At 53.4% G+C, this 60,948-nt stretch overlaps 2 protein-coding genes across 3 annotated transcripts; one reads left to right on the top strand and one right to left on the bottom strand.

Annotated features, from left to right (window-relative positions):
• Positions 1-8,799: 8,799 nt before the first annotated feature.
• Positions 8,800-18,736, top strand: GSS (glutathione synthetase). Its single transcript, XM_075721086.1, is given in 13 exon segments — positions 8,800-8,928; positions 10,232-10,377; positions 11,837-11,912; positions 12,462-12,601; positions 12,757-12,873; positions 13,100-13,180; positions 14,408-14,485; positions 15,830-15,896; positions 16,856-17,050; positions 17,246-17,327; positions 17,629-17,818; positions 18,570-18,645; positions 18,647-18,736. Coding segments are annotated over 13 exon segments (1,425 nt in total). The 3' UTR covers positions 18,695-18,736.
• Positions 18,737-22,332: 3,596 nt separating this feature from the next.
• ACSS2 (acyl-CoA synthetase short chain family member 2) lies at positions 22,333-53,783 on the bottom strand. Of its 2 annotated transcripts, XM_009490374.2 has the most exons (18): positions 53,595-53,783; positions 36,223-36,314; positions 35,587-35,690; positions 35,208-35,280; positions 34,327-34,402; positions 32,779-32,893; positions 31,208-31,246; positions 29,196-29,333; positions 28,789-28,959; positions 27,778-27,911; positions 27,086-27,218; positions 26,569-26,625; positions 26,186-26,266; positions 25,627-25,735; positions 25,415-25,483; positions 23,962-24,138; positions 22,893-22,967; positions 22,333-22,687 (listed from the first exon to the last, which is right to left on the bottom strand). In XM_009490374.2, exons 1-18 carry the CDS (start codon positions 53,681-53,683, stop codon positions 22,560-22,562), a joined length of 1,860 nt encoding a protein of 619 aa, XP_009488649.1. In that variant the 5' UTR covers positions 53,684-53,783; the 3' UTR covers positions 22,333-22,559. The 2 variants fall into 2 exon arrangements, with proteins under 2 accessions (XP_009488649.1, XP_009488650.1); XM_009490375.2 differs by lacking the exon at positions 31,208-31,246.
• Positions 53,784-60,948: the final 7,165 nt, after the last annotated feature.

The following is a 60,948-nucleotide window of genomic DNA, read 5'->3' as shown; positions in this document are numbered from 1 at the left end:
CTTCCCAGGTGTCCCTGTCCTGAGCTGGCTGTCCTTTGGCTGGGGATGAAGTGCTGCTTCTGTAACACTTCATGAACATGCATGAAGCTGCTGCTGCCAGGAGCACCTCGGTGCAGTGGTACGCACCTCACCATGGCGTGAGGCTTGGGCAGCATGGGCATGCTGGTGGCTGAGCCTCTGGGCATCATGCTTACACTGCGTGCAGGAAGTTTCCAAAATGCGTATAAGGATTGAGAAAGTACCTGGAAGAGACATGACATGAGAAATTAGTGTCCAGAGTTGGTAAGCAAGGTGCTGGGAAGGTCACATGCAGGCATGGAGACAGTGAGATTACCTGGAGACTGGGAAAATTGAAGAGGTTTTGTTTGTTCGCTTTGAATTTACCAGCTTTGAGGTTCAAGGGGTTTGCTTCTGGGGATTGCTACTGTTAAGCATCTGTTTAGGAACGAAGGTTGTACTGAATACTGCAAAAATTACAGGAATGTGTGAGCCTTCATTGAAGCTGCTTGAGGTTTTGGCAATGCACTTCAAAACAATGAGAGAAAAGAGAATCTTGCCCTGTTCATTCGAATACTTAATAGCACCTTAATTGCAGCTGGCCTGCCAGGACAGACCCTGGCACACAGCAGCCATTGGAAATCATGACCAAGATCTGCCTTGGAGGCTGCAAGAGAGATGCAGAGCTGGAGCAGGACCAGAGCTGGGACAAGGTTCTGCCAGTCCATGTGCAGGATCTGCCCCTGCAGTGCCCTAGCTGTTTGTGGTCTTGCACCAGTTTTCAGCTGCTTTGAGATCATAGAATCATAGAATCATAGAATCGTTTAGGTTGGAAAAGACCTTTAAGATCATCCAGTACCACCATTAACCTGCACTACAAAGTCCACACTAAACCAATCAAGGGTAGACTAGACTAAACCATGTCCCAGAGTGCCACCTCTGCCCGTTTTTTGAACACCTCCAGGGATGGGGACTCCACCACCTCTCTGGGCAGCCTGTTCCAATGCTTGACTACCCTTTCCATGAAGAAATTTTTCCTAATTTCCAACCTAAACCTCCCCTGGTGCAGCTTAAGCCCATTTCCTCTCGTCCTATCACTAACTACTTGGGAGAAGAGCCCAACACCCACATCATTACAACCTCCTGTCAGGCAGCTGTAGAGAGCGATGAGGTCTCCCCTCAGCCTCCTCTTCTCCAGACTAAACACCCCCAGCTCCCTCAGCCGCTCCCCACCAGCCCTGTGCTCCAGACCCTTCACCAGCTCCGTTGCCCTTCTCTGGACACGCTCCAGCACCTCAATGTCTTTCTTGTATTAAGGGCCCAAAACTGGACGCAGCATTCCAGGTGCGGCCTCACCAGTGCCCAGTACAGGGGCACAATCACCTCCCTGCTCCTGCTGGCCACACTATTCCTGACACAAGCCAGGATACTGTTGGCCTTCTTGGCCACCTGGGCACACTGCTGGCTCATGTTCAGCCGGCTGTCGACCAACACCCCCAGGTCCTTTTCGGCCAAGGTAGGTTAATGTTGTAGGTTAATGGTTGGACTGGATGATCTTAAAGGTCTTTTCCAACCTAAACGATTCTATGATTCTATGATCTTAAAGGTCTTTTCCAACCTAAACAATTCTATGATTCTACGATTCTATGATCCCAGCGCAGCAGCTGAGCTGGACACACACATGCAGCCCTTGCTACCGCCTGTTTGTTGGCTGGCAGGAGGAATAAACCTCCTTAAAAGCTACCCCAGGAAGCAAATCCTGGTGGTGGTGGGACTCTGGGGGACCAGCTGCTGGGTCCGTGGCAGCCAGCGCGGCGGCCGCTGGGGCTGCGCCTGCAGGGACCTGCTCCCCCCCGCAGACGGGGATGAGCATCCATGGCTGGTCCCCACCCTGGTGCTGCAGAAGCTTGGGCACAGCTCGGGAAAGCGAAGGTGCAGCCAAGCGCAGGTTCAGCACGGCAGCTTCGTTTTCCACCAGCCGGTCCCGCTGCCTCTCTCACGGCCTGGCTCAGCGCTATTTATACCTCGCTCCACGGCCACTTCACGGCGCAGAAAGGCCTGGTGGAAAAGCTAAGGAAGTGAAATTACTTTGGGGAAGAAATGACACTACCCGTTTATAAATAACCCGGGTTTCATTGATCTTTTAGATGCTCTCTTGGCAGAGAGTCCAATGTCATCGCTCCAGCAATGCAGACAATACTTGGGCATTGTTTTATTCTCAGTTACAGGGAAAAGGACAGCACCAGCTGCCTTTCTATCTTTAGCCCATGAGAGCACCCTTCAATTGTTCTGCACTTCAAACAATAGGCACACATGTGGGGGGTTTAAGATTGCTGGCCTTACCAGAGCATTTTGCATCGAAATGCGGCCTTAGAGGACAATAGATTTCTTTCATGTCCTGGCTGAAGCTGGTATTTAGACGACAGCGAAGCCAGGGTGCAAGAGCTCTGTCTTGTTTTTCTTGCGCATGATGGGCCCGCAAGAGGTTCGGCTCCCCGGAGAGCCCTCTGAACTCTCTTCCATGAAAATAGCCCTATTGTTCTTGTTTTATTTGGCTGGTGCCGAACATCACATCATCCCCTCCGCTTGGGGGGTCAAGTTAACAGCTTTGGTACTACTCTATTGCAAAAATGAGTCTCTGCATTAACGCGCAAATATCCTGAGATACAACAGCATTGGCCAAAACCTCAGACTTGGCTCTGTCAGTTTTGGAGCAAGGGAGAATTGGGGGATTTTTTTTGCCCCCGTCACAGGGTACCAGGGAAGCGAGCGCGCCCGCATGCGGTTGATGAGCGGTTCTTTGAAGGTGCAGACGGGTAGCCAGGCACCCAGCTCTGCAACCAGCCCGTCAGCTGCAGTGTATCAAATGCCCGTGCATAACTCGGCAGCGTTGTGGGCAAAGAATCTGCTCGCTTTCTGGTGGCTCTGCCAGTGCGCTCGCTGCCGGGCTGCCTCTGCCCTGCACGGCTAGGGGACCTGGGCTGCGCCGCGGGCATCCCGGGTGCAGGATGTGGCTGAGTGCGGGACATACCTGCTGCAAAGCTCCTGTTCATGCACCAGGCTCTTATGAGTTAGAAAAGCAGGGTCTTGTCGGAACTATTTAATCCCGCCCCCCCCCACCATCGTGGCTGATGTTGTATTGAGTTTCAATTGTCTGAGCCCTGGGCAGCCTTTGAAAGGGGATGCGACATCCCAAAGCCACAAAGCCCATCTTTGAACACTCTTTAACAGCCAGAGGAGAGGTTTACAAGTATAAAGTGCTTTTCTTTAAACTTTGCGGGACTCTATTTTTAGCAAATAAAGATAATGTCCCAGTTGCTGTTGTTCATCTTTTGTTGCATGTAACATGCCAAATACTTACCATGTCTGCCATATTTTTTTATCATTTAACCTTCTCTGAGCTGCATTGCAGCTCTCTTACGCTGTAGCAGAGATTATGGGCTATCTGCATGTACAAATCCTTCCCGGGCTACTGGATTACTTTGAAAAGATCTCATACTCCAGACTGAATTTGGAAAAGAGAAAGAAAAGGCAAGCCAGAGCTCTCTATAAAAAGAGTTTTCCCAGTCAGAGCAGGGTGCATTCGTTCTGGGAGCTCCCGAGGACAGGGCAGCACTTTTATCCAACTTACTTGCAATCATACTGGATCATTTTTTGCAACGTTTTGCCTAGAAATTCAAGCTTTTAATGCCCTTTCTCAGACTCTCAGAGCAAATGGAGAGGAGAGGAGAGGGGACTCAGGACACTGCCAGGAGCAAGGATTAAGAGGGCAAATGCTTCTGTTTGAGTAAACTCTGTCCTTCTGCATCGCCATTAAAACTCTTGGACTTTGTTCCTCACCTCCATCCCTCGACCGACACGCAGGCCAACAGCCCTTACCCCATGGCGGAGGTCTAAGCATGATCCTGGTGCAGGGCAGTTTTCCAGCAAGACAAGACTGGACCTACCAGTCCACTTCCAAATTCACAGCCTGGATCTATATTAATTAAGGTGTGAATCCACAGTTACGGATCAAAGGGACAGCAGAGAGGAAAGAGTAGGATTCCCGAGTCCAGAAAAGAGACAAGGTGGGTGCATTAGAGAGCTATAATCAGACAGCTTTATTTCAGAGACATCTCTAAAAGCAGAGCTAAGAGGCTTGCAATGATCTGGACGACTTCTGGCGCTGGTAGCAGCATAAAGAGCCGGTCGTCTCCCCGCTTGGCCTGGCGACTGGTGACGATCCGTCTGTGGAGGGTGACCGAGTGTAACAACAGGCATTGCCCAGTGCTTGCTGGAGAAATCCCTCCACCGCGGGCAGACACGTCCCGGGGTGGGAGGCTGCCTTTGCACCCTCCTCTTAATGCGTCCCACGGCCGGGTCCCCCTGCCTGGGGCTTTCCCTTGCTGCCCCAGGGTGTAGGCGTGGATGAGGGCATGAGCAGCACGCGCGTGAGCACAGCATGCGGGTGTGAGCCCGGCGCCCTTCTCAGCTGTCGTGCTCTAGGTTAATATATATGTACGTATGTATATATATACCATCTTAATCCACCCACAGCCTCTCTGCAGGTTAGATGGGTCGGGGACTCTCCTGCCCAGGCAGGCTCCGGGGTGAAGGACTTGCTGCAGGGCTTCGTACTTGGTGCAGTTCCAGACTTGGTGCTGCTTTTGCTGCTGGGTAACAGTAGCTCTTAGGACAGATGGGAAACCGAGGCAAAGGATAAAGTCACTTGCAAAAAGTAATCAAGTCAGTGGCCAAGCGAGGAAAGGATCTGCTTTTTCTCCCAGGCAGTCCAGCGATGCATCTTACAGCCCTGGGACAGGTCACCGAGGGGATGAGGAGGTCTCCATCCTGGGAGGTTTTCGAGGCTTGGCTAAGTAAAGCCACAGCCACTCTGATCTCATGCTAGGGACGGTCCCACTGTGAGCAGGAGGTTGGTTGGGTTAGAGGCCAGCCCCTTCCCTCTCTCACTCATTCCCTGATGTGAGGAAATGTCTGAGCTAATCCCCGGTGGCAGAGCAGACAGAAAAAATGAGTATCCGTGGGCAGCACACTGGAGTCAATGCAATAATTCACAATTTCCCGGTTTTGTGATTGCAGGATCCGAGCATCATACATGGATTTACTTGTTCCGCTCCCAAAGCTGCATTAGTGAAAAACTAAGTCCAAATAAAGATGCAGATCTGAGGCTGGTGTTCAGCCGTTGTTCTGCTAGCTTCGCACAAGCGCCACATAACCCTCTCTTCACCAGCAATCGACAATTTCAAACATTCATAATGCAGGTTGCAAAACAAGTCCAGCCCCACTGCTTTTGTTGGAACCTCACAGTTATATCATAAATGTGCTGTGAAAATGCTTAAGTCATTATATTACTCCAGTAGGTACACAAATGATTGTGTTGTGATGACAATAAATCTTTTTTCTAGTTACGCTGTGGTGTTGATGGTACCTTACTGGCAAATGTGTTAGGGTTGCTTCATTTTATTACACTTATTTTAAGGGCAGAGCGAATTAGGACTGACAGTTCCTTTGTATATTTACACAAAAGAGTAGGAAGGACCTGGTTTGGTTTGGAATTATTTACACATAAACAAATTTTATCTGTTGCTAATACAGACACTTTCCTGCAGAAATAACCCTCTTGATTTGTCACACTGCCATTTTGAGCCCTATTGCTGGGAAATTAATGTCCTGCAAGTCTATGAAACTGTTCTGAAATCTGAGATTTACCAGATGTACTCGACTGGAGGCACAGAACAGCCCCCAGCCTCAGATCTGTCCGAAATGAGAGCAGAGAGCAACCCTATCTCCTGACGAACCGAGACAAAGTGAGCATAAATCCACATCTAAAGTGGGAGAAAAATATCAGCTTGCATTACGCCGCAGGGCATCCCAGAGACTGCCGAGGACTCGGGAGTGCCTCCTGCCGCAGCACGGCACACGGCCGGGGCCGGCTCCCTGGGGACACTGGGCTGCACTCAACAGAGGGGGGACATCTGCGATGGGGCTGCCAAGGGGCTGGGCTGCACCGAGGTACCCCCGGCCACCCCCTTTTCCAGGTCCTGTCAGTGCAGTGCAGCGAAGGGATGTGGGCAATGAAGATGTTGAAGAAATGGAAAACATGAAGATATTTCCAATAACGGTTCAGTTTGGGTTCTTTAATTTCCAAAGCCAGGCTTGCAGTTCCTCTGTCCTCCCCTGCCTGCAAAGGGCAAATTTCACCTCCCGTGAAGGCAAAGGATGATGCAGTTCCAGTAGAAAAAGTGCCAACGAGTTAACGTGAAGATGTTTTCCATTGCTTTTGGCTCACAGCAGCCTCAGAAGGGATGCTGGGGGCTTGCAGTAGGTACCCTGGGCATGGTTTGCAGTGTACAGTAAACCAAGGTCCAGGTTGCAAGTTCTCCATGGCGAAAACACCAAGACGCTCTAGGAAAGGAAAGGCAGAGCAGGGGTGAGCTGGCCTGCCCAGCTCCTTGGGACTGCCGTTCAGGCTTGATGGGCTCCCCGGAGGGCCCACCGACTGCGGTGGCCCCTCCAAAGGCTGGGGCTCTCCGGGGGGACCGTGGTGGCAGCCCCGCGTGCCCAGCCACACCCACGCTCTCGGCGTTGGGAGCTATGGAAAGATGGAGTTGTTCAAATATCGGTTCGATTCAGGTGCTTTAATTTCCCAAGCCAGGCTTGCGGTTCCTCTGTCTGCCACAGCCTGCCAAGGGCCAATTTCAGCTTCCGCGAAGGCGATGGGTGACGCAGCTCCGGTGCAAGAGAAAGTGCCGATGAGCTGACGTGCAAACCGCCACGCTCTGCTGCCTGCACTCTGCCGGCCCTGCCGCATGCTGCCTCCAAGGGACAGCACAAACTCGAACCCACCAGTTCAGTGGCTGAGGTCTTGTGACTGCAAATGTCTTCAGATTTACAAAACACAGCAGCTTTCTTCTAGTCCAATTTTCTTAGAGTGACTCCGCAACGTGTGGCTTGTCATGGGCATTCATAGAGAAGATGCTCGTGGGGGTCCCCCCTCTGCATGTACAAGCAGCAGAGCTTGGCGCTGCACCGAAGAAAAATCAGGGGACCACTGATTTTTCCATCTGGGCGGGGTTTGACTGATGGAGGACTCTCCCTCAGACCGGAGAGCTGGGGGCTTTCGCTGCCAGAGGACGAAACCTTTCCTGGGGTGAACGCCTTGGCCAAGCAACCCCCTGATGATCAAAAGTCTTCAGATGTTGGCTGAATCCTGGAGACACAACAGCTTTCGGAGACATCTCTTCTGGACACCGCCGGGTATTCTGTGATTGATTCATCAGCAGTGGGAGATGGTCGTCACCGCTTGTACCTTTCTCAGGCTGTTCCCGGAGAGCAGCAGCACACCAGTTGAGTCACTGGGTCCTGGGCCTTTCTCCCGCTGCCAGGATGCTGATCCTTGGGTGCACACCGGTGGGAAGACCACTGGCACCGCGGCCGGCTGGGAGCTGCGCCGGGAAACGTGTTCAGCATTTGCACTGAATTTGCACTGTATTTCTGTTCAGCACAACAAGATCTACTCCACTAAATTGATAAAATTACTGTCCCCTGATATTGACAGACACAACCTTGTCAAGCGTTGGCAACGGATCCATTCTGGAGAACGTCCCTCGCAAGCCCCTGCCTGTTCCTCAGGCCGCGGGCCCAGGCGCGGTTGAAGCCCGCTGCCCACCTCACCTTTGCGACCGCAGGGATGGCGCCGCGGCCCCTTTGCTTTCCAGCAGCGCCAAGCGAACCCCGCGCCGATTCCCGAGCCGCGCCGCACCGCGTCCCCGCCGGACGTGGCCTCTACAGCGCCAACCGGGGGGAAGCCCTGCTGCGCCCCGCAGGGGTGGCCCTTCCCCGGGGCCCCGCAGCCCCCCACGCAGCGGGGGCACCCTGGGCTCCCCCACCACTGTCCTGGAGCCTGCTCATGACGTCATTACGGCTGATAATGACTCGGAGGGGCTCTGAACTTTCCTCGCCGCAGGCGAGCGCCGCGCAGCGTCGCCCCGGAAGCGGAGGATGGCGGCCATTAGCTTGAGCCCCCCGCTGCGGGCGAGCACCCCCAGCGCCCACCTCCCCGAGCCCCACCGGACGCCCCAGCGTCGCTGCCGCCCGCCTGACATCACAGCATGACGTCACACCGCCCCGTGACGCAGCGCTCGCTCCTCCCTCAGCTCCTTCCCCCCGCCCCCGGGCAGCCGCATTGGCAGGCCGCCGCGCGGTCCTCCCGCGCTGATAGGTCGGCTGCGCCGCCAATCCGCGCCCGGGGCGGGGCGAGGGTGGGAGGCCTGTCCAATGGGGGTGGGGGGCGGGGCGCGGCGGGCTCGGCGGCCGGGAGCAGGTGGGGGCGGCGGGGCCGGGGCCGCGCTCCGCTCCCGGGGCCGGGGCCGGGGGCCGCCGCAGCTCCCCCGCGGGCGGGCCCGGTGCGGGGCCGGGCCCAGCTGCCCCAGGGCGGGCCGGGCCGGGCCGGGCCGGGCCGGGCGGCGCTGGCCAGGGGCTGTCGCGGCGCAGGCCCGCGCCCCACAGGGGTCCCGCGCCGGCCTTCCTGAGGCGAGCGGTGGGCTCGGGCTCCAGAGGCGGGGCAGGGCGCCGGCGCTCGGCGCTGCCCGGCCGGGCCGCGGGCTCGGCGGGGGGTGGAGGTGCCCGCAGCCGGTGCGGGGCCCCCGTGCAGCCGCCGGAGCCGGGCAGCGAGGGTGGTGCGGAGCCCCGGGCCGGCCGCCGGCGTCCCCAGGGAGGGGGCGAGGCCTGGGTGCCTGCTGGGGAAGGGGCGGCTCTGGGGGCCAGGTGGGCGACTTCTGCTCTGCCTTCTCAGCACTGGCCATGGCTGCGGCGTGGGACGACGTCCTGCGTGACGAGGCGGCCGTCCGGGAGGCAGCGGCGGTGGCCGTGGACGCGGCGCTCCTGGAAGGCGTCCTGATGCGGACCGAGAGGGAGCCCAACGCCTCGGATGTAAGTGCCAGAGCGGAGTCATGGGACCTGTTCCACCCTGGCCAGGGTGTGAGTCAGCAAGGCCCGAGGAGCGCGGGCAGGAGCCGGCGGCCATCCCTGGGTTCGCCGAGCCCTCGGCGACGTGCGTGGCTTTGCAGCGAGCACCTGGCTGCCTGGCTGAAGCACGACCGACCTGGGGGCTATAACTCGCCCCCCACCCTGCTGACGAGCGCATCTCCCTGCGATACAGTTCCCCTTTTCCAAGGAGACGGATAGGCCTGGAAAGGTTTGGGAAATTTGGGAGCCCTGCGTGTGTGTGGTGGGGGGAGTTCATCCCTCTCTGAGCCTCTCACCACCAGTATGACTCTCTGAACCAGGGGAGCGTCTCTTGGAGGGGCCTCTGGTTTTGGCATGCTCGCAGTTAAAAGTCAGCCTTCGCCCTGTACCTGGGACGAGGGGACAGGGGTGGCTGATGCCATCAGGATGGCTGATTACCCCTGGTCAACCTCTGGCAGCTGGCTGGGGCGGGAGCGCTGCTGGGGGGTTGCCCTGTTGGAGGGGGATGCCGTGAGGGGTCTCGGAGGAAGAAGTACCCCTGTGCAAGAGGGGTGGGACACCATCAGGGACGTGTCCCTGAGGAGCCGGGGGGCGAGCAGGCAGCTGTGCCCCGTGGGAGCTGGCAGAGGTACCAGGAGGGAGGTCTCCACCACGGGGGCTGCTCTTCGATGTGAGCCTCATGGTCAGGTCAGGGCCCTGAGGAACCTTGAAGGGTGAGAGGAAGAGGGAGCCTGGGAGGAGAGGCCAAACACACTGCCAGTGTCCCTTGTCTCATGTAAAAATGAAGGTGAATTGGGAACTTCTCTCTGGTGTAATATTTTGGCTTTGAGGGTGGCCCTGTGCCTGAGCTGTGGGGTGAGCCAGGGGTCTGGAGTCACCCCCGGGACTCAATGAGCAGGCATCAAAGGAAGCGACTCTGATGGCCAAAACCCAGGACTGGCAGATTCACCTTTTCTCTGAAACTGGGGTGTTTTGGAGACAGGGCTGTCCAGTTGAGGTGGAAACAGAGCATCTCTCAGAGGGAAGCACTCAGCCCAACCTGAGCTCAGGAGCCGCTGCTCCTGCCTCCGCAGCGCCCCGCGGACGGCTCCTAAAGCAAAGCCCTCAGAAGTCAGGGGTCAGCGGGGTTGAGGCCGTGTGTCTGTCCAGGGTGCACCAAGGAGGGCTGGGGGTGGCTTCAGCCCTCGGGTAAGCAGAGGAAGCTCCTCTTTGGCTCCACTTAAACTGCGTAGACCTGACTGCTCTGCTGCTGCGTCCTCGTTTGCAGGTGGTGAATTACGCTCCCTTCACGCTGCTCCCGTCTGCAGTACCAAGTGCCCTGTTTGAACAAGCGTATGCTGTTCAGCAAGATTTTAATCTGCTGGTGGATGCTATTAGTCAAAACAAAGAATTCCTAGAGCATACTCTGGCCAGGTAACTTTCTTGCACGCTGCATTTTAATGAAATATTTTAAATGCAAAGCATTTATCATCTTTCAGGCATGCCTACCTTCCATCTGTTCATGTCCTTCAAGCTGAGGCAGGCACTCCTGCCCTCTGCAGAAATTGTCTCCTTTGCTGCATTGTTTCTCCTAAGATTAGTTTCCATCAAGTCTCTGTTTTGAGGTCTCCTTGGGCCTCAGAAGATGGGACAGCAGTCCAAGAGTTGACTCCCTGCAATGATCTTCAATTTTGCCAGTGTCTCAAGCTCGTGAATGCTTACTTGTGAGCTTGTTGGCCCCTGGGCCTTAAATTCAAATTGCTGGGGTCTTCTTTGGGTCCTGGATTTAGTAGTCTCTTTTAGTCTCATTTTGCATCTGCCTGTGGCTGTGTGATAACCACCAGCTCTGCTGCCTGCCCACAGTTATGAAGAGAAGGTGTTTGTTCCTTCCCTCACAGCTACCCCTGATCAGTCACCCCCTGTCCCCTGCTTTCCCAGCCGTGCCGGGGAGGTGACCCACAAGCTCTGGGTGCTGGAGGACTGGTCAGCTCTGGCTCGCAAACTCTGCTGGATTTATCTGTGGCTGTTGCCCTGTGCTGGAGCGACCGTACCTGACTGTGACCCCCATAATCTGCAGGGCTGATGCTTCCACAAAACCCATTTCCCTTCCTGCTGCCTGTTCTGTGCTGCTGGCTCTTTGGCACCGGGACAGAGCAAAGGAGACTGTTTTCCAGCATCCTTCTTGTTTTGCTAAAGCCTGACCCCTCAGAGCTGTTTTAATGCTTGTGCCTGTTCCAGAGCTGGCTGCAACCAGAGCTTGTGGGGCATGTTTAGGCCTGTGGTTAAGGAATGCAGCGCCTGGGGCTTGTGTGCACTCAGGTGCCTGCCCTGTGCCGCCTCCTGCGCAGTCTCAGGGCGGCTCCTTGGAGGTGCCGCTCGCACTTGGCTCAGGGGTTTGGGACCCTGAAGAAAAGCCAGAGCTGCTCTAGCAGGGCCACTGAAGCACTTGGCCCCACAGTGTGCGGGATTTGGAGCCCAGCAGGACAGGGGGAATCTGAAGAAGCTCATCAAGCTGCTTCTATGAACTGTGTGTGCAGGCACAGAGAGACTTCAGATTTCTTTCCTGTATCTGCACAATTCTGCTGCGTTTCTTTGCTGTTGCTTGTCCCGTCTCTCCGCCCTGCAAATCATAGTCACGTCTGCACAGCGGTGCTTTTTGTAGAGTGGTTGTGCTGAGCAAACTGGATTTGCATTACGGTTGTGCCCTGTGGCCCTTGATGAAGAGTGCAGTCGTGGCGAGGTGCTTAACAGTGCCTGTAGGACTTGGTCTAGCCACAGCCCTATTTGTGCTGTTGAATGTCCCTGGTAAGGTTTTTTTTTCTGGAGAGAAATTAATTTTCTTGTTCTTCTGTGATAGTGTAAGGGCGCTGATCTGGTCTGTCTTTCCCTCTAGCACCATCAAGGTAGACGACTTCACAGCTCGACTCTTCAGAATCCACATGCAAGTTTTGGAGGAAGGCTTGGCTCAGGTACCTTGGCAGGAGACCCCAGGGGTCAGCAGCTGTGCCCCTTTGCATTGCGGGGGCATCGCCTGGTCTCCGTCTGCAAGCTTGCTGCTGCAGGCTTGGAACCGTCCCGTGGTCAGGGTGCTCGCTGCCTGCGCTGCCATGTCTCGGTTACAGCCTGGGAGCTCAGGACTTTACCCTGTTTGACAGTCATGGCCTTTGGTTAGTGCTGCTGGAAACAGGCCTTGACTGGGAGGATTTAATATGGTTTGTCTTTGTCCTCTGGGAGCCTTGGGAGAGTGCAAGGATGTGTGCCGTGCTGGGACCTGTGCCGGCCAGGCTGTCCCTGCAGAAGCTCCTTTACTCTCACGGGTGTTGTTAACTCCTCTGGAGTACTGAGGAGGGCTGTGGGCCCTGAGCAAGGGGCAAAGCACCCACGGGCACGTCTTGCAGAGGATTTTATCAAAATGAAGGTGACTGGGTCTGCCCCGGGAGGATTTTGAAGTGAGGTCATTGAAGGGATTTGCAGTTAAAGGCAACAGGAGAACCCACTTCACCTCCCCTCTGTTTCAGTCTGTGTTTTTAGGCATAAACCGCTCTGATTACATGTTTGACTGTGGGGTGGATGGGACACCGGCTCTGAAGCAGATAGAAATAAACACCATTGCTGCCAGCTTCGGAGGCCTCACCTCCCGCACTGTGGCAGTCCACGGGTAAGGGAGCATTTCTGGCCCGTGCCGCCAGGCACTGCAGCAGCTGTACCGTGTGGCCTGCTGCGCTCCGTGTCTTTGCGTCCTCTCCAGACTCCTGCTCCCTAGGTCTGGTTGGGAGCTGTCACGGCATTTACAGCTGTTTTTTTGTTCCACAGGTGGGTGTTGAAAGTGCTGGGAAAGTCTAAGGAGGCATCGCGCCTACTGCCCAATAACCCGTCGAAAGGGCTTGCCTTGGGTATCGCGAAAGCCTGGGAGCTCTACGGTTCTCAAAGGTAAGGAGAGAGGAGGTGTTGGAAGCTGGGTTATCTCCCGTGGGGATGCACGTGTTTGGTTTTGAAATGGCGCTTTCTGAAAGATGCCTGTTTGTTGGACAAGCTGCTGATACTTAGAAACACTGGAGAAAATGAGCAGGAGCAGTGCAGGAAGCCTGAATCAGAGAGATCCTGAGTGCACGTGGAGTGTTTCTGGGCTTAATGATGTCCTTGGTGTCTCTTCCAGTGCTGTGGTGATGTTTCTGGTGGAGGAAGTCCAGAGGAACATTTTTGATCAGCGATGTGTAGAAAATGAGCTTTGGAACAGGTAAAGGTTGAATTTTCCTGGCATGGGAAAGGAAGGAGATGGTACAGTTTGGGAGAAGGGAGGCGGAGCGAACTGCTGCCAGATCGTGGTGTTTCCCTCGAGACAGCTTGTGGGGTGTCTCCAGGCTCTCCAGCAGGCATGGTGTGGCGGCGGGAGCATAGGAGCAGACCAGGGAAAGATGGAGGTGTGCAGAATCTGTTTGCTTTTTACTTTGTCACCTACTCAAGGATAAAGTCAAAACACTTTATAGTTTCTGCGACTGTGAGAGGGCATGTCTTGGTATGTAACAGGGCAGCCTTTATCTTGGACTTACCTCTGTGGTCTGTTATGCAGCTCTCTTCAGCGTTCCTTTGGTGGCCTCCTGCCTAGCCTCACACCCACCTTCGTCTTCTCGCCAACCTCCCAAAGCCTCTCACCAGCTCTTTGCTGGAAATACCAGCAGCCATCAAAGCCTCTGGTCTCCAGGGCTGATTCTGTGCTGATTTTGTGCCTGTGTAGTCCTCGGAGCTGCACCAGCGGTAGCTTTGCTGTGGGCCAAGTCTCGTAGGCGAGACAATAAGGAGCCGAGCGGGGTTAATGAAGGTCCTGTTTGTGCTCTGACTTGGAACTGGGCACAGGGTATTTCATAAAAGTTTAATTAACGAAGCTTCAAACATGTTGTGAAAGATCTGGGCAAAGTAAGCAACGCGGCAGTGGGGTAAAGGACTCGGGAGAAGGCGGTGTTTTGCTAAGGTCTAGCCCTGAGCCTGCCCTGGAGCAGTGAGAGTCTCCGGATCAGCAAATCCACACTGCCGCTGTGTGGAGGAAAGACTGTAAAGCATGAAGGATAAAGCACGCAGAGGGTAAAACATGCAGGAGGTCACTCGTCTGTCTGCAGCTCTCGGCTTTGAAGCCAACAGTGAGTGAATCTGTTGTGTAGGGATAAAAAAAACCAAAATACTGACTTCTCTTAGAAACACTTTAGGAGGTGGAAGGCAAGTATGGAGAAATCCAGGGTGTTTAGGCACGTGTTCTGATTCCTACAGTATTTGGGCTGGAAACATAGGACAGGTGCTAAAAACAGGGACTGTTTTGGTGTGTAGGATTCCTCTGGCTCCGTAGTACAAAGCCTGAGGTTATTTGTGAAGGAGCATACAGATCCTCCTTGCTGGAGCCACTGGCTCCACCTAATTTCTAGCTCAAGTAACTGTGCCCAGCCTGGTGACTCTCCCACTCCTCTCTTAACAGGAATATTCGGGTCATCAGGAAGCAGTTCAGAGATGTGTTTGAAAAGGGGTCTCTGGATGATGCCAAGAGGCTGTATATGTGAGTATGAGCCAAGGTGCGCGTTCCTGGCTGTGTGTTGGACGCACAGGGCTGTAAATGGGAATTTTCAACCAAAGCTGGTGGTATGTTTTGAGTGTAAATAGTGACTTTCCAAGAAAGCAGTTCTCTTCCGGGCTCCAGGCTGCTGCTTCCACTTAGAGCTGAAATGATTTTGTTTCCACAGTGGTGAGATTTTTGCATACACGCATCAGTCCCTTTCAGCTGGAAACATAATTTCCCTCCTTCAAGCCGTAGCCTTCAGAGCTCTGCGGGATCTTTACTTCCTCCACGTACATCTGCTACGAAAAGCCCTGGCTATTTCAGAGGCTTCCACAAAGATGTTTCCTGTTTACTGTTCACGTGATGCCCTGCCAGTGAGAGTTGGGCTGGGTTGTTGGTGCTAGAGGAGGAAGCACTGCATGTCCTTATGGTATCTGTTGTTTCGAATGCACTCAGCATCTTGCCCGCTCCCCGTGGAGGCCAGGACGTGCGGGTCGCAGACTCCAAGTGCTGGCAGTTGGTCCCAAGTGTGACGTTTGTCCTATTTCCAGGGTAATGTGCTTGGAGCTGTACAAGCCTAAAGGAAGATCTGGTTTCATGCCAATGTTTTTTTCTGTAGTTAGGCTAATTTTTCCGTGGTTTGACCTTTGGTGCCTCTGCTGTGTTAAATTAACGAATACATTTGTCATCGCCAGACAGCTAAGGGGAAAGTGTATCCACTGTACTTTCTCCAGAGCATCCTCTCCTCTCACGGACAAATGCCTTTGCAATTACACTGCCTGGCTGCCAGCAGTTTCTGCGCTGCTTTCCCTGACCACATGCACGGTTTGTGTAGCCAAAGCTTGGGTGTGTAGTGCTACAGGTACACCCACAGCCCTGCCCTGGCAAGGTGGTTTTGGTGCCTCGGCAGGTTGTTGGGTTGATGTCCCGCCTTGAATTGTCACTGGAGAAGGACCCCGTTCCCTCCCAGCTTCAAGAATCTCCCAGGCCTGGCTCCTAGTGGCAAAAGCAATTAAAAAATTAGGTTCTTACCTCCCTGCTGGGCTGGGTGCCTGAATTACTGAGACTCTGGTTAGGGCAGAGGCCAGGTGTCAGCTCCCCGTGTCTCAGGACAGGGCAAGCCAGCTGGGGCTCAGTGGAGAGGAGCCAGGGCTTGCAGTCCTCTGGCAGAGGCAGCCAGGAGCAGAACAGCCCAGGAGGCCAAGGAGAAGGGGCAAATGCTGTAACGCGTTGCCTGCCTGACCCTGTTGCAGCCCCCTTAGCCCCCTTGGAGCTGGGGGGCTTCGGGCAGAGGTGCAGAGTCCCTTGGCCTGGTTCTGTGAACGCTTCTGGTTTCTGTTCCAGGGACGGCCAGGAGGTAGCAGTGGTGTACTACAGAGAGGGCTACATGCCAAAGAACTACAACCAGCAGGTCAGTACTGACGGCTCTGCTCCAAGAAGCTGCCCACGCTGTGGCCTTGCCCAGCGAGTTTGAAATGCCCTGTGATCCCAGGGGCATCTGTCCTGTCCTGGGGGTGGGTCAGTCCTGTCTGGCGTGGGTGATAGCATTGGGAAGCTGTGACTCCGCAGTGCATGTGGGTGTCCCTGGCACTCGCACAATAAGGAAAATGAGCGGGTTTCTTCTTGGCTTAGGCCAAGTGCCGGGTCCTGCACTTGGGTTACACCAACCCCATGCGACGCTCCAGGCTTGGGGAAGAGTGGCTGGAAAGCTGCCGAACAGAAAAGGACCTGGGGGTGCTGGTCGACAGCCACTGAATATGAGCCAGCAGTGTGCCCAGGTGACCAAGAAGGCCAACAGCATCCTGGCTTGTGTCAGGAATAGTGTGGCCAGCAGGAGCAGGGAGGTGATTGTTCCCCTGTACTCAGCACTGGTGAGGCCACACCTCAAATACTGTGTCCAGTTTTGGGCCCCTCAGTACAAGAAGGACATTGAGGTGCTGGAGCGTGTCCAGAGAAGGGTAGCGAAGCTGGTGAAGGGTCTGGAGCACAGGGCTGATGGGGAGGGGCTGAGGGAACTGTGGGTGTTCAGCCTGGAGAAGAGGAGGCTGAGGGGAGACCTGATCACTCTCTGCAGCTGCCTGACAGGAGGGGGCAGTGAGGGCGATCGGTCTCTTCTCCCAAGGAACAAGTGATAGGATGAGAGGAAATGGGCTCAAGCTGCATCAGGGGAGGTTTAGATTGGATATTAGGAAAATTTTCTTTACTGAAAGAGTGGTCGAGCATTGGAACAGGCTGCCCAGAGAGGTGGTGGAGTCCCCATCCCTGGAAGTGCTAAAAAAACAGGTAGACGTGGCACTGTGGGACACAGAAAAGAGTGGAGAAAACCTTTTGGTTTTTTCTGACGGGATGGTTGCTCTCTTTCTGTTTCAGAACTGGGAGGCACGGTTGCTGCTGGAGAGATCGAGGGCGGTGAAGTGCCCTGACGTTGCTACCCAGCTCGCAGGCACCAAGAAGGTCCAGCAGGAGCTGAGCCGGCCGGGGACGCTGGAGAGATTACTGCCCGGCCGTGCCGAGGCTGTTGCTCGAATAAGAGCAACATTTGCTGGGCTCTATTCCCTGGACATGGTGAGCGTGAGCGGGGCTGGAGCAGGAATGAACACGCAGATGTGTGCTTGGCCTGCGTGCTGTTTCTCTTTGGTTAAGAAGATGAAAGGGCTTTATTGTGGTCCCTGGGGGACCCTGTTGATCCTGCTTCGAGGGGTCTGTCGAGGAGCCCCTGCTCCTCCCTGATGCTTTGCTGTTGCCATCCTTTCCTGCCAGGACGAAGAAGGTGACAAGATAGCTGCTACAGCTATCGCCGACCCCGACCGGTTTGTGCTGAAGCCACAGCGAGAAGGTGGAGGTACGAGCTGGAGCAGATCCGTGTGGTTTGTGTTGTATCCAGGAGAGGCTTTAGCTCTGGGATGGCTCCTGGTGCTGTGCTGAGGGATAAAAGGTGGGGTGGGGTGGCTTGGAGCTTCTTGTAGCCATGGGGATGTCATGGCAGTGAGGTAGTGCTGCTCCTGGAGGAGCTCCCTAGGCCCTCGCATTGGCGTGTGGGGAGGCAAAGGCTGGGTCTGTTCGGGCTGCAGGCGCTGCGTAGCTGGGGGAAACGGCTTCTGCTGTTCTGGGAAGTGCTTGACTTTTACTGGTTTTGTTGTCAGGAAACAACCTCTATGGTGAAGAGCTCAGGCAGGTTCTGGAGAAGATCAGAGACAGCCCTGAGAGAACCTCCTACATCTTGATGGATAAGATCAAACCACAGCCAGCAATGAATTACTTGCTGAGGGCTCACAGTCCCCTACGAGTGTCCGAGTGCATCTCAGAGCTCGGTATTTTTGGCGTCTATGTCAGGTGAGAAATGTGCTTGCGTTACGGGGTGGTTACCTGCCCCAGCCGGCACTTGGGTTGGGAGCGTTTTCCCCCCTGCGCTGCCAGGGCAGGTGTCCCTGGGGAGGTGGGGGTACAGGGGACAGAGGTGACCGTTCAGCCTCTGCCTGTCAGCAGCTCTCTCGGCACCGTGTTCATGTGCTGAGCTGCTGCTCTCTACCTGCTGCCAAACGAGCTGTTGGGAAAAAAACCCAGAGCTGGTGGTTACTGGTGTAACAACCACGTGGAACTGGCGCGTCTCATCCCCGATTTCTGGGAGCACTTCTCGGGTTCTGGATGCAGCCACGTGCTTTTCTGAAGCCCTGGCAATCTCGGAAATATCTGAAGGCTTAATGCGGTCATGTTCAACCCTAAATAGCTGCTGCTTTTGTTTAAAACCCTCGTAGGCCCATAGAAATGTTTCCATAGCTTATAAATTAAAGTCCTTCTCGTACAATTTTAGAAACAAATGTACCCTGGCAGCGTTCGGAACCTGACACTGCCTGTGTGCAGAGCAATCCGACCAGAATGGCCCAGCTGAGAAAGGGCACTGTCGCTGGCAGGCACAAAACGGGCGCAGCTCTGTTGTCTGCGGAGACCTCGGCGTTAGCCCTGGGGCTTTTGTGTGCCCGTTACCTGCCCTGCGCTGTGGCAGGGAACGTGAATCAGGTTGTCCAAGGTGAAATGCCATAAAGCTTCCTGCTCTGCAGGTGCTCAGTTGCCCTTTTCTTTGCAGACAGGGCACGGAGATGGTGATGAACACGGCTGCCGGCCACCTCCTGCGGACGAAGGCGATCGAGCACGCCGACGGCGGGGGTAGCGGCCGGGGTGGCAGTGCTGGACACTCCTTACTTGGTGTGAGAAGGCGATGCCCCATCCCGCCCACCTCACTCTGCTGCCCGAAGAGCTGAGCTGCCACAGCCACGTTCGCCTTAGGGTGTGCTTACCGAGGTCTGATGCGTTGGGGACGGTGCGGAGGGACACAGCTGCTCCGACGGCCGGCGTGCCAGCCCCAGCCTCTCCTCTGCAATTCCTCCTGCAGGACGAAGGGCTGCCCTTGCTCTGCCTGCTCAGGCGGCCCTGCCCCACGCGCATCCCAGCTGCCACCTCCCAGGCCAGCGTTGCTCTGCGTGTCCCTGCGGGGCCAAGCCTGCAAGCAGGGGCACGCACAGCAAAGCTGAAGGGTGAATGTGCCGCAACAGGCACCGATGCTGTCCACAGTTTTGTGCTCCTTGATGCTGCATTATTTCTGGAGACATTTAACCCAAAGCCCAGGAAAGTGGGAGGAGAAAGGTGGATGTGCAAGTAACAGCCTTCAGCTGTGGGAGTTATGGCCCAGTGCCTCAGTCCTTTCCAGGTTAAAGAGGGGAGTGCAGCTCCATGTGCCGATGGCCCCCTCCTGCAGGTGCTGCTGCTGCCCTCATTTCTACTTTTCCCTGTGCCTGAGGATCCTCAGGGTTGCTGCACAAGCAACAGCTGCCCTGGCCCAACTCCTGCTTTGTTGGATGGGCCCTCATCCCAAAGAGCCCTGGCCCACAGCTCCCCACACGCAAGAACCCCCAATGATGGTGGCAGAGCCCAGCGCGGTGCTCAGTTGGAGCCTCGTGCCACAGGCAGCGTGCTGATGAACCCTGCGGCCCCAAGGGCTTGTGCCACTGCATCTCCCGCTGCGTGTGCAGCCCAAGAGCCCCGACCTCGGGTACGGTCCTGCTGGGATGTGGCGCGGGCCAAGACTGGGATGGAATTGCAGGAGAGGCTGAGCGAGTGCAGCCCCAGCTGCTGCTTCACCCTGGGACCAGCACCAGCGGATGATGAGCCATGTCTTCCTTCAGGAATCAGTGGGAACCAGCGCAGCAGTGGAGGGACGTAGCGGCTCACCATTCCATGGACTTCTGCCTCTTCCTCCAGCCCCTCTTCCTCCTCAGCTGAGCAGTTCAAGGGGAACGACAAAAGCTGCACCTTTCTGGCAGTGCCCTGCTAAAACTCCCAGGCAGCCTCAGCTCTACCCTTGGTGACACCAGCAAGAGGCAGCGCCAAGCCAGCATTTCTGGACAATGACCGTGCGCATTGACAGCCCTGCACCCGGCCGGCCGCTGTGTGCGTCAATCATCAAATCTTTCAGTTTGGAAAGAGTCTGGTTCTGTAAGCGTGCCCCATTCTGTGATTCCTGGGTGGTTTATTTGGCAGGGAGGGGAGCACCCTCAGCCAGAGATTAAAACGTGTGCAATCTGAACACCGATCTTGTGCCAATTTTTTGTCTGAGATTAGTGAAGGGGAGGCATTTGCCTCCTCCCTGGCCAGGCACGGCTTCTGCGCAGCGTACACCTGCGCATGGCCCTGTCATGAACCTTCAGACCAGGGACAGCTAACACCAACCCCGCCCTGTTTCTGCTCTGTTGCTGTAAGGCTGCACAGCACCGCGCTGGAGCTGCGTCCTGGCACTGGGCTCTGCAGCGCTGGCACAGCAGCTGGAGAGCTGCTGGTGCGAGCAGTGCCAGGCAAGACAGGCTCCAGGAGAAAATGCGACCGCAGCGTGCTGGAGCAGCAAGGGCCCGAGGTTAGATGCAGCTGTGAGGAGCAGAGCCTGGCCGCAGGGCCCCTGAGCTGCTGGAGGCAGCTGCTGGCGAGGCCTGAGCCGTAGGTGACGCTGGGGACCGCGGTGTGGAGGCAGAGGCTGGCATCTGTTGCCATGCCTGGGCGAGGCAGCTGCCACCAGCCCCGAGCTTCCTTGGCTGCTCGCAGGCGGTGCTGGGCTGTCCCCAGGCGCTGAGGACAGATGGGTGTCGCACTGGCTTGTGCCTTCCGTGAGCCTCAGTGGAACAACGTTGGCTGGAGACCAGGAGAAACTGAGGCACAGGCTCTTGCCCCAGTGCAGAGCGGCAGCAGAGCCTGTAAATCCCAGTCCATGAAAAAGCAGCATGCTGGCAGTAACCTTCCCCTCCCCGTCCCCCAAAGCCTACCCTGGTCCAAGAGCAATGTCTGAGGACCCCCACCTCCCCCAGACTCACCAGCAGACAACCCATGCACATGCTCTCAGCCTCTTTCCATTTTATTTTCTTGAATTTTATTCCATTTTGCATAAAGTTCTAGCTGTTTCCAGCCAACATTACATAGCAGACAAAGAGTAACACAGGAGAGATGATGCAGGAATCCTTGTCAAGGAGGGGGCACGATGTGGCGGTACAGAGCTGTGGGGAGCACGTGGGACGCTGGCACATGCTGAGGTTGTAGATCACAGACAAGTGCAGTGCCAGTGAGAGCAGCAGGTAAGAAGTGAGACTTGGGCCTTGGACAACAGCCCACTGGAGCACCCGCAGCGCTGCCCAAGCGCCCAGCCACAGAGGCAGTTGCCTCCTCCTTTCCAGCCCAGCCAAAGGTCAGCTCAGTTTGTAGGTAAAGCCTGTACGTCAGCACTTGCCAAAACAGCTGTTGCAGCAAGTTTTAAAGCCCATTTCTCCTTTGGTTTAAGTGAAAAGGGAAAGAAAAAAAAAATATATCAAACAGTTCACATGCAATTTTCCTACAGACAAAGGAGGTATCTCTCCCAGTTCAACAACCCAGGCTGGAGTTAAACACAATTCTTTTAAAGAATGGTTTTGGCAGTTCCCTTGTGACATTCAGGCTCTTGGGCTAGAGGTTTGGCATTTTGTTTTTTTCCCCCCTCTCATCATCATAAAGCCATGTCAGATTTAAGCAAAAGCTAACTTTAAACATCTTCTACCATTTTTTTCCTGAGGAGAAGACACCATCTAGGACTAACGCAGCCCTGCCTGCCTTGGCCTCTGCTGTAGCCGTGGTGCGCAATAACCCGGCACCTGGTTTGCCAGCAACAGGAAAGGTGCCTCCGCATGGCTCTGCTTTCCCCTCCATCCTTTGGTATCAACAGCACCCGCTCGACCCCAGGGTGCAGAAGGAGCACCCAGCTGCGCAGCCTGTGAGTTCGCCTGCGAGCTGGTGGCAGCAGTGCTCTGCGGAGCATGGCAGGGCAAGACTCTTCCTCCTAGAGCACACATGGCTTCCTATCATATCCATGGCCAGTGAAGGACCCCAGATTGGGAAAAACGCACCAGCTGGCAGCACACAGTGAGGAAGTGGCAGATCTTGGTACCAAACCGCTCTAAAAAAGCTGATTAAAGCACAGAGCTCCCCTGAGCCTTGCCCCACTCGCTTTCAGGCTAGGGGACCTCTGCTAGCAACAGGCTTGGACAGCAGATGCAAAACTAAAACTCAGCCATACAGCTGTGATGTGGGCGTGGTTTTAAGTTCTGCACAGCTTGCAGCACTCCAAGTAGAAAAGGAAGCTCAGCTGGCACGTGGGCAGTGGCAGATGCACCTCCCTTGCCTGCCTGCATTGAGTAACTCCAGCACCACTTCCCTTCCAAGGCCCAAAGTTCCGTCCCACTGTGCGCAAGGTGGCAGGGCCCCCTCAATTACATGAAGTTAATTAACACCCCCCCCCAAAAAAATAAAAATAAAAATCAAAAACAAGGTGCCGGAAAGGGAGAAAGACAAGTCTCTCTGTGCACGAGGCTGAACCTCAGAAGTTCGATACCCATCCAGAACAACGCACGCACTCCACGGCATGGACACGCTGGTGAGACGCGGCCTCTCCAGAGCCAGCCTTTCCCTTATCCGTAACTTTTGTACATTCAACAGGTGAAGGTTTCCTTCCCAGTGCAGGCAGTGGTTATTCAAGGGACCTGCTCAGCAGGGACAGTTCATGCTGCTACTGTTTAGTGTCACATCTGCTGTTGAAAAGATGTTTTATGACGCCTGGGTTTGCCAAGGTGGAGATGTCACCCAGATCTTGGTCATTTTGGGCAATCTTCCTTAATATCCGTCTAGTAATCTTTCCTGTAATGACAGCCATGAAAGGAAAGCAGAAGTCAGGATCTCTTTGGCATCCTTAGCAGAAGCAGGGAGTGTCCAGACCTGCATCACCCTGCTTGCCCTGAGGTTGCTCCCCCCCGAATTTGAGCGGCCCCAGACAAGCAATTTAGGGCTGATTTCCTTCCACGGACTACTCGGCCCTCCCCAGCACTGTCACTGGGCCCCTTACCTGAGCGGGTTTTGGGCAGGCTAGGGGCATACTGGATGTAATCAGGCGTTGCTATCGGTCCGATTTTCTGTCTGACTGGAAAACAAAAAACCAAAGCACACAACACATTTCCATTGTAGGCACTAGGAGACACCACAGCCACCCTTTTCAGGCAGGATGACGGAGTTAAGACATGCGGAGCCCAGCTCCTAGGGAACCCAGCAGGGCAGCGCTCAGGGCTGCACACCCGAGCCTCTGGGCTCCAGGAGGAGGCAGCAAGACCTGCAACGCCAATGGGGCTACAAGCACGTCTTCCCGAAGGCAAGAGCACTCATTCCTTCATTCCCTCCATCTTCAAGAGACCTCTGTAATGGCTACACCAGTCACTATTATCATTTTGATAGAGTAAGGACTGATTTGCTGTTGGGTCTGGAACAGGTTGCTCAGAGAGGCAGTGGAGGCCCCATCCCCAGAACCATCCCAGGCCAGGTTGGACGGGGCTCTGAGCACCCTGCTCTGGTTAAAGCTGTCCCTGCTCGCTGCAGGGGTTGGGCTGGATGAGCTCTAAAGGTCCCTTCCAACCCAAAGCATTCTAGGATTCTACGATTCCTACAGAGAAGAAACTGCCATGAGTCCATTTCATGTATTAAATGCTGCAGTCTGTTGCGGCAATGGAAGAGGTCCCTTGAGACCAGAGCACAAACACCCAGAGCACTACCCCAAAGCAACCAAACAATCCTCACAGCAAGTCAAGATCTGCCAGGGAGAGCCACGGGAGTCGCACCCACGCAGGAGAGCACCGCTGCGAACCAAAGCCTGCCGGGTACCCCAGTCCTTCACGCAGCTGCCAGCTCCCAAGAGGTAGAGGTGGCATCACATGAACAGCCAAAGGCCGGGAGAACTAATTTTAGTCTTCACCAGCGTGCTCTCTAATCAGAGGGGGCACCTTGTCGCAGTTGTCCACACTGCATTCCCCAGACTACAACGCACCCTCGTTCAAGCACCCAAGCCTTTAACCCCTCCATCACCTGCCCAGCACTGTCCCCCCTCTCCCTGCTACGTAACCTCCCAAATATTTGGCTGTTCCTACCTTGTTTTTTCAGCTCATCCGTCAGGTTCTTGGTGAACTCGTGGCCATCTCTCAGGGTCACGAAGCAGTAGAGGCACTCGCCTTTCAGGGGGTGTGGGTGGCTGACCACCGCGGCCTCCGAGATGGCAGCATGCTGGAGCAAGGCTGACTCCACCTCTGCGGTGCTCAGCAAGTGGCCTGGAAGCGAGCAGAGGCGGTGCTTTACAGACCCGCACGGGGCTGGCATCCTGCAGCCTCCCAGCAGCTGGGAGGAAGAGGTCTGCAGGTGTAAAAGGCCCTGAACTATAGGTCTGAGAGCATCGATTTGTTTGCTTGAGAAAAGACAACAGCTGGAGAGAGAAACTCGGGGTTTCAGCAGTGCAAGGGTTGGGCTGCCCCAAAGGCTGCCAGGTATCACTCACCTGCAGAGCGAGGCCACCTCCCTTGGCTCTTCTCCCTCCCTCCTTTCCTCCCACTTCTTTCTTTAACAGATCATGAACTGTTCACAGCCATGGGATTAAACAAAGCACAGGCTGAGGACGAGCTGGATTTGGTAAGAGGAGACCTGCCCACACAGTGAGCTGGGAGGTGCAGAGGAGGAAAAGGCTGGATTTGCAGAGCCCAGGAACCGGCCCTGCCATGCACTGCTCCAGCTCATCGCCATGGGGAGATGAAACGACGCTCCACATCTCGGGGCAGGGGCACAACCCGCTCCTGTACCCGCAACTCTGGCATTCCAACCCTGGGACTGCTGTCACAGAAAGCCCCAGGAAGGTGGTCAACTCCCAGAATGATCGGCTGGTGGAGGATCAAGCACTGCTGGTGAGGTGAACAGATCTAGTTTGATCCAGGGACAAGTACAGCAGCATCTCACAGCCAGCAGTAAGTACCTGTAGGCTACAGCCTCCAGGAAAGGAGGGGGGGAGCTATTAAATGCAGTATAAGGAAAACGATGGCCTGAGAAGCAGCTGAATCTCAAAGACTCAGTCAAGAGAGGTGGGAGAATCTCCACCTCGGTAGACACAGCTCCAAGCAGCCTGATCCAGCTTCGAGGTTAGCCCTACATGGAGCAGCAGGTTGGATTAGGGACCACATGGTCCTGCCCAACCTCTGCGATCCCCTGTGGCCCTAAATCCTTCAGCACAGAGGCACCTTGGCTGGTTAAGGACCTCCTCTAATAGGTTACAGAAGGTTCCTTCCCTCCAGTGCATTGTCTCCAGGGGAAATGATGCAGAAAATCACCACGTCACAGACTCGTCTGTCTCAGAAATAACCCTGACCCAGCAACTGGATCCCACTTTGAGGAGAGGTTGCTGGGCAGAGTCACGGATGCAGAACCATCCCCAATAAAGCAAGGTGCCTTTTTTAACTAGTGTCAGAAACAGATGCAGAAGCGTCCCCCATAAAGCAAGGTGTCTCTCAACTAGTGTCAGAAAGCACATTGGTCCCCACTGAAGACAAAACTTGTTCTTACCAGAAACATTCAACATGTCATCCATTCGCCCTGTGATCCAGTAATAACCATCTTTATCTCTCCTGCAACCTAAAAATAGCCAGAAATGACAGCATGAGGAAGCAGCGCCAGCCCTTGGAGCAACCGATAAGGGATTCCAAGGCCAGGACACGGCAAGATTTAAATTGCTGTCCCCAGGCCTCTGCAGCCACGCACTCCCCAGACAACCTTACCGTCACCTGTCACATAGTACCCAGGGAACTTCTTGAAGTACGTGGTTTCAAATTGCTCGTGGTTTCCATACACTGTGCGCATTATTCCTGGCCAGGGCTGCTTAAATACCTGACGGTGAAAAATGCAGACTTGAGTCAGTGGGAGCAAACCCAATAACCCAGGCTTTGCACCACGGCGACAGAGATGCACGCAGTCTTTGCACGCGGTGATAGAAATGCTAGAGACACAGCCGTGAGCGACGACATGCAGACACTTGCTGCCCAGTGCTGATCTACTGGGAAAGTCTCGCCAGGCTTCGCATGGGGGAAGGAGCTTGGCTGAAGGGTTGTTCCCATCCTCCTTCCTTGTCCATGCGTGCAAGTGCCTTTAATGATCAGCTGGACAGTTTGTTTATAGCAAAAAGATCCCAGCGAGGTATGGCAGTGGAGTTCCTGCCACCCAAAGGGGTCCCTCGTGTGGGCCCAGAGTAAGCAGACAAGTGTGTACGCTACCAGAAAGGTCCCAGAGCTCACAGGGAACAGACAAGGGGAAGGTGGAGGAAGATCAGCCCTTCTTTACCAGGTAGCCTTCTGCTTCCCCTTCCAGCTCTTCTCCCGATTCGTTCAAGATGGCAGGGACCACACCGAAGAAGGGGAACGTCTGCCATGGGGACCAGAGAGCAAGGAGACACGGAGGTGAGCCCACACATGAAAACCCCGTGAACCAGAGGGAGTGGGAGGCACAGCAAGGGCAGCTTTGGAGAGGCTGGGGCACACAGGGCCTGTGACCACAGCTGCACAGGGCCAGGTCTGGGATTCTGGGTGGTGGCCACCTCCCCACATGCACCACCGTCCCACGACCACCCTGGCACGCTGGTAGCCACCAGGCCATGGTACAGGCAGTGCCAGCTGCTGCTGCAGTGCCTTGCCGCAGCTCCCGGGGAGGAGAACAGAAGTACTCACGGCAGAGCCTGGCTTCATGGGGGTGGCGGCAGGGAGGGGTGTCAGCATGTGGCCACCCTGCAAAGAGAGACAAAACCAAGTCAGTTTGGGCCACGCCAGCCTGTCCCACAGCTGTTTGCATCAGCTCTGGTCACACCACATCCCAGTCAGACACAGGCTGCTTGGGGCAGTTGTGGAGACAGCACCTTGGGAAGGATATGGCAGGGGACAGGGAGCCTGTTTGGGCACGAAGCTTTGGAGCTGCTTGGGGAGAGAAAGACGGGGAGGAGAGCAGGGTCCAGAGCAGACCTTGGCAGGGCCCCTTTGGAGAGGAAGATCTCCCCTTGGAGCCTGTTTGAGGTCCAGGAAAGAAAGAATGAAGGGGAACCAACACTTGCAGGCCATACTGGAGTCTCTTGGGCAAGCAAAACAACTAGCCCACAGAGCACCAAAGAAACACTATGGCAAACCTGCAAAGCCACCCTGCGGGGAGCACAAGGGAAAGAGAGGTCCCAGGGACACCCAGGCGAGGACTCACTGTCTCTGTCTGCCAGAACGTGTCCACAATGGGACACCTCTCCTCTCCCACCACGCGGTAGTACCACAGCCAGGCTTCAGGGTTGATGGGCTCGCCGACACTCCCCAGCACCTTCAGAGACTTCCTGCTGTACCTGCAGAGAGGAGGGGGCTGGCAGGGGCTCAGCAGGCCATGGAGAGCAGCAGCCATGAGCCTGCTGCACAGCAGAGCCTGCAGGAACCCCTGGGCTACTCAAAGTGTACTTGGGGCTTCAAGGCATGGTTCAGACCCTTCTCAGCCCTCTTCCATGGGGGAAGAAAGGAGAACTTCTGTGATTTTGGTGTCTCCCACTCCAAGTTCCCACTTGGCTCTGCTCCTTCCCTTCCTTGCGCCAAGGAGCAGCACGCGGAGGGGCTCTCTGCCCAGCACACCTCTGTGAGCTTTGGGTCAGGAGCAGGGGGAACCTGCAATCTCTGAGCTTTGCTGCAGCTTATGATGAAAGAGAAGGACCTGCTCAGAAGGGCCATAACGAAGTTAGTGCTGGGAGTGCAGAAACATGGCCTGCATGTTGCTGTGTAGAAGGCAGAAGACCCTGGTCTGTTCAGAAAATACACTGGGGAAGCTGCTGCTCAGCGAGGAAGCTGGGGCCGCCAGTCCCCCACCAGGCTGTGCCAGAGCCAGGGATCCCCATGCCACTGGGGACTGGCACTCACTTTTTGACGGGCTCCTCTCCATGCTTCATCAGCAGCCGGATGGCTGTGGGTGCTGTGTAGAACTTGGTCACCTTGTACTTGTCAATGATGCTCCACATTCGCCCGACATCTGGGTAGGTGGGGACACCTTCAAACTGAGCAGGAGACAGGGCAGTGACACAGCCATTCCTTACTGCTACCGGCCTGCAGCACTTTCCCAAGCAGGAGGACCCGACAGCAACAGGGAACAGCATTTGGAACTTGGCATGTCCTTATAGGAATGCCAGGGGCACCATGCAGTGAAACCAGCCCAGTCCAGGGACCTCTTTTACTGCTTCCTTGGGATGGATTTGGCATCACCCCGCCCCAGGTGTCCTAGCACATGTCCCCCAAAACACCCTAGCAGCACGGGCACTTGGGCACCTACCACACTGACACAGTCCCACCAACCCAAATGACCCTGCCCACACGGTAAAGGGCAAGAGGTCCAAACACAGTGACAGAACTGCAACCAAAAGTACCAAGAACCCCAGAAAGGACTCCCCCAGTGGGACAGTGATTTTCCTGCTTGCATTTCCCCAGGGAATCTTGGGTACAGGCCTCTGGGCTCCCCGATCTGTGTACAAGTTACAGCTGTACACTGCCACAGGAGATATAGGCACAGGAGTTAATGCAAGTTGTCAAATCCACATCAGCAGTGAAAACATCACTCCCTGCTCCTGATACAGCTTTTGCATTACGCTGCAGCAGCCCTGGCTCCCCTGGTACACAAGGCTTGTACTTCTAAGGGAAAGAAACAGGGGAGCATTTGACAAATTAACCACCCAAAAGCCACACAGAAACTAGCCCCCCCAACTGCCACCAAGCAGTCACCCATGCCCTCCTTGGGGACCACCACCCTTCCTTGCAGAGCCCAGGGCACGGCACGCAAGTGAGAAGTACGTTCATCACAGAGCGACACAGGGATGCAGCTCAGCAACACGATCTCCACTTTCTTGGAGCAAAAGCACCCAGCTGCCATCCAGCACTTACTAACACACTAGTTGCCCCGTTTGCCAAGGGTCCGTAAGTGAGGTAGGAATGGCCCGTTATCCATCCAATGTCAGCTGTGCACCAGTAGACATCCTCAGGTTGGTAATCAAACACGTATTTAAATGAGGTGGCAGCAAAAAGCATGTATCCACCCACCGTATGCAGCACACCCTACGAGGAGAAAGCACACAAGTGTCAGGGCAAGCTCCCACCAGGGCCCTCACCCTCCCAGGCCAAGCTGAGCTCAAAGAGCAGCTGAGCAGGAGTGACCAGCACAGCCCCTTTCCCAAGACCTCTGTGGCTCCTCTTCTTACTGGAGCCTCCCAACGTGGCCCTCACCAGTTCCCACAGCTGAGGTGTTACTGCAGTTCAGCCCGGCCCCATGGGTGCTGAGCTGGGAAGCATACCTTAGGTTTCCCAGTTGAGCCGCTTGTGTAGAGGATGAAGAGTTCATCCTCCGAGTCACACCACTCGGGCTCGCACTCCGTGCTGGCACCGCTTATCAGCTCGTGCCACCACATGTCTGTGGCCGGGTTCCAGGGGGTCTGAGAAAAGCAGAAGATTAGAAACAGGCCCACGCAAAAGCAAGAGGGGCGGAGACGAGGGGTGCAGCCCCAACATGGACCATGGAGGCAGATGTTCAGAGCACAGCTTCTGCCCCAGAGCTGGTTTTGTTGCAAATCATGCACCAGAGCTGCAGCTCCCACTCCAGAAGCTCCTCTTCTCAGCCCACAGCCACAAGGAAAACCTTTAAAGGCAATCTGGCTGCAAGACCTGAAGCAGATTGTCCAAACCACTGGTAACACCGACAAATCCCTCTCAGCAGCAGCAGCCAGGAGAGGGCCTGTAGCAGCAGCTGTTCTGCGCTCTCACAGCAAACAGGCTCCTCCTGCCCTCCTGGGCTGCCCTGAGTCGCAGTCGAACAGCAAAGCAGCAAGCCTCGCTTCGCACAGCCACGCACCCACCGGTCCCGCACACCTCGCGGGCACCCCTACGGCAGCATGGCCCGAGACAAACAGGAACACGTTGGGCTCAGGCTGCTGGACCCTGCAGACCCAGAAAAAATCTCTTAGCTGGATTTTAAAGGTAATTACCCTGATACAAAGTGACTGCTCCAACGCGGAACCAACCCAGCACTAGCTGCCTGAAGGAGCTGCTTGAGGATGGCAGGGCTGTAACAGAGCCACCAACGCTTGTGGCTGATGGGCAGAGGTCACCCCGAGCGCACTGCTGGTGGCTGCCTCTCCGGCGTGGCACAGTGCAGTGCAAGACCCAACTCCACCTGACCTTCTCGCCTTTCCTCAGAGGAGCTTAGGGGCAGCTGAGCGGGCAACACTCCCCAGCCTCAGCACAGACCTCCACTTCCCACATCTCTGCGAGGGCAGCGACGCTGACCCAGAGCCTTGCAGCTCCCAGCTGGGGCACACCTCCTCGCAGAGCTAGAGCCCATCGCGCGAGCACGGCCTGTGCAGAGTCCCCACAGCTCCCTCAGCTGGGGCGCGTGGAGAGCAGCCACGGGGTCACACAGCGATTCTGCAGCCCTAAAGATGTTCATGTGCCATTTGGAAGCACCGGGACCCCACGGCCCAGCACACAGCTCCTGCACATGTGGTGCAGGGGACACTAGCTGCTTGACAGGTTGGCATAACTGAACCCACTTGGAAAGCTCTCACGGATCCCCAGGGCTCCTGGCTTTACCTGGGGAAGCAGTTTCCACAAGTCTGTCCCACCAGCAAGCTCCCAGCAAGGCACCAGGTCAAACAAGGCCAAGGTAGGCTCACACCAACCCATCCAACAGTTGTTTTCTCGCATCCCCCCTTCAAGGATCCCTCTGTTTTAGCACCCAACTTCCACTGCCCCATGGAGGGGGTCAGACCTACAGCACAGCACGCATCCCCTGAGGCCAGGCCTGCCTCTGCCTGCCTGCTCACGGGGTCCTGAGGCCACAGCTCCTTGGATGAGGTGGGCAGAATCCACATGTTGGGTCTGGAACTCCAAGTTTGCTGCCTGCAGCACGCCCCCGCAACCAAGAAGCTGCAGGCAATCCCTGCCAGCCTCACCGCAAAGGGAAGTGCGCTGCAAGAGCTGCTTTTAAAAGGCAGAGAGATGAACCATCATCCAAAAGCTGACAGCACATCCCAGTGGTTCTGCATTTCCTCCCGTCAGCACACTGACGTGCACTCGGGGGATTTTATGGATGCAGATTTGTTTCTGGCAGACAAATTGGTGACACCGCATTCACCCCGAAACTGTTGGGAGCTCTGGGCAAGCAGCAAGTGGTATCTAACGCTAACATGCAACTGCTGGTAACCCGGTTAGGAAGGCACGTGTGGCCGTGCAGAGCGGTTAGGATGGTGGAGCCCCAGAGGGGGAAGCGGAGGGGAGGTGCCACGAGGAAGGCAGTGCTGTGCGTAAATACCTTGGCATGGAGTCTCTGTGAGCTCTCAGTCTTTTTTTCCTGTTAAAAATCCACAAATAGGGCGTGAAAGTCAAGAAGCGGAGGATCCACACTGGCCTTTGCAGGCAGGGAGCTGGAAGCCCCACAGGCCTGGATGCTGGGAAACCGTCCTGGCAGGCTGGAGAGTGCTCGGATCTGGGGCCAGGCGATGCCCTCTGAGCAAAAGCCTGCCCATTTCCATGGCCTCTCCTGGGTACCCGCCACCTCCGTGGCAGGTCGCAGAGGCCAGCCCCTGCACGCAGCCAGCTGGGTACGGAAGCACAGAGCCGGCGTACAGCCCACAGACTGTCCGATAGCTTCACACAAGCCAACAGCGTGGTAAAAATGTGCTCACAAGGGAAAGCAATCTTTAATAAAGTGTCTGAACGAGTGGAGCAGCAACAGCCAAAGGGTAAGAGATGCCCTCCAGCCTCCTCCTGGGGCATTCTGCACAATAACCTCACCACACCAACAGCGACCAGTGCACAGGAAGGCTGGTCTGCTCCAGTTTTCCCACCCCTTTGCAGCTACCCTGCCCTCACAAGAGAAGGGGCAGAGGAGGTCAATGTAACACGGTCAGCCTGGCAAACACTGAACAACACCCCGATAAAATTAACACAGCTGAACAAGGAACATTGACTTGGAGATACAGAATCTGCTGGACTTCTTGTTCCAGGGATGTGCACAGACCACCCCTTCTGAAAGCAGGGCCCAAAGCTCCAATGTGCTCTCCAAATACAACTCATTTCTGAGGAAGCAGCAGCCTGGGGATAACCCAATGCAAATAATCACCAAACACAAAAAGACAGAAGACACTATTGCAAGACACGGAGCTATTAGGCAGTTGAAAGCAACCCGCCTTTTAAGTGGATGAAGGCAGCAGGTGAGAAGACTGCCCACCAGCCTCAGGAGCTCAGCAGGCAGCCACGGTTCCAGGACATGTTCCCCTCCTTCCACCCCCGTCTCACCACATGCCTCTGGCCCACATCCTTTCATCTGGTTTCAGTTGCGAGGGAAAGCCCCAGCCCCGACAGCTGACACAAGTTACTGTGCCAGCTACACAGAGACTGCACTATTCTCAGCGTATGACTGTTGTCATGCTCGGGGGCTGCGTTGAACCCATGCCACGAGCACAAATCTCCTGTTTTTCCTCTCCTGCTTCCATTGCCACACCTGCAGTGCAGGATGGCATTGGCCTTTGCACAAAAGGGGAGACAGAGGGGTAGGAAGGAAAGGTCCTTCACTGGGCAGAGGAAAACAGGCATCTTGTCCTAGAGGCTTTGGAAGATTGTACCCTGCTGTGCTTTCAGGTCCTGCGGGCTGGCAGATAACGATGGTGTTAAAGGAAGCAGCAGGGAGAGGATCTTGGTAAGACAAAGAAACGATTTTTCAAGACCACTCACAATGCAACAACAGCAAGGAGGGGAGAAAACAGGAACAGGAGTCAGAACAGGAGCATCTAGGGAAGCACTGCAGTGGTTTTGTACCGATTGATTTGCTGGGCTCAGGCCCATAGCAATAAAATCCCCCCTCTCATCCCCCCAGGAACATACCTGTACGTCCTGGCACAGCCTTTTGAGAGGGGGAGACTTGCTGCATGCCCCATCCGCCACTGTCTCTTCCCTCCCCAGGTGCTTCACCACGATGCACTTTTTCAAAGGGGAGCCCCTGTAAAAGGCAGGAGCTGTCAGATCAGGCTTTTCAGGCAGGGGCTAAGCCTGCCCTTTGTGGGCTCTACAGGCAGCACTGGAGGCAGAGCGGGGGCCCCGAGCTGCTTTTGTTGAGCTAGAGCGTATGCCGCCACGCAGACTCCAGGCACACATGAATTGCCAAGGGACACCAGCCACAGGAACAGAGCTCAGAGAATAGGAAAGGTCTGTGCACAGCTTACTGGCGATTTATTGAGTGCGATTCCTACAGAGGAAGCGGGGATCCCACAAGCATCTCTCACAGGTCCCTGCTGGAGAGATTCCTTACAAATCTCAAATTTGTCTGCCTGTGACCACAAACAAGACATCCTGCAGCACCCAGGAGATGTTAGGTGACTGCTCCCATCCCTACGCGTGATCAACTGTGTGATTCAGAAAAGAAATGCTTCCAAAGCCAGATTATACATCAAGAAAAAGAATGGGGGGTTGTCCTCTCACGAGGGCCAATAGAGCCTACCTATAATGCAAACAAAATGACCTTGTCACCCTTCAACCCTGTCAGAGCACCAACACATGTTCTCCGTCAGTTAATTCCCAACTTCAGGATCATTTCTGTTCTGGCATGTAGCTAATTCTATAGACATATAAACTTATCTTTTAAAGTTTTAGTTTTAAATGCTTTTAAAGAATTTGAATTTTTAACACGCAGACTACCTGCCCTAAATTTTCACATCTGATCTAACTTACAAGACCACATTCAGTTTCCTACAAGCTACACAGACACCGTGTCTATAAGCTTGGCAAAGTCATTTCACCATGATTATTTCCCTTTCTGTAAAATGTGATGATAGATCTGTATCTCTTTATGGTTTACAGTATCTCAGTGAAGATGCTTAAAAAAATAAAGTAGCTTCACCATATACTTGTGCGCAGTCAGGCCCTGATCCTGCGCACATGTTGGTGCCTGTCAACTGGAGCGCCTGTTCCTGTTTACACAGCCATTTCCCAAACTTGAATCTTATCTGGTTTATTTCATTATTGTTGATTCAGTGGCTCTGGAGCAAGACCTAAGCCTTGCCTTGACATGCCCCACGGCACCGCATCAACTGTTCGCAACTGGTATGGCAGCGCATTATTCCCTCCCACACCAAGAGCTGCTGCAGAACTGGGAGATCTGCCATGGGCTGTAACGATGGTGGGTCAGTCTGCCTCCAGCAAGTCCTCCCATCCAATACACGGGCCTTCAGGTCAGAACAGACAAGAGGAAAGTTAAAAAAGTATTTTTAAGATGAGGGAGTCGAAGCGTGGATGACTTCTGAAAGGCTCATGACCATAGTGCAGCTTGTGTCTGACCTGTTGCAGAGTCTGCCCACCTATGAACACTTCCATTTCTGTTTGTGCACGAGCAGATTCCAGCAGCAACGCCCTTCTTACAAGGGAATCCAAACTTACTTGTCTTTACATTTCTGAAGGGCTTCATCTGCAATCTGCTTCAAGTGGATCAGCTTGTCCCCTCGATAAAAGGCATCTGCAAAACAGTAAGGAAAATGTTAGAGGGGCTTCACAGCCAAGGCAGCCTGGGACAGCTGGAAGCAACAAGCAGTTTCAGGAGGGCAAAGCAGAGCTCATGCACTGGAGTGAGGGAAAAGCAAACAGGCAGCTGATGGGAAAGGTTTCCTAGTATGCCCTTTTAGCCTAGAGAAACAGAGGCCAAGAGAAATGGTGACATTCCTTCCCTGGGAGAGGTTCCAATTTGACTGGACAAGTCTCTTGGGAATATTCTGTGGGGAATAATCCAATGCGGCCGGAACACAGATTGCAAAGTTTAGTGGGTCCTTTCCATACCATGGACCTATTAATAAAAACACTATTTTTTGCACTATTGGAAAAAACAGTTGGGGAAATACAGTGGGCTTACATGCAAACACGACCCTCTCTTGATCCCTTGCTTTACAAGGCGATAGTTGCAACAGAAACTTCCTTGAAATTGGGAAGGGAGGGAATTCTCGTATTAGGACTGCCTCATAAATGATGCATCTTGCAAACATCTGGCTGATTTTGAAGAGGAACATGGATGAGAAGCGTTTGGAAACATGTTATTAGCAGCTGGTGACATCATGCTTTACAGGACAAAGTGGGCGGGCTGCTCAGATGCTTCACTGTACGTTCAAAGCGGAAAACAGTACTCAAGCACAGCTACAAGCAGTGCATCCGCCTTGCGGCAGCTCAGCTGAAGCACTGCCCCTTCCTCTTCCAAGTGCATTTGGCTTTTAAAATAAAGACCTTCCAGACAGGCAACAGTAATAGCTCAGGGGCACAGAAGCGTGTTTTACCTGCCGTGATGAGGAGAGAACAACCACAGTTGAGAATCCGCTCACAGAGAGAGTCTGCCGAGAAACCTGCAAACTGACAGAGATCACACAACCAAGTCAGCAAGGTCACACACACAAAAAAAAAAAACAACCCGAAAAACCCCAGCAGCAACTGTGCAGTTCACCCATGGTAAACGATACCACCAGGCACTGATGGCTAAAGGAGATCATTCTACAGTTAATACAGAAGAGGGCTAGGAAACAGCACCTTAATTTAGTTTCCATCTATCTCATGGTCAGCACCCACCTTTCCAGCTCCTCTCCTTCACTCTCCTGAAAACAAGAGCTGCTCCCTCCCAACAGCTCAGAACTGAAAACAATGCAAAGGGTTTCTTCCTACCACAATGGAGTGCAGAGCTCCAATCCTGGCGCAGGCGAGCATGGCTACAACCAGCTCCAGGATCATCGGCATGTAGATGGAAATTCGGTCTCCTTTTTTCACGCCTGTGGAGGGAAAATGAACGTGGCATTTGTCAACATGAACACATCACGTGTCAAAAGAACAGGATATAAAAAGAAATTAATGCTTTCAAAAATCAACATTTATATGCACACAATAAAACTTCAGCTAGAGTTAGAGCTGAACCAGCCTTGGGTTTTGCCTTTCAAGCCCTATGGCTCTTGTAAGATGACTGCAACGAACACTCCATGTTCTCAGACACAGCCCTTGGAGGCAGAAATTTAACCGGCGACCTACTGGAAAAACCCAGCGCAGGAAGTTTTGAGCACAGATTTCTTCCTTGTACGGCTGACATGACCAGCATTGATTAGCTTTCACAGACAGAGCCAGAGATGAATCTCCAGAAGTTTGCTGCAGAGCAAATCTGCATCCACCCTGCTTTACAACTGTGGAAGCAGAGAGAAGTGAAGCAGTTTGCACAGAATTACTCAACAGACTGGCAACCATGCAAAAAAATGGACCCAATCTCTGAAACCCTTCCCAGTATCCAACGCTACTATTGCCTCAGTTGCATACCTTGGCTGCGGAGGACATTGGCGAACTGACAGACTTTGTGCAACAACTCGCTGTACGTGATTTTTGCAGAATCCCCAGGTTCATTCCCTTCCCTGGAAAAGCAAGGTAATATTTGTTACAGTAGAGCATGACAAGGTAACAGTGACGCTGCAAATTCAGAGGTACTTACTGCTCTGGACAATCATGCCCTCACCCACCCTTCCGAGTACAGAGTAACTAAACACCAGAAATCCAATCCTGGACTAAAGTTCTCCAATAGTAAGAAAATTTAGTCCAAAGTCCCCTGTAGATCACTATACCTGAAAGCAACTGAATGCACGTGGAAATACATGGTACTTTCAGAGAGGCAAGAAGGGTCCGATAACCAAAGCTAAGAGTGCACACACTCAAGAGCAAGCTGGGATTTACGGCACGGTGCATGGCGCCTTGCTCACATGCACTTATGCCTGCAGATACGTCTGCATGAAAAGCTGGCCAATGCTGTCGTGCAGCAACACCCAGCACTTGAATACCTACCATCTGATGGACTGCGATGGGATGCCAAGGGCTGTCTTATTTTCCAAGGTCATATATAAATATAACCCGTGTGTAGTTGTTCAGTGCCATGCCTGCTCTGCATTATTCTCTCTCTGGTCCTCTATGAACCAGCTCCGGGCTCCTGCAGCTGAGGTGCCAGGTCAGTGGGACCTTGCCATTAGACACACCAATGGGAAGAAAAGCCAAGAGCTGCACCCAGAGGTGGAACAGGAATGTCACATCCCCAGGGGAATGGCTTGCTACCAAAGTAAAACACAGCTAGTTTTTATGTGACACAAAGCTTCAGCCATACAAACAAGGTGGCGCTCCCAACAGATCAGGGGATTAACAAAGAATTTGAAATGACTTCACACTTGGCAGAGCAGTGGTCTCCCACACCCACAAAGGAGGGAGACACCTTCCCAGGTCTCTCCAAGGCAGCCAGCACACAAACATCAGTGATCCATGAAAGACTAGGCATATCAATCTCAGCTGATGGTCCCCTCGAGTATGTGCAGCCCAATAAAAACAACACTGGTGCTGGGGAGAAGCCAGGAATCACCTCCATGCTGTGTTCTCCCTTAGGACTGCAGCCAGGCTCTGTCTAACTCAGGAACAAAAACCTGACTTTAACATCTCCAACAGTCCAGAGCATACAAAAAATACATACTGAATTCTAGCTAAAACTGACCACTGCTCCCCCTTCCACCAGGAACGCAAACAGAAGGAGGGCTCCTGTGATGCAGAAATGCATAAAGCAATGCCCTCATTTCTTGTGTAATTCTGTGCCATTCTGTGTCAGCCCAACAGTGACCATGTGCTCCAACGGCAGGCACAGTCCTGGTGGAAACAGCGTAGGAGCTGGGAGAGCCCCACTGACACAGGCCCTGCGCCTCCTGCCCCGTGCAGGACAGGGGTTTCAGAACTGGTGGTTATACTTGGATCATCCTGTTCAAAAGCTGCTCGTGGATCTGCTGCTTACAACCCTGACTTATCCCTCCTGCTACCTAGTTACACTCCTGGCTTCCTCGGCGCCCTGCAGCAATCGGGTCCATCGAAACCTGCGCTGACATGCAGAACGCAGTGTATCTTCCCGCCAGTGGCTCCTGAAAGGGGATTCCCTGCTTGATCCTTTACACAAGTTTGGCCCCTTTTAAGTGCAAAGAGGAGAGAAACAAGAATACAAAGAAAAAGAAAAGCGTGGGAATGAGAACCAGTGTCCAGGGCAGGCGGCTCAGCCCTGGCATCCGAGCAGTTTCCTCTCCTTTCCCCATCATAACCAAGAGCATCACCGAGATAAATGACATGAGAAACCATTAGACTAGGTCCCTTGCCAGTAGGGCTGTCGGCTAGCAAAGACAAAGCAGCAAATCAGAGTTTCCTTTTTGATATTATTACTTGAAGGTCAAAGATCCAAGAGCTGATTTCAGTGCTGGACCGAGCAGCTGTAACTGATCTGGCTCAACGGAAGAACATCCGCGTCATCTGGCTGCACGCTGAGTGCCTTCCCTCACCGTGCAGAGGTTTTCCTTGGTGCATCTACACTGCAGATGCAGTAACATCAAGACTAACAGTGTGCAAACCTGCTTGGGTCCAGATGTGCAGTATCACTGTGTATGCAACTCTGCCCCTCAGCGATGAGCCTTGTTAGGAAATATCTCTTAAAAATGCTTCCGAATGCAAGCTGGAGCATCCCAGCCCGCTAAGCCCTCACCTGAGATCTCTGCACTGGGGACTGCTGGGCACCGTGGGCAGACCCTGCGCAACCCAGCCCAGCGTAAACCTGCAGAGCAGGGCAGGGAGGAGGGACATCCTTTTGCCCGTGCGCCGCTGCAGCGCAGGATCTAATTACAATCTTTACTAAGAGAGAAACACATTAGGAGGAAAGACTAGCACAGGCTGTCTGATCTGGAAGGCTTCCATGTAAGGCAGGTAGGCAGGCAGGCAGCCCATTTGTGTGCTGTTTGGGGGCCCGGCTGGGCACTGTAGGCGAAGCATTCTACGATTTGCGCTGTTTTGGCTGGTGGCAGACTTAGCCAAGCACACAGCAGAAAGGATGCTGGTTCCCCATGCCAGGGAAATCAGGTTTGCCCACCAACTCAGTGGTGCAATACCTGCCTAAGAAGGGAGAAGGTGGCTCTGCTTTGCATGCAAAACTTGGGGAGTCCTCCAACACAAGCCCCGCAATCCCACGGTGCAGGAAGGCTCAGCCCTGCCTTGAGCCTTCACTGGCTGCATTTCTAATGCTTCTCCTTAACAGATTCCAACAGAGCCTGGCCGTGCCCCGCTCTGCAAACAGGTCTCCACAGGCACCGATTTGCTTCAGGCTGGGGTGGTCGCTGCTGCCGCAAGATGTGCTAATGGTGGGATGGAGACAGAGCCTATGTAAAAGGCTGTGCTGAGCGCCCTACGCTTGCCTGGCAGCTGAGGGGAGATGGCAGCCAGGCCACACCGAACCGCGGCTTTGGGGTGAGCGGCCCCACGTACCTGCTCCCGGCAGAGCCACGCTGCCTCCCGCACATGGTACTTGCAAGGGACAGGGAGCTGCCCTGAGCCAGCCGGGGGCAAGGCACCGCTCCGACATCCCTGCTTTCCCTGCACACAAGCAGCGCATCTCCGATACGCCAGCTCTGCCTCCTCACCGGGCTTTGGGAGGGAAATTCAGGCCAAGGTACCCAGGCTTGTCCTCAAAGTCAGCATGCATGGGGCGCTGCAGGAGAAATGCAAAGTCAAAGAGAAGTTAAAACTTCTGCAAGGATTTTCAGAGGGCTTTCGGAGTCCTTTCCATTCATTCATGTGACTGCAAAAGAGCTCCACTAGCATCAGCAGGGGAAACCTCAGGCTTCAGATTTTAAGATGCTCTTGTGCCTAACGGGGAATGAGTCACGTCCACCTTTCTACAGGACAAGACGCCTCCTTTCACCGCATCTCCAGCAAAGGCCTCCGAGCAGTCTCTCAAGAACAGGCAATAGCTTGGAGTGCCCACAGCTACACTCAGCAGGCTACAGCAGCACTCGGAGATTGCTCTGTCCTCTTCTCCGGCACAAAAGCCCAAAGAATAATGTATTTTAGACAGGGCATTTAAAGGAATGCCCACTCGCACTCTACCAAGTACTCTGTATGTCAAAAGCAAGCCCGTAAATTCCTGGCAGCAAAGTTCTGCGCGCTGCATCTTCCCTTTGGCGCCCATCGGATAAAAGCAAGAGCTGTCAGCCCTGAGCCTCTCACATGGACTCGCTTGTCCAAATTAAATTGAAAAAGAAATGAAATAAAAAAAACCTTCACACTTCCGAAAACGTTACCACGGTGCTCACCTCCACACCTATGGCATGCAGCCCAAGCCCTGCAGAATCCAACATCCCCCAAATATATCCTTTTTTAAGGACTGGTGATGAAAACAGTTGGCAGCGGCACTGCTGTGATGGCTAGCATGCAATCTTTGATCTAACGGCAAGCCTTCTTCTGAAAGGAAAAGCCAATTTTCAGTTCCCCAAACTTCCCAGATACATCATCAGATGAAACACATGGCGAAACACAGTTTGAGCCTGACATTCTTCTCATCTCCCTCAAACCGAGTCCTGCATTTAGCAACTAGCAATCCAAAATTTTACAGTATCATCTGGGTCACAGCAGGAACGTATTTGAGTTTCTTAGCACTTGAGAAGCCCATGTTTTACATACTGCATGTTGCGTGCACACTCAGCTGGAGAAAGGCATTTTTGGCCATATGGTCTCAGCTGAACCACCCATCGTCTAAGAAAATGCAAGTCCTTTAAAACTAAACACACAGATGCATAACTGGGGACCTTCCGAGGCAGGCTTTCTCCTAGAAACCGGTGTTTTGTTGAAAAAGTCAGGTTTCATGCAAAGATGAGAGCTTTCTAGCTGCCTGCAGCCATTCATTGCCAGGACCAGATAGCCCAAGGGCATCAGGGACCATCACCACAGCAGCATGCAGGACAGTGGAGCCAAGGTCTGCACAAAATAGGTGCCTGTCAACATATTGGAGGAAGCACAGGCTCTGCAGAGCACTTATCATACTGCTCCCTTCTGCCAGCAGCTAAAATAATGGGCTCCCCACTTCTGAACAGGCACCGTGATGCACGCAAGCCCCGTGGCACACACCTCCTGTTGCCCTACCGGCGTCTTGGCAAGAAACGATCACATGGAGCAGTCACCCTGGGCAGGGGAGGAAGAAAATTTCAGGTAGGAAACCTGAACACTTATCAGCTCCATGGCAAAACCACACTTCGGATCACGGACTGACTGCCTGCTCAGCTGGGAGTTTGACCTTGGACATGCAGAGCGGCACAGCTATTCGACCTGGTGCCCATGTAGCTAAGTCAAGGTTAAGCTTCCCTGTACGAGTGACCACATTGGCTAGGCAAAAGATTTAGTGTTGCACATAAGCTGTGCAATAGGGAGAATTGTTTGTAGGAGAGGGCAAGGTTTTCTCAAAAGCCACGTTAACTTGAGCATTGACCCCGTGGAGCAGTCAGGGATGCGGAGCAGCAGCATGGGAGAGGGAAGCTGTGGCCAGATGCGCTTGTATTTGCGCCAAAGCAGGTTAAGAAGTTACTGTGCTCTGCTAAGCGTCAGGGCTAACTACAGGACTTCTCAAAGCACTAGTCTGCTTCAACCACTCATCCCGTAACCAAGCAAGCCTACATTGCCCATCCAAGCAAGCTGAGCCCATCTCAGCTGTAGGATTACAAGCAGTAGGGAGGGGTGGTAACTTAATCTGCTACAGCTCAGTGGCCAAGATGATGTGCGCTTCCCAGAGTGCCCAAATGGACCAAGCACAGCTGACCTGAAAATGAATCAGCAATGTTGTTTGGTTTCTCTCTTTCAACAGTTTTCTAAGGAACAATTATTTGCATAATCTGTTTGAATAACAGACGAATACAGCTTCCCTGTGCAACGCTGCCTCAGCACTTGCACGGAGCAGCAGGAAGCACAGGTTGCATCAGTGGGAATGATAGTTTTCAAGGTAAGTGTTGATAATAATTTCGGTTTGCAAGGGTTATAAACACCACTAAGAGAAGCTGATGTACAGGAGAAAACGATGAAATGAAGCCAAGCAAGCAAAGTGTTACAGGTTTTCAAGATCTGCCAGACCATCTGCAGACCTGCAGGCAGTCAGAAACAGAAAAATCACAGACAAAAGCAAACTAGGGCACAAAGCCAAAGCCTATCTGACCCCTGCAAACGCTTCCACTGAGGACCAAAGGGGCTGACAACCATTTACGTTTCTCCTCTAAGCTCCTGTGACCACATCACCCTCAAATAAAAGCACTGGCCCTAAGTTAAGAAGCACAGCTGGGGTGTGGGGCACCTGGAAGGTAAGTTTTCAGAGCAAAGCAAACTACCAGGTTTCACTGCCTACCAGTAGAGAGGCAGTGGCAGCCCACAGAGCAGTTTTGCCTAACACAGAAAAAATGCTCTCCATTTTAGCTGGTGGAAAGCACCCTTAAGGCAACAGTTTGAAAATGGTGGTGGGAGAGGGAAAGGACCCTTTCTCAGATGATGCAATGTCACATGGAGAATTTGCACAGTGGGGAACTGCAGAAAGCCTCCAGCAGAGCAGAGATGGGGACTGTGGGAATGTCCATCCTAAAACATGTCTGGTGCCATCTAAATGAAACATGCTCAGAGCCCAAAACCCGTCCTAAGCGTGGGACCAAGCGGGTGCATGAGAGGTTTGAGATGGAGACAGCAAGTTTTCCAGCTGCTCCTCCACCAGCAGCCTGTCCCCAGAGCATGGTACGAGAAGGAAGGAGCTTTCTTCTACCATGGGCTCCTGCACGGTGGCACGTCCTCACGTGCAAGGTCACTGGGGGCAGCCAGACAGGCTCACGGCTTCCCGATCCACCCCGCGTCCAGAATTAGAGCAGCTGAAATGCCAGGCAGAGCTTGGCAGTGATGAGCTCCTGCCATCTGGGGAACAGGCTCACGTGTGCACCGCATGGGCAGCGAGAGCCCCGAGCCTTTCCAACGCCTGCGCTAGCACGCACGGGCTGCGTGCTCAGCCACCGCAGCTATCAGCTGCTCACAAACCTCCTGCTGCCATTTGGCCTTGGCTGTTCTCAGGAGACCCAGGAAACCTGCAGCCTGAAGAAAGGCCTGTCTGGAGCCAGCTTGGTGTTTGGGAACAACAGCCACCAAGACTGAAAAAATACAATTTCTCCCTCCATCCCCAGCCTTGCTTATCCCATCTGACACAGGAATGACACTCAAGTAGAGACAGCCCTTTAAAATCTGTCCTTGAGAAAACAGATTACATTGAAATGTGAAGTTTGGAGAGACCGGCTGTGCAAGATAATCAGAAAAAGACAGCGTTTCATTGAAAAAAATGCTTGTATTTGCATGGATTGTTCAATATGGAAACGCTCCTAGAGATACTGCCCAAAGCAGAAGGGTCTCCAGCAGGGTCTGCACCACTGACTCCAGGAGGGAGCCAGGGGTGAGGGGTTAAATGGGTTTCCAAAAACCTTCATAAGAACACTTCATAATAACGGGACTGCCCAGCCTGGCCCACGCCTACCAGCACCTATCTCTCACTACAGTAATGCATGGCAGCAAATACCCAAAGGAGTTCTGGGAAGGGCGAGAGTCTTTTTGACTAAAAGGTTTACTAGAAAGCTCAGCCTCTATGATTCCCGCAGTCATGCTCCAACCCTGCAGCATCATGACAAGGATCAAAAAAAGAAGTTGTGTAACAGTGGAGCGTAGCCTGGGAGGGGCTGGTGAAAAGGTCTGCCCAGTATGTTCGGAAATATTTGGCCGCACTAAGAGAACACTGTTGAGTAAACCGGGCAACAGAAACCTCAGGGAAAAGAAATCTTATCAATTTAACAGCATCACCTTTAAAACCATACAGTTAACTCCGAGACCTGCATTAAAACCACCCTACAATTTTCCCCCCCAGTGCCCCCCATACACACAGGTAGGGCCTAACAAAGCTCCACTGTCAAATCCATCTCTGAGCCAAACCATCTCAACTGGAAGTTGATCATGTACCTAGAACGGGTTCCTATTGCTGTAAAGAAACCCACACCAGGCTGGCAAACAGCGCCGTGGCGTGCCAAAGCAGGAGCCCTGTGCTCTGCAGAGCACGACATGCTGTGTCCGGCCCCCAGTGCCCATCCTCTCCAGCCCAACTGACTCAAACACAGGATTACTGTGCCTGTGTTTTACAAAACAGGTAAAATGGAGCATATTTCTAAAGGGACACTGGGCCACCATCTGCTCTATGATCAGGGAATCAGTCTTCTAATCACCTTTAAAAACACCCATATGGAAATGCAGCCTACAAAGAAAACACCAAACACCCTGCACGGCTGCTAGTGTCCCATAGGGAAAGTCACATCAATCTTTCTGTCCATCCTTCTCATTAAATACATTCTCAGCTACTCTATTTGCAGCCTTTCAGAACCTGAACAAGTACCAGAGGCATCTAAAGAAATAATATTTATCTTGCGCAGTCCAACCACTGTTCACTTCACCATACCCTGAGCGACGCCTACAGCACAGAGCCCAGCTGGAGGTGGACGCTGTTCCAAAAATCACTCGTTTATCTATTGACCCTCCAGAATTCCCTCCAATTTTCCCACCCACCTGCCAGGCCATGCCCTAAAACCTACTTCAAGCCCCTTTCTCTAGACCATGGGACGCTCAGCCATCTCGAAAGGAACTGACACCTCCCGGCTTACACTGCCGCTGGTTCATCAGCCAACATAAACAAGTGAGTAAAGTCCATGTGATGGGGTTTGTACAGCCCACGTTCACACCCAAGAGCCAGAACCCTCAAGGGTAACAGTTTTAGGGAAATAGGATCCACAGCAGTCAGCAAGCCCCTCTTCAAGGGAACTGACTATGATTTTCCACATTTGACAAAATAAGGTAGCTTACAAGTAATACAGACCACATGTAAATACCCTGGTGATGCTGTCAGCAGTCATTCCGTGCTGACGGGTATCTGCTCAGAGGACAGGGGAATTCTGCTCCTCTGTGGCTTTGCATTTTTCCTACTCGCTTCATTTTGAGTAACCATCAAGTCAAGGGGATGTGCATTAACTCTACTTATGGTCTGTCTTAAGTATTTTATAATACAGGAGAACAGCCAATGAAGAAAAGTGATAGCTTTTTACCTACTTTATTTAGAGGAAAGTTTAAGATCTTTAAACAAAAAAATTTAAGTGTTTTCTAAACAAAATTATTATGTAGTGTTACAACAGAGCTCATATGCAAGACTTATGCAGTAAGTCACCGAGTTTGGCTGACCTCAGCCAGCACTTCTAACCCTGCGAGCCAAATCCACAGAACACTGTAGAAGAATGCAAGAGTTTGACACAGGGGGAAACATTTTAGATGTTTGCCGTAAGTAATATTTTCAGAGGAGCACAGACTATTTTTACCAGTCCAATGGGAGGAGAGCTTATTTCCAGCACAACACAGCTGATTCCTTGTTTAAACAATTTGCAGTCGGGCCATAAAATATATCCTGGACAAAGCTTCTATAAGTAAAATAGTCAACAAGCCGCCTGCAGCTGGGAAACACCCCATTTTGGGAAATACCGCATCTCTGGATGGAGCATACTGCCAAATTTTCAAGACCTTCTAGAAATGCTGAAAGCTAGGCAAGCTGATTTCAACAGAGGCTCAAACAATATCCATCAAGGCCATGACAGAAAATTAAACCTTTAATCAGACTTTTGGTGGACATTTCAACTTCATGCCTCAGAAACCTCTACAGGTGATGGCCAGATGTCACCTGCTGGACTGTCATCTTGTTCTGTACAAGGAACATCTCTTAGAAAATGGTCAGCGGCAACAGGAATGCAAAACACGCTTCACTATCAGGTACCCAGATGCAAAAAAGCAACCAGGAAGGCCATCGATTTCCTTGAGTGATTCCCCTAAAGAAGGCAGGTGACACCTGCGAAAATGATGGGCTTTGAATTTATGGAGAACTGCCAGGGCTCACAATTTCATATCATACCACATTTCAACATTTACAACAAGTCGTGTAGAAATGCAAACAGAGAACTGAAACCCTGCTCCAGCCACACGCAACAGCTCTGACAGTGGGCTGGACACAGGAGGAAAAGGCAAGCTCATTGCGCTGGTAGGAGTCAGGTCTCATCAAAGCATTGGAAATCAATGCTACAGCCTAACAGCTCTGGGCACAGAAAGCCCACCAGGCACAACAAATGCAACTAGCCATGAGAAAAATGCCACGCTTGGAACATGCACCCACTTGCACCTCTTCTGGCAAGGCCTGATCACTTCGTCCCCTGTAAATGCCGCTACTCGGAGCAAGTCTCATCCACATCGAGCCCAAGTCCTTGTCCATTTTGCTCCATTCACACCAGGGTACCAGGGGAGAACAGACAAGCCATTCATACAGCTAAAATAAAATAATCAGATTTTCTAGTCCAATGAGCAAACTGAAGGCTCTGATCTTCCACATCCAGAATCTGTACAGGAGTTCACCATCCTCTCTGTCCACAAACTCCATTTATCCACCCCAAGTTTCAACTCTCCTGCCAATATTCACAATATGCCACCATTGTATAACCACGGTGCCCCTCCCAACAGTAAGCAAACTATTCTTAAAACATATCAAGGTGTCCGTAATATCTGCCAGCGTTACAACATACAAGTTTCATAGCCGTGAGAAAGTTCGGGAGCCATTGCCTGTGCACACACCCCCTCTCTACTCCCCCAGTTATTGTGCAACCACACACCCAGAGCCATGCAGAAAGGTGGCTTTGGACAGGGTATAAGCCAACATTTTAAACAGGGGTGCAAGAAGCAATTAATAAAAATTAATTAAATCCCTTGTGCTGGAGCAACAGAACAAGACCCTCTGTCAGGGCAATGAACAGCATGAGGAAAAAATACCAAGGAAGAACATAAAGGAAGCCACAGGTCTCATTTGCATGGCAGTACTGCACTTCAGCACTGGGACATTCAGAGCAGCTCAGACAAGAGCCTCTTGGGCTAAACCAAAATACCAGCTGGGTCAGAACCAGGGTCCAGTGTTTTGTCACCAGGAGCAGCAGCAGGAGATGCTATTTACGGAGGGCACATGAGCCTGGCCACCATCAGCAGTTCAGTTTCAACACTGATCCTTGGGGGACCCGCTGCAGGCCCTGAAAAGTGACCATTAAAAGCAACAAAGCAAAGGGTAAGGCTAAACCACCTCCATAGAAAGACCTTTCTTCCATTCACGGTTAAACTACTTTCTTGAACAACCCTTTGCGGGGAAACCTCACAAAGGCGGTCTGAAAACAGCCGTATCCGTGCGCTCAGTGCCACCCGTGTTGCAGTCTGGCAGGTCTGCCAGCAGGACTTCACAGCAGCTCCGTCACCTTTCCCAGCAGACTGCACCGGTCCACGCACACGGTGACCCGATTCCACTGTACCACTACAGGGATGCAAGTTGGATTTACTGGTTCCCAGGACCCCCTCTACAGCCCTCTCTAGACGGAGTGGGGCTGGCGACCTCCCAGTCCTTGGCACGGCAGCCCTTTGCAGTAACACACAGCATACCCTGGCCAGAAGCTCTGCAGTTTCACATTCAAGTTCCCGCAGTCCTTTGGGGCACATGCCATCTAATCCTGGGCGCTTACTGACATCCAACTTGTTTATCTGGTCAAATACTTCCTGGATATTACCTTGTATTTATATAGACAGATGCTGTATCCCTGCCAGTAACAGCTACCAAGGGTTTCAAAGCAAAAGGCTGGGAGCAAGCAGCTCCAACAGAACCCAAATGAAAGCTGCTCCCCTGATTCAAGGCTGCTACCAGTGTGTGTTCCCAAGCAGGAGAGCTTACACAACCCCTCTCCTTACTGCTCCGCCTCGGAGCAGGCACACAAGTGCTGCCCGAGCGCCTCCTTTCTTTACAGACTTGACTTAACAGAGGAGAAAAGTCCCATTCTGCCTACAGCAAAGCTACTTCCAGTGAAAATCTTCAATAATTCTGAACGCCCTCCCACACAGGCACAAGTCCAGGGGTGCTTCTGAACGGGTAAAACCACAGCAGACCACAAGCACTGTGTCATCAAGTGGTCACCAACCTTTAATACCTGTCCCCCTCCTTCGTTGCACTGCAGAGCAGAACAGCAGGAGGCTGAGAGCGCTTGCTGGCTCCCCACTCCTGCCCCGCATCCTATGACGGAAAAGGCTCTGCAGAGCAGGAACGGGCCTTGCAATCTCCAAAACACCAAACCAGCCATCCTTCCCAGCATCTCCCTGCAAACCAGCATGTGTACGCGACAGGGATGAGTCAAGCTCTGCTTCCGAGTCAGCCCTCGGAAGGGAAAAACAATCTCAAGTGACTCCAAAGGGAAAAACAATTTCAAGTGACTCCGTGCCTGCCAGCTGTCTGAATAACGTGACGCTCAAAACCCTGACTCACAGCATCCAGGAAAGCACATCCCACACGCTGGAAGCCCACAGGACAGTACCTGCCTGAAGAAGGCATGTTGCTGCTCTCACATATTTAGTTACTGCTCACCTGGTAACTATCTCAGAGATTTCACTAGTAATAAAGAGGATATAGGAGGCAGCACACAAGTGCAAACCATCAACAGAAACACTTGGGACAGAAGAACCTCAAGATATGACAGGAGAAAACTGGCAGGTGCCAGGTCTCAGCACATACATAGCCTTTGGGAACAACCTTCAGACCACGATCCCTGTGTTTTCCAGCCCCTCAGGCCAAACCAAGAATCTCCAAACCCTTAAGCAGGCACCACCATGCTGCCCTGGGGCAGCACCTTCTTCATATCTCATCTACAGCCAAACCCACAGTAGGACAATCAGAATGATTACACGAAGTCAGTTAATTTTGAGTCCAGCATGGTCTTGCTCTAAACAGCCCACAGCTGGAGATGGAGACTCCATCCACCAGTGGAGAAAAGCCAGGGAGCTACACCTGAGGACAAGCTACAAGTCCCTCCTGTCCCAGTTTGCACTTATATATGAGCCCCCGATCACAGCAGCTGTTTGCACTACTGCCACAGCACCAACCATACTGGTTGGCGACTGTCCTAGAACTGGGAGAGGAAGAATTCCACCAAAGAAATCAGGAAAGCATGCGACCTGGATGTGTCTGAGATACAACAGCTACTCCCTTTACTCCTTGTTTCAATACCAGGTTTCTATCGATGCTCCCACCATTCCCACTCTTGCAGTACCCACGCAGCTCAGAGTCAGCGAGGGCCCCACAAAGCAGAGATGTTCTCCTCTGGAGGTACGAGAAACACTGCTCTAAAGCAGTCAGGCAGATGCAGCCAGTTTTGTAAACTCTCTCCCAGGCTGGAAGATTTCACAAAACCCACCAGGAGACAGCTACGCTTTCTGTGATGGAAAGCTGCAACTATCATTGCCCATGAAGGAGGGTACAAGAGCTATAGCTTAATAAAATACAAGTATATTCAATGTATTTTGTTACCTACTTCAGGTGCCCCTAATCTGCCTGATTTCCAGAAGCAGAGCATTGTACTGTCCAGCAATGCTTCCAAAATAATATCTGCCAAAGCCACCAATCTATCACTCCACTCTCAGCACATGCAATGGGGAGATGATACGGATTGCTGAGGATGCACCCCAGAAAGCCTCTCATTTTCAGGGCTGAGTGGGGCCACCCCCTTTCCCATGGAGGATGCCCATCAGGTAAAGGAGCTGTGCTGAGCCTGATAGTGCTGTGAGCATAAATCAAACGCGTGGTAACTTTTCCATAATGCTTCTCACTGCTGTAGAGCTTACTCGGATTCCCCAACAGAAGCAACCCCTCCACAGCAGTAACTGGGGAACAGCAGCATTGGGTACAGCAGTTTGGGAGCACCTGCAACGTAGCTCCGACTGCTCTCAGCAGCCTGCAGGCATGCGCCTGCAAACGTGTATCAGTAAACGCAACCTTCCCAGCAGTGAAATTTCTTCTTCAAACTGTGTTATTTAGGGATGTGCTTTCACTACCAGAACAGTGTTGAAAGAGGCTGCATCACTGGAAGTACGACAAGTCACCCAGGAAGTTACCAAAGAAATTAAGTCAGTTTGGCACAGGACACTCCAAAGTCCTCAAGCCAGTGGGAGTAGCAGAGCTGAGTGCATCGTGTAGAAGCTGGCTACAATTAAGCACTTCTGAAAGTCTTGATGTTAACAACCAGCATCCTCAGTCACAGCACCTGTGCATGTGACAGTAATGGGAGACCGACACCTGTGAAGCTATCTAAGAAAAACAAAACACAATGCTGATCTGGATTATGGAGACCAAGCACTTTGTTCTCAGCAGTTTAAGGGAAGATTATTTCTGCAAACAGAACAGGTCCAGACCTTTACAGCAGGAATACAACTGAAACACAGCTTCATCTGGCTTCATTCTCAACCCTGGGATGGCACGTCCCAGAATGAAGCACTCCATGCTGCAGGACAGCACCGGCAGCCGGCAAGGGACCCGAGGAACCAGCAGGTGCGGTCTTGTCCCATTCGGCCCCAGCAGCACTTTTAGACCAAACTTTGACAATCTGTACCCTCTCTGGAAGGCTGCTGTCCAAAAAGGATTTCCAGTTTCCTAATAAAAACCTCAAGAAGTGCCCCTGAGTAGTGCTCCGCTTTTTTTTTTTTTCTTCCTTTGTTTTTTAAAAAATGCTCTATAGTTGTTGTTTTTTTCCTTACAGAAAGATTTATTGGAAGAAGTCTCACAGCTACAAGCCCCTAAATCCTTTATTACTTTTTTTTTTAAAAAAAAAAAAAAACAACCCACCTTCTCCATTTTATCTTTGCATGTCATGTTTGTTCTAGGCCTTGTATGGGAATGATAGGCAGTTATTCTTTTGTTTAAACAAAGCCCCAGTAAGCTCTGGCAGCCTTTACTACCTTTGTTTCTCCTTTCTAGACATGTTATTTCATATGCAAGCATAAGAAAGCAGAAAATTGATATGCTCTTCCAAAGATGGCAGTGTCCCAGCTAGTTTGTCCAGTGCATTTCACCTCCAAGGCCGGCGAAGGCCCACGTAGGTATCTACCTGCACAGCGACCACAGCGTTACCAACTTCAGCCTTTCCATGCAATTATGAAAGAGATTTCACTTTTGAGAGCAGCATTTTATCAGAAACATTTCCTGGAGCTTCTGTTCCTTTTTAGGCCATATCAGCAAAACCAAACAGAGAAAGAGGAATCAAAAGCAGCAGGGACAGAAATACTTCTAACGTTCAAAAGCAGCAAGAGATATCATAGTGAAACAGGCAACAGGGAAAATGCAAGTGTTTCCTACCCACTCAGGATGGTCATTTTGAACTACACAGCCCTAACAGCACCAAGAGGATGATGCTGCAACAGCAAACGTCACCTGTGTACAAGTTCTGCAGCATGAAGCAATCCCACGTACTGCCCTTTGTGCTGAAAGAGCAATCCCACGTGGCTTGGGATTAAACCCTCTGAGCAGAGCAGATCTGGGCAGCCCTGGACCAGCAGTGACACAGGAACCTTCAGAGCAGCCTGGCCGTAACAGATGCAGATGAACCGCTTCCATTCCTTCCACTCTGTGCAAAACTCCAGACAGCCACAGCCAGCTGCACACAGCAGCTCCGAGCTTTGTCAGGACCCCTCTCTTCTCAGAGACACTCAGTAATGCCTGGGAACTTTATTCACTTCTCCCTAATTTCTCCTCTCTGAAAGCAAAGGCCATGATCTTGTATCTTTTCAAAGCTCTAAGCCACACAGTTACTGACACCTTGGTGCAATCTCAGCACCTTTTGCCATCTAGCTAACTAGAGACGTTCTTAGAAACAAGCAACTGGCCAAGGTACTTAAAATACCCAAGTTTTTCCTAGGAATCCTCTTTGGCTTTTGGAGGCTCTCATTTCTTTTTTGACCTTTCACACCACATGACAAGTCTCAAGTGTTTTAGGAAAGCAGGCTTGTTCAATAAACACAAAACGTGCAAGAACAAGACGACAGCAATTAACTTTTTTTTAGTGAAGAAAAGCATGTGTCCAGAGAGGCATGTACATCCTCCTAGAAGAGTAATTTTATACGAGTCACAACCCTTCGCTCCACTTCCTCAAGACCTCAATGCCACAAGCTTGCAGGCCACACACATCCCATTCAGCATGCCTCTTCCATCCCTCCCACCGACACTCCCAGCTGACAGCTCCAGACACCCCAGTACCAGGTCACCTGTGACAGAAACACACAAGGAGAGTTTATCCCAAAATAGTCAGGGAAAACTGTCCACTAAGGAGGAAGAGACACCTTATTTTTCAGCACTGTGAACACCACAACTGACAGACACCCAGCATTTCAATATCCACCCCAAGTTTTGCTCAGCATCACAAATAACCCCACAAAGGTCACCACAATAACTAACAAGAAAAATCTTTCATCAAGACCAAATTTAAGCTGTAGGCTGCTGCCTGTCACCCAAAGGTTCACATGCAAGAAGAATGATGCACCCACTCCCTCCGTCAGCCCCAGCGCTGCTGCCAGCGCTGGCCTGCCAAATGGTTTTGTTTGCTGCCACACCTTCACCTGAATGACTTTACAAGAGAGTTTTCATTCAGAAGCTGCAGTCATTTTACATCCAAGCGAGTTACAGAATGTACTTAACTAGCAGGGAAGTAAACACTTTCCACCATTTCACCTGTATCTTATCAATATGGTTATTTGCTATGCAGTAAGTGTAGATCTTTAACCAAAGCAGTAGATGTATGGATAGAAACTCCAGCATGAGCCCAGTTTTACAGTTGCAGCCAGAACTACACAGGTGTAAACACGTTCCTTTCTGGAGCAGGGCAGCCCCTCATCACCTCTACACCAGCCACCCATGGGGCAGGGGGGCACAGACTCTTCAGCTGCACAAAATCATGCAGAGCAGCACAGTTGTTCATCATTAGAGCACTGGTATTTTTATTGCAACAACAGTAGGACTTCTCCAGCTGCTCTGCTGAGGGGACTCGCCATAACCCAACAAGGTACTGCATCCTAACAAGCAGGTACATTTAATTTTGCTTCTGTGCTGCCACATACAGCCATGCCCATGCAACATAAATGCATGCTACTTCAAGGGAAATGGCAAAAAGCACCGGTGGGCAAGGCACTGTTCTCAGTTTGGGGACACAGCTGTGGTGCCAGCTGAGCTAGCTCTGCAGGGGAACATTAGTTCTGGGTCTCAGACAGGTGAAGCCTGTTTTGCATCAATATGAAAATTTCAAGTTTCACATGGCTTTTAATACTAGCAACTACTCTGGTAAAAAAAAAAAATACAAACATAGTGCAGATAGGGCTGGAAGTTAACTTCCCTTCCCAAAGGTAGCATAGAGAAGCCAGCCTTCAAGTGTCACGATATTATCCACATTCAAGCACAAGGAATCAATACATAAGCTCCGGTTTCAGAAGAACCTTTCTGCCACAGGAGTGGAAACTTGCCAGACCCACAAAGCATGCAAACGGAAGATCTGGGTTTAATCTGCTTTTTGCTGTTGGATGCTAGCTGTTCCTCATTCCACTAGCTACTCATTCCATTCTAGCTACTTCACAAGCGAATTCTTGCACCTGCCTCAATACCAGCTGACTGCCCGTAGCTTCGAGCAGGTAAAACTGCAAAGGCAGAGCCGGCACCGCTACGCTGGGCCATTTCAGGGCACCCCAGGATGGGCAGAGAAGCTCTCCCTTGCCCAGCTCTTCTCAAACGCACAAAGCAAACACCTGCTGTACCTACACGAAGATTAAAGCCTCCGAGGTTTTCCCGTGTTTTAATTCATCTCAGTGGAAACCAACGCTGTTTGTGTACTTCAGCATGGTATTTACATACCTTCCACACCATAAGAAAAACAGGAATTTACCAGTAGAAAGCAATTTTGTCCCCAAGTTTCTTCTCGTTGACATTTCTGTCCAGGAGGTTGTAGCAGATGTTGGTGGTCGCCCCTTTCATCCACTCGACGAAGATCTTCCCCTTCGTCACATCGAAGTTGTACTTCAGAAAGGGCCCCGTGTGCGGGCTCCTCCAGTAAAACTCTTTAGCCACATCACCCCAAAATTCTGCAAAGGCAACGGCCAGAGCTCACGACCCAGAAACCGGCGCGGAGAAGGAAGACGACGCTTCGGGGAGCGGGGCGGCCCCACGCTCCCGCACCCCACGCGTGGGGGCTGCCGCGGCCCCGCCGCCCCCCGCCCCGCTCCGCTCCCCCCCGAGGGACCGGCCGCGCCTTGTGGGCACCGCCGCCCCCCCCCCCCCCGCCCCGCCGCGGCCCTGCCCCGGGGGGGGGGGCTCCCGCCGGCGGCCCTCACCGTGCGGCTCCTCCACCGAGCGCCGGTAGAGCCGCTCGTACTGCGGCAGCGAGGGGACGTGCGCCGCCGGCAGCAGCTCGGGCCGCGGCGGGTACAGCCGGGCCGGCTCCTCGGGCAGCACCATGGCGGGGCGCCGGCGGCTCTGGGCGGGCGGGCGGCCGCCCGGCCCTCTTCAAAGCGGCGCGGAGCCGGGGGCGGAGCCGGCGGAGGCGGCGGCGGGGCCGCGCCGCCCCGCAGCGCCCGACCGGGCCGCGGAGCCCGGCAGGCCGGCCCGGGGCCGCGGCGGGCGGGTGCCGGTCAGCGGAGCGGTGCTGTCAGCCATGTTACCCTGGCAGCCGTCACCCCCGGCAGCCATGTTCCGCCCACCCGCCATGTCCCCCCCGGCGGTGTCCCCTGGCAGCCGTGCCACGCCCGTCACCCCCGTTAGCGGTGTCTGCCTCTGTCAGCCCTGTCCCCGTCAGCCCTGTCCCCCCGTTAGCGCTGTGTCCCTGTCAGCCCTGTCCCCGTCAGCCCTGTCCCTCCGTTAGCGCTGTGTCCCTGTCAGCCCTGTCTCCGTCAGCCCTGTCCCCCCGTTAGCGCTGTGTCCCTGTCAGCCATGACCCCCATTAGCGGTGTGTCCCTGTCAGCCATGACCCCTCATTAGTGGTGTGTCCCCCTGTCAGCCATGTCCCCCCATTAGCGGTGTGTCCCCCCGTCAGCCCTGTCCCCTCATCAGTGGTGTGTGTCCCTGTCAGCCATGTCCCCCCGTCAGCCATGTCCCCCCATCAGTGGTGTGTCCCCCCGTCAGCCATGTCCCCCTGTCACTGGCATCTCCTGTCAGCCATGCCGCCTCCATTACTAGTGTCTGCCCCTGTCAGCCCTGTCCTCATCAGCCATGTCCCCCCATTAGCGGTGTCCGTCAGCCATGTCCCCCTGTCAGCCCTGTCCCCCCATCAGTTGTGTCCCTCTGTCAGCCATGTCTCCCCATCACCAGCCATGTCCCCCTGTCCCCCCATCAGTGGTGTCCCCCTGTCAGGCCATGTCCCCCCATCACCAGCCATGTCCCCCTGTCCCCCCATCAGTGGTGTCCCTCTGTCAGGCCATGTCCCCCCATCACCAGCCATGTCCCCCCATCAGCCCTGTCCCCCTGTCAGCCCTGTCCCCCATCAGTGGTGTCCCTCTGTCAGCCATGTCCCCCCATCACCAGCCATGTCCTCCTGTCCCCCCATCAGCCCTGTCCCCCCGTCAGCCATGTCCCCCCATCAGTGGTGTGTCCCCCCGTCAGCCATGTCCCCCTGTCACTGGCATCTCCTGTCAGCCATGCCGCCTCCATTACTAGTGTCTGCCCCTGTCAGCCCTGTCCCCATCAGCCCTGTCCCCCCATTAGCGGTGTCTCCCCCTGTCAGCCATGTCCTCCTTGCCAGCCATGTCCCCCCATTAGTGGCATCTCCCCCTGTCAGCCCTGTCCCCCCATTAGTGGTGTCCCTCTGTCAGCCATGTCCCCCCATCACCAGCCATGTCCCCCTGTCCCCCATCAGTGGTGTCCCCCTGTCAGGCCATGTCCCCCCATCACCAGCCATGTCCCCCTGTCCCCCATCAGTGGTGTCCCCCTGTCAGGCCATGTCCCCCCATCACCAGCCATGTCCCCCTGTCCCCCATCAGTGGTGTCCCCCTGTCAGGCCATGTCCCCCCATCACCAGCCATGTCCCCCTGTCCCCCCATCAGCCCTGTCCCCCTGTCAGCCCTGTCCCCCATCAGTGGTGTCCCCCTGTCAGCCATGTCCCCCCATCACCAGCCATGTCCCCCTGTCCCCCCATCAGTGGTGTCCCCCTGTCAGCCATGTCCCCCCATCACCAGCCATGTCTCCCCATCAGCCCTGTCCCCCCATTAGTGGTGTCCCCCTGTCAGGCCATGTCCCCCCATCACCAGCCATGTCCCCCTGTCCCCCCATCAGCCCTGTCCCCCTGTCAGCCCTGTCCCCCATCAGTGGTGTCCCCCTGTCAGGACATGTCCCCCCATCACCAGCCATGTCCCCCCATGCCAGCAGTGTTCCCCCATTAACAGCGCTGCCCCATCAGCCACGTCTCCCCTGTCAGCAGTGTCCTCCACAGATTCATTTAGGTTGGAAAAGACCTTTAAGCTCATCCAGTCCAACCGTTAACCTAACATTACCAAGCCCACCACTAAACCAGTCAAGCCATGAGCTATGTCCCCTCAGGGCCAGTGCCCGCCACTTTGCCAGGCGCAGGGAACAGCCCAGGGTGCCATCGATGAGATCCTCCTCCAGCAGCCCCAAAGCAGGCGTGGAGGCCACGGCCACGGCCACATTTGGTGCCTGGCCCCCTGCAGAAAACAACCTTCCTTTTGATTCCAGACGCTCCGCTTCCCCACCACTGACTGCCTGGGTGAGTACAGTGAGCCGTGTCAGTTCACCGAGCACCTTTCCCCCTGCAAAGCATTTTACAGATCTTCTGTAGTTAGTGAGAAATTAAACAATTTTTTTCACCAAGGCAGCAGTCAAATGCTGGAACAGGGGCTCAGGGTAGCGGCAGGGTCTCAGCCCTTGGACATAGTCAAAACTCAACCAGACAAGCCCACGAGCAACCAGCCCTGTTGGAGCAGCAGGTTGGACCTAGGGTCTCCCAAGGGACCAACGCGATTCCGTGAGTCTCTGGTCTCGGAGGCAGGAGTTGCCTATCATAGAATAATAGAACCATAGAATGCTTTGGGTTGGAAGGGACCTTTAGAGCTCATCCAGCCCAACCCCTGCAGTGAGCTGGGTAGAGACCCCATCCCTGGCAACATTCAAGGTCAGGTTGGACGGGGCTCTGAGCACCCTGATCTGGTTAAAGCTGTCCCTGCTCACTGCAGGGGGTTGGGCGATGAGCTCTAAAGGTCCCTTCCAACCCAAAGCATTCTATGGTTCTATTATTCTATGATTTTCTGCATTGAGCTGGGCTGCCCCAACAGCATTGCCTAGGCAGGCTGCTGAAACCTTGAACATCTCTTCTGCACGGGGAATATCACCCCTTTGAGTGAAGCTCCGCTGTGCCCAGGGAGCCACTTGCTCTGGTGCCATAGGCAATTTTTGTGGGGGTTTGGGCTGGGGCCAAGGAGCACTCAAAAGATAAAAGTCCATAACCTGGAACTTGGCACCGTATCCTCAGGCTGGAGAGTAGTGGTCTGGTGTCAGCGAGCAGGTACAGCCCATTCCAGGATCCTTGGTGTTTTCCATGGTTTAATGCACTCCCTGGGAGCATTGCCTTGCTGTACGCTGCAGGAGCTGCAAACCTGTGGACTGGTGAGCGTCGTCTGCCACTCCATGCAATGTTCTCATCAGCAAAGAAGCCAGAACCAGTTCTTCTGCAGACAAAAGTGGCTGGTGGTGATGTGTATTTTCCATTAGGGATGCTCCCTAGTTTTGAAGGGCAAATCTATGCTACGGCTCCTGCGCTGGTGCTAGTTTGCTGGCTGCCCACACTGCTTGAGGGCAAAGTTTTTTCTGTGACTCCATTTGGGAGGACATAGCTGGTTTTCTCCAAGATGAAACCCAGGAGTAGTTCAGGTGATACCTCCTTTCACGGGCTGTATTCTGCAGGCACCATCACTCCAGAGATGCTGTCTACACCTCTCCAACATGACCTCAGCAGGTTTTACACCCCAAGTAGGTCAGCCACCCTCACACCACGCTGTAGCTCATGTAACGAAGCTTCCTTAGCCATGTGCTATGAAATCACTGTCCTGGGAAGCTGCAGCACAGCCTCATAGTATTCATTTGTTATTAACCAAAAAATCACAGGAAGGAATAGTTAGATCTTAGGGTGCAGGGACTCAATCTCTGCTAGTAAACCACACGGATGTAAGTGAAGTCTCCAACACAAGTCCACATCCATCCAGATGCCCAATTTTAGCACATTCCCCATTGGAGTTCCAGCCTGGGACCACCAGGCTCCGAGCCCAGGCTCGCTCCATGGGCAGACACAGGATGGATACAGCCAAACCTTGCAAGGTGTTTCCCTCCTCCAACTTCCCTATTAGCAAAAGATGTTTTTGAACAAAAAGTGAATTTGGCCCTGCAGCCTGGGCTCCCTGGCATGGGTAGTTTTGAAGCTCCACAGGAGCTACTGGAGTTGCACTCCTTCAGCACTCTCCTCGGAGTTGTGGTCCAGGCACAGCCCCATGATTTTTGGGGTACATGTGGCACATTATTTAACGACCCCAACTGGAAATCAGTGCACTGATCCTCTCCTGCAAAGTGGGACAAACCCAACGCTTCTGAAGTCCTTCAGAAGCCACCTCACACTGAACACTTTCTATCACAAGTTGCCAGCCCTTAGTTTTAGCAGCCTCTGTCTCAATGATTTTGCATTTACAGGCAGGGCTTGGCAGCTCCCTGACAAACCTTCTGTCTCCCCACATGCCAGGCAGGGACCTGTAGTCACCCCACTGCTGGGAAAGTGCTTCATCGCTCTTCCCGCCACAGGATGGGTGCCCCAGCGCCAGCGTCGAGGTGGTTTGCAGATCTGGGAGGCACCCTCTGGTTTCCTTCTCATTGGCCTTTTGCTTTCAGTGATTTGTCCAGCTGAAATTCTCCACCCGGCTCAGTGACAGCATGATTTCTCTCCAGCAACTGTTGCCTGCTGTGGGCAGAACGTACTGAGCCACGAGGCCGGGGCAGCAGTGTGTCCCAACAGCCCGCCAGCTGTCCTCTGTCCAGCATTGCCCAGTATGGGCTGCCACGGCGGGGGGATTTTGTTGTGCTTCAGCTGTCCACAGCTGTGGCCCAGGAAGCTGCCTGATGGGGAGCAGTTGCACCATCTCTCACAACACACCTGCAAAGAGGAAAACTCAGAATAGCCTCCCGGACGCATTTTCCCATGCTGTCTCCTCTTGCAGGACTCTGATAACACTGAAAGCGCCCGTGTACAGGGCTGTGAACCACATAGTTGGTACCATCACTCAGAGCCCGCCATGGCACAAACACAGCCCTTCTCAAACTTTCATTTCAGTGGTCTGCAGCTGAAATACGGACATGCCCAGGCCTCCCTTCAGTGATTTTATAGGCTTCAGGGAACAGGCTCTTGCTGTGTGACCATGCTTTGCTACTCCAGCTCCCTCCACCCCAGGGCAGCTTGCACCCAGCTGGGCTCCTGCCTCAGGAGCTGGTGCATGGTGGGACTGGATGCTGCAGGGTTTTCTCCACGCTTGGCTCCCAGCTCTCACCAGGTAGCCCTGGAAAATCAGCTGCATTTTGGGCCCTTCATTTCCTCTTCTTGTAAAGGAATAAAAGCACATAAAGGGGACACATTAATGTATACTAAGGTCTCTTGCAGAAACTCAGAGGGTCAAAAAAAAGATACTGGCCAGGATGTGTGGTGCCTTGCTCACACTGTCTGCTTAGGGTACTCTGGAAACAGCCTTTATAGTGCAGCACTCGCAGCAGCTCAGTGGCTGTGGTGGGACTCTTCACTGCACCGTCCCTGACACGCAAGACCTCAGTCCTAGAGATGCTGGGGGATGGAGGAAAGAAACTGGAAAATCAGAAACGGTCCGTGCATCTCCAGACTTCTGTATGGTGGGGTGAGGGGGAGGCAGCCTTGCATGGGAAACTTGTGTTAATTTGGGCAAAGCACTGGTCCGGTAGAGCAGCTGACTTACCTGGGGGGCTCCAACTGGGGTCACAGGGCATTCCCTTCTGACTGGCCTTGTTGCCAAAAGATGTGTGTGAATCACATCCCTGTTCATGCAAATAACTGAGCATAGCAGATATGTGGTAGCTTGAAACAAGCAGACCTCCCTCCACCTGCCCACCCCCCCGCTCACTTGAACCAAACGCCCTTCCACTCTAAAATCCACTTGGCTGATAAATCCATGTGAGTTAGGAGGGGTTCAAACCTCCATGCCCCCGCTGAGTGCATGCTGCCAATGCACCTCGAAGGGTCTCCCCATGCTCCTTACCATCTCTGCCACCACAGGCACCCTGCCGAGACATGTCCCAGGCACGCTGTGGCACGGCCCTCCCGTGGGAGCACGCATCCGGGTCGCTGGGCTGTGCGCAGGGAGAGGGTACCCAGTTTGCCATGGACGAGGCTCCGCTGAGCATGGGCTCTGTGTAGGGGATAATTTGGGTCAGCTCTTGGTGCTCCCAGGGCCAGCTGCTTTTGGGACCAGCTCTGAGCGAAACCTGTGGAAGGGGCTCTTCTGCAGCTGAATGTCTTTTCTTCTTTGCCAAAATTCGGGTGTGCAAGATGCAGCATGGCAGGAAGGAAGCAACCCACAGCAGTGGAGGAAGCAACCCAGGAAGGCACAGAGGGGTCTGAGCAGCACCGAGGTCGGTGTGATGGCCAAGTCCCATGTGCTTGCATGGAGGAGGAGGACAACAAGCACCTCCTCTCCCACTGCCCATCCACTTATCCCAGAGCATCTCCTGGACAGGGCAGCCAGGACCTGGGCTTGGTGAGGCTGTAACAGGTCTGGCCAGGCAGGTTCAATAGCTCGGTGATACGGCTGTCAGTGATGGTGATCAGATAAGACATCTTTTTAGCATGGACCCAACCCCTCATGATCATGTCACAGCACAAACAAGTTTATGTCTTGCACAGACGTGCCAGAGGCAGTGGGAGGCTTTACCAGAACATCCTCTCGTGGGAAGGGAAAGTTTTCTTGAATTATGGACAACTGCAAAGGCAGGGAATCGAGGGGCGGAATGAAGGAGCAAAGGACCTGGAAGGAATCCCAGGTGATGCCAGCAAACACTCCTGGGACCTGCAGAGCAGGCATGAGAGAGGGAGCAGGGTGTGCATCTGACAGCAAGGGTCAGCTTACGGCCCGGCCAGTGCTGCCAAAGGGATGTGCTCAAGGTCAGCTACACCGAAATGGGCCTGCGGTGCTCATGCCCCCGGTAGGCGCCCGTGCTGGTGCTGGCAGGGG

The sequence above is a fragment of the Pelecanus crispus genome, chromosome 14, assembly GCF_030463565.1.
Source record: "Pelecanus crispus isolate bPelCri1 chromosome 14, bPelCri1.pri, whole genome shotgun sequence".
NCBI classification, from domain to species: Eukaryota; Metazoa; Chordata; class Aves; order Pelecaniformes; family Pelecanidae; genus Pelecanus; species Pelecanus crispus.
Note: the sequence above shows the minus strand (reverse complement) of the source record. Positions and strands in the feature narration are given on the sequence as shown.

Excerpts from the sequence above, each read along its gene's own strand:
- ACSS2 (XM_009490374.2), bottom strand. The coding sequence starts at position 53,683 with ATGAAAGGGGCGACCACCAACATCTGCTACAACCTCCTGGACAGAAAT. Across the intron at positions 36,315-53,594 it reads GACAAAATTGCTTTCTACTG|GGAAGGGAATGAACCTGGGG; the intron begins GTAAATTCCTGT and ends TTGCTTTTCCAG. Across the intron at positions 22,968-23,961 it reads GGATGAGCTGAAAAAACAAG|TCAGACAGAAAATCGGACCG; the intron begins GTAGGAACAGCC and ends TTTGTTTTCCAG.